At 44.0% G+C, this 72,089-nt stretch overlaps 2 protein-coding genes, 1 long non-coding RNA gene and 2 pseudogenes across 3 annotated transcripts; 4 read left to right on the top strand and 1 right to left on the bottom strand.

Annotated features, from left to right (window-relative positions):
- Positions 1 to 22,229: 22,229 nt before the first annotated feature.
- Positions 22,230 to 22,566, bottom strand: LOC123089665 (uncharacterized). Its single transcript, XR_006442344.1, has 2 exons — positions 22,454 to 22,566; positions 22,230 to 22,284 (listed from the first exon to the last, which is right to left on the bottom strand). It is a non-coding gene; the product is annotated as an uncharacterized lncRNA (long non-coding RNA).
- A 23,161-nt stretch (positions 22,567 to 45,727) lies between these two features.
- LOC123089664 (F-box protein At5g65850-like) lies at positions 45,728 to 47,065 on the top strand. Its single transcript, XM_044511286.1, has one exon. The coding sequence runs from the start codon at positions 45,749 to 45,751 to the stop codon at positions 46,586 to 46,588; it is 840 nt and encodes a 279-aa protein (XP_044367221.1). The 5' UTR covers positions 45,728 to 45,748; the 3' UTR covers positions 46,589 to 47,065.
- Positions 47,066 to 47,761: 696 nt separating this feature from the next.
- On the top strand, positions 47,762 to 48,721 carry LOC123090372 (coniferyl alcohol acyltransferase-like; annotated as a pseudogene).
- Positions 48,722 to 53,824: 5,103 nt separating this feature from the next.
- Positions 53,825 to 54,374, top strand: LOC123089663 (cortical cell-delineating protein-like). Its single transcript, XM_044511285.1, has one exon. It carries the CDS (start codon positions 53,884 to 53,886, stop codon positions 54,271 to 54,273), a length of 390 nt encoding a protein of 129 aa, XP_044367220.1. The 5' UTR covers positions 53,825 to 53,883; the 3' UTR covers positions 54,274 to 54,374.
- A 12,159-nt stretch (positions 54,375 to 66,533) lies between these two features.
- LOC123089662 (cortical cell-delineating protein-like) lies at positions 66,534 to 67,280 on the top strand (annotated as a pseudogene).
- Positions 67,281 to 72,089: the final 4,809 nt, after the last annotated feature.

Genomic DNA, 72,089 nt, shown 5'->3' with positions numbered 1-72,089 from the left:
AAAAATTCTTCCAAATTAGGAAGACTAGGGTAATTTGTATATAAATCTTCTTAAAAACGATTCAGAGCTAAATCTCTTTTCTGTGATTTATGAAAATTATTTTCGTGAGCACAAAGTTTCTGTCTTTTTCAGCAAGATCAAACAACTATCACACCCAAGAAGATCCTAAAGGCTTTACTTGGCACAAACACTAATTAAAACACAAAACCACAATCATACCAGTAGCATAATTGTGCAAACGCACAAAAACATAAAGCAAAAGGCAAAAATAAATTTTATTCATTGGGTTGCCTCCCAACAAGCGCTATAGTTTTACTCCCTTAGCTAGGCGTAGGGCAAGGATCTAGGTTTTGTCATCTTTGTCCTTTTGAAAGCAAATAGAAAACTTCCTATCAGTGGCATTCAATCTTCTATTTTGTGAAAACACGTGACCATTGATAGCAGAAGAAAGATTAAGCATGTTATGAAAATTCTTATCTAAACTAGCCTTCATCTCTTTGATTATTTCATTTTAATAAAAGCATAGAAGGGTAGTTGGTTCAACATTTTCTCCCTTGGGGTGCCCAAATATAGTTTTCATCTTTTCATAAGTATCCACGACATCCCCTTCAAGAAAATCGTTTTCAAATATAGAATCCAAAACTTGCTTAAAGGAAGATGGTAAACCAATAGAAAAACTTTTCAGGTATATCTCTATCTGATATTGGGGCGCATAGCTAGCTCGAATTCTCAACAGCCGACCCCAAGCATCTTACAAGGATTCATCAAGCAGATAACGAAAAATTACGGGTTCGTCCTCATCAAAATTGTTAAGATTTTCCTTAACAACCCTGGTAAGTCCTTCCACAGCATCATTATTTATGAGCTTGGAGAGGACGGAGGGGCTATCCAAAGTATTAAAACTTGGTAGGAGTCCCCTAGCCTTTCTAGGATCGGCCATAACAACGGAGAAAAGAACTTAAGTGGACGGAAAAACGGCGAACGAAAAAAGAGAGGCAAATAAAACAACAATTTTTTGTGAAGTGGGGGAGAGGAAAACGAGAGGCAAATGGCAAATAATGTAAATTGCAAGGAGATGAGATTTGTGATTAGGAACCTGATTATGTTGAAGGTTCTCCACGGCAACGGCGCCAGAAATTCCTTTTGATGCCGCTTGAAGCTACGTTGGTATTTCCCCAAAGAGGAAGGGATGATGCAGCACAGCGGTGGTAGGTATTTCCCTCAGATATGAAACCAAGGTTATCGAACCAGTAGGAGAACCAAGCAATCACAATGTAAACAACCCCTGCACACAAATAACAACACCTCGCAACCTGACATGTTAAAGGGGTTGTCAATCCCTTTCGGGGTACGACGCCAGAAATTGCATGTTGACGGTAGAAAGTTGTAATAGATTGAATAAATAGATCACAAATAAAATAAAGTGCAGTAAAGTATTTTTGTATTTTTGGTTTAATAGAACTGAATAAAAAGTGCAAATAAAATAAATCGCAAAGCAAATATATGAAAAAGAAGACCCGGGGCCCGTAGGTTTCACTAGTGGCTTCTCTTGAGAAAGATAGCAAACCGTGGGTGGACAAATTACTGTTGGGCAATTGATATCCAGGCAATGATCATTACATAGGCATCACGTCCAAGATTAGTAGACCGACTCCTGCCTGCATCTACTACTATTACTCCACACATCGACCGCTATCCAGCATGCATCTAATGTATTAAGTTCATGAAAAAAATGAAGTAATGCAATAAGAACGATGCATGACATGATGTAGACAAGATATGTTTATCTATGGTGGTAGATATAGATCCCATCTTTTTATCCTTAGTAGCAATGATACATACGTGTCAGTTCCCTTTCTGTCACTGGGATCAAGCACCGTAATATCGAACCCACTACCTTGCACCTCTTCCCATTGCGATAAATAGATCAAGTTGGACAAACAAAACCCAAATATCGGAGAAGAAATACGAGGCTATAAGAGATCATGCATAGAAGATATCAAAGAAACTCAAATAACTTTCATGGATATAAAAAGATATGGCTGATCAACTCAAAGTTCATCAGATCCCAAGAAACACACCGCAAAAGAGTTACATCATATGGATCTCCAAGAGACCATTGTATTGAGAATTCAGCAAGAGAGAGAAAGCCATCTAGCTACTAACTACGGACCCGAAGGTCTACAAAGAACTACTCACGCATCATCGGAGAGGCACCAATGGAAGTGGTGAACCCCTCCGTGATGGTGTCTAGATTGGGTCTGGTGGTTCTGGACTCTGCGGCGGCTAGATGAATATTTCATCGATGCTTCTAGGGTTCTGGGATTTTTGGGGTATTTATAGAGCAAAGAGGCGGTCCGGGGGCACCCGAGGTGGGCACAACCCACCAGGGCGTGCCTGGGCCTCCTGGCGCACCCTGGTGGGTTGTCCCCTCCTCGGGACTCCCCCCAGGTTCAACCAGGGCCCAACTTCTTCCTTTTGGTCCATAAAAAATCATCGTGAAGTTTCATTGCATTTGGACTCTGTCTGATATTGATTTTCTGCGATGTAAAAAACATGAAAAAACAGCAACTGGCACTAGGCACTATGTCAATAGGTTTGTATAAAAAATGATATAAAATGACTATAAAATGATTATAAAACATCCAAGATTGATAATAAAACAACATGGAAATGTCAAAAATTATCGATACGTTGGAGACATATCACCCATTGTCACCACGAGTATTCAATTGCAAGACATATATCAAATCCATCAAAGTATTCAATCCGATAACAACGAAATCTCAAAGGGAAAACTCAATTCATCACAACAAGATAGAGAGGGCAAAACACCATATGATCCGACTATATTAACAAAACCCGCGATACATCAAGATCGTCACATCTCAAGAACACGAGACTGAGAGAGATAAAACACATAGCTACTTGTACAAACCCTCTGCCCCGAGGGTGGACTACTCCCTCCTCATCGTGATGGCCACCGGGATGATGAAGATGGCCACCGATGATGATTCCCCCCTCCGGCAAGGTGCTGGAATGGGGTGTAGATTGGTTTTCGGTAGCTACAGAGCCTTGCGGTGGCGGAACCTCTGATCTAGGTTAACCCCGAGGGTTTTCCAAATTTTTATAGGGTAAAGAGGGGGTGCGGGAGGCCATAGAGGTGGGCACAACCCACCTGGGCGCGCCTGGGCCCCCAGGCGCGCCCTGGTGGGTTGTGCTCCCGTCGAGGCACCCCCCGGGTGTAGCTCTGGCCCATTGGTGGTCTTCTGGTCCATCCAAAATTCACAAAAAGTTTCATGGTGTTTGGATTCCGTTAGATATTGATTTCCTGCGATGTAAAAAACAAGCAAAAAACAACAAATGGCACTAGGCACTGGGTCAATAGGTTAGTCCCAAAAAATGATATAAAGTTGCTATAAAATGATTGTAAAACCTCCAAGAATGGTAATATAACATCATGAATACTTCATAAATTATAGATACGTTGGAGACGTATCACCCTCCTCCTTGTCCTATTCGGACTCCCTAGGAGGGGGGCAGGCAGCCACCCCCCCCCCCCCCGCGGGCTTCCCTCTCTCTCTCTTAGGCCCATGTTGTCCCAATACTTCCCCGAGGGGTTGCGGTAACCCCTCGGTACTCCGGAAAAACACCCGAATCACCCGCAACCATTCCGATGTCCGAATATAACATTCCAATATATGAATCTTTACCTCTCGACCATTTCGAGACTCCTCGTCATGTCTATGATCGCATCCGGGACTCCAAACAAACTTCGGTCATGAAAAAACACAACTCATATTACAAATCGTCATCGAACGTTAATCGTGCGGACCCTACGGGTTCGAGAACTATGTATACATGACTGAGACACATCTCCAGTCAATAACCAATAGCGGAACCTAGATGCTCATAATGGTTCCTACATATTCTACGAAGATCTTTATCGGTCAAAACCGCATAACAACATACGTCATTCCCTTTCTCATACCTAGTTTAGTCTCATTACCGACAAGTCTCTTTACTCGTTCCGTAATGCATCATCCCGGAACTAACTCATTAGTCACATTGCTTGCAAGGCTTATAGTGATGTGCATTACCGAGAGGGACCAAAGACACCTCTCCGATACATAGAATGAAAAATCCTAATCTTGAACTATGCCAACCCAGCAAACACCTTCGGAGACACCTGTAGAGCATCTTCATAATCCCCCAGTTACGTTGTGATGTTTGATAGCACACAAGGTGATCCTCCGGTATTCGGCAGTTGCGTAATCTCATAGTCAGAGGAATATGTATAAGTCATGAAGAAAGCAATAGCAATAAAACTAAACGATCATAATTCTAAGCTAATGGATGGGTATTGTCCATCACATCATTCTCTAATGATGTGATCCCTTTTATCAAATGACAACACATGTCTATGGTATCGAAACATAACCATCTTTGATCAACGAGCTAGTCAAGTAGAGGCATACTAGGGACACTCCGTTTTGTCCATGTATTCACACATGTACTAAGTTTCTGGTTAATACAATTCTAGCATGAATAATAAACATTTATCATGATATAAGGAGATATAAATAACAACTTTATTATTGCCTCTAGGGCATGTTTAAACTTGATCTAAAGTTTCATGATCATCATCATTAGCTTCCTCACTAATTCGTGTAGGAATCACTTGAACTGATTTCTGTGATGAACTACTTTCCAATTCGGGCGAAGATACAATTACCTCATCAAGTTCTACTTTCCTCCCACTCATTTCTTTTAAGAGAAACTCCTTCTCTAGAAAGGATCCATTCTTGGCAACGAGTATCTTGCCTTCGGATCTGTGATAGAAGGTGTACCCAACAGTTTCCTTTGGGTATTCTATGAAAACGCATTTCTCCGATTTGGGTTCGAGCTTATCAGGTTGAAGCTTTTTCACATAAGCATCATGATGTCTACTACACAACCTTCTTCTTGTAGACGTTGTTGGGCCTGCAAGTGCACAGGTTTGTAGGACAGTAGCAAATTTCCGTCAAGTGGATGACCTAAGGTTTATCAATCCGTAGGAGGCATAGGATGAAGATGGTCTCTCTCAAGAAACCCTGCAACCAAATAACAAAGAGTCTCTTGTGTCCCCAACACACCCAATACAATGGTAAATTGTATAGGTGCACTAGTTCGGCGAAGAGATGAAGATACAAGTGCAATATGGATAGTAGATAAAGGTTTTTGTAATCTGAAATAATAAAAACAGCAAGGTTACAAGCGATAAAAGTGAGCGTAAACGGTATTGCAATGATAGGAAACAAGGCCTAGGGTTCATACTTTCACTAGTGCAAGTTCTCTCAACAATAATAACATAGATAGATCATATAACAAGCCCTCAACATGCAACAAAGAGTCACTCCAAAGCCACTAATAGCGGAGAACAAACGTAGAGATTATGGTAGGGTACGAAACCACCTCAAAGTTATTCTTTCGGATCGATCTATTAAAGAGTTCGTACTAGAATAACACCTTAAGACACAAATCAACCAAAACCCTAATGTCACCAAGATACTCAATTGCCACCTCAAGTATTCGTGGGCATGATTATACGATATGCATCACACAATCTCAGATTCATCCAACCAACACAAAGTACTTCAAAGAGTGCCCCAAAGTTTCTACCGGAGAGTCAAGAACGTGTGCCAACCCTTATGCATAGGTTCATGGGTGGAACCCGCAAGTTGGTCACCAAAACATACATCAAGTGGCACATGATATCCCATTGTCACCACAGATAAGCATGGCAAGACATACATCAAGTGTTCTCATAAAAGACTCAATCCGATAAGATAACTTCAAAGGGGAAACTCAATTCATCACAAGAGAGTAGAGGGGGAGAAACATCATAAGATCCAACTACAATAGCAAAGCTCGGGATACATCAAGATCGTGCCATAGAGGGAACACGAGATAGAACACGAGAGAGAGAGAGAGAGATCAAACACATAGCTACTGGTACATACCCTCAGCCCCGAGGGTGAACTACTCCCTCCTCGTCATGGAGAGCGCCGGGATGATGAAGATGGCCACCGGTGAAGGATCCCCCTCCGGCAGGGTACCGGGAAGGGCTCGCGAGAGGTTTTTGGTGGCTACAAAGGCTTGCGGCAGCAGAACTCCCGATCTATCTTGATATTCGATGTTTTTAGGGTACGGGGGAATATATAGGCGAAAGAAGTCGGTCGGGAAGTGCTGGAGGGGCCCACGAGACAGGGGAGCGCACCCTGTAGGGGGGAGGGTGCGCCCCCCTATCTCCTGGGCTCCTCGAGGATCTTCTGACTTGATCTCCAAGCCTCCAGGATGATAATCTTCCAAAAAATCACGATGCCGAAGGTTTCATTCCGTTTGGACTCCGTTTGATATTCCTTTTCTTCGAAATACTGAAACAGGCAATAAAACAGCAATATGGGCTGGGCCTCCGGTTGATAGGTTAGTCCCAAAAGTAATATAAAATTGTATAATAAAGCCCATAATCATTCAAAATAGATAATAATATAGCATGAATGCTTCATAAATTATAGATACGTTGGAGACGTATCAGCATCCCCAAGCTTAATTCCTACACATCATCAAGTAGGTAAATGATAAAAGAAAGAATTTATGAAGTGAGAATGCTAGAAGTTGCACAAGTTTGATCAATGATAATTTCAATCACCTTTACTAACATCATTATATGTCATAACAGTAGTTCATCTCATAAAACTTTTCACGAACTAGTAACAAGCAATTCACATGTTAAAGCATAGACCATAAACTTTCTTGAAAACTAGCAAACTTCATTTAGTCATGAAACAATTGCAATTCATCTTACTTTCAGGAAGAGTCTATGTCAGAGCTTTGGTTTAGCAAACTTCACATACTCAACTATAATATAGTCTTCTACAATTGCTAACAATCATGCAATACGTGTGGTTATGAAGTTTTAATCAGACACAGAGAAAGATTGGGGCTTATAATATTGCCTCCGAATGTATTCACCTTTGGGTGATGTCAACAATAATAGTTCATGCTAACGTACATCCAATTGGATATATATATCAGGATCACTCTAACACAAAGTGCTTTCCAAAGGATAAAATGAAAAAGGGAAAGGTGAAGATCACCTTGACTCTTGCATAAAGTAAAAGACATAAAGTAAAAGATAGGCCCTTCGCAGAGGGAAGCAGAGGTTGTCATGCGCTTTTAGGGTTGGATACACAAAAACTTAATGCGAAAGAATGTCACTTTATATTGCCCCTTGTATATGGACCTTTATTATGCAGTCCATCGCTTTTATTGCTTCCATAACAAGTTCGTACAAAGCTTATTTTCTCCACACTAATAAGTCATGCATATTTAGAGAGCATTTTTATTGCTTGCACCGATGACAACTTACTTGAAGGATCTTACTCAATCCATAGGTAGATATGGTGGACTCTCATGGCAAAAACTCGGTTTAAGGATATTTGGAAGCACAAGTAGTATCTCTACATGGTGCTAGGAATTTTTGGATAGCATGAGGGGGAAAGGCAAGCTCAACATGTTTGAATGGTCCATGACAATATACTTTAACTGAGATGCAAGAAAACATAACCCATTACATTGTCTTCCTTGTCCAACATCAACTCTTTAGCATGTCATACATAATGAATGCTCACAATTATAAAAGATGTCTATGATAATATGTTTATATGTGAAATCTCCCTTCCTTCAATATTCTTTCATGAATTGTTCAAATGACTAATAAAGTGCTTGCTAACCGTCAATAAATTTACAACCTCTACTTCTTAGATGTGAAGTCATTACACCCCATGGGATAAGAAAATGAGGCATATATAATTTCAGATTTATGACATTCAACTCATTAAACAATTTACTCATAGGATATAAGTGAAGCACACGAGTAAATGAAAAACTACTCCAAAAGATATAAGTGAAGATCAATGAGTAGCTAAATAATTATGCAACTATGCAAAGACTCTCTCTCATTTAAGAATTCAGATCTTGGTATTGTATTTAAGCATCAAGCAAAACAAAATAAAATGACATTGCAAGGATATCACAACTCATGTGAAGAAGCAAAAACTTAGGCTCAACCGATACTAACCGATAGTTGTTGAAGAAGAAAGGTGGGATGCCTAACGGGGCATCCCCAAGCTTAGATGCTTGAGACTTCTTGGAATACTATCTTGGGGTGCCTTGGGAATCCCCAAGCTTGAGCTTTTGTGTCTCCTTAATTCCTCTCATATCATGGTTTCTCTTTTTATCAAAAGCTTCATCCACAACAAACTCAACAAGAACTCGTGAGATAGGTTAGTATAAACAAATGCAAAACCTTATCATTTTATACTGTAAAAAATCACTTAAATTATTATTCAACATTTCATACTAAATGTCTCTGCATATTTAATACTCCTATCATCAAATAGAATCATTAAACAAGCAAACATATGCAAACAATGCAACTAGAACAGCAATCTGCCAAAACAGTACACTCTGTAAAGAATGCAAGAGTATCAATACTTCCCTGACTCCACAAATTATGAACTAAAATTCACATTGTAATAAATTTATCAGATATTAATATGCATAAAGATTCAACGTTGTACCATCCCCTGACGTTTCTAGGGAATTTTTGCAATAGCGGTAAACTTTCTGTTTTCAAACAACAACATGTATACTAGCAAAATAAGCATGGCAAAGGCTATCCTTGACGTTTTTATTGAAAATAAAGATGCAAAACATTATTCTAACTAACAGCAAGCAAAAACTAACAAAATAAAATGATGCTCCAAGCAAAACACATATCATGTGGCGAATAAAAATATAGCTCCAAGTAAAGTTACCGATGAACGAAGACGAAAGAGGGGATGCCTTCCGGGGCATCCCCAAGCTTAGGCTCTTGGTTGTCCTGGAATATTACCTTGGGGTGCCTTGGGAATCCCCAAGCTTAGGCTATTTCCACTCCTTATTCCAAAGTCCATCGAATCTCTACCCAAAACTTGAAAACTTCAACCACACAAAACTCAAACAAAACTCGTAAGCTCCGTTAGTATATGAAAATAAAACCACCACTTAGATACTGTAATGAACTCATTATAACTTCATATTGGTGTTAAACCTACTGTATTCCAACTTATCTATGGTTCATACCACTTAATACTAGCCATAGATGCATCAAAATAAGCAAACAACACAATGAAAACAGAATCTGTCAAAAACAGAACTGTCTGTAGTAATCTGTATCAAACTTATACTTATGGAACCCCAAAAATTATGAACTAAATTTCTCAACCTGAGTAATTTGTCTATTAATCATTTGAAAAAAGAATCAACCTAAAATCACTCTCCAGTAAAAAATGGCAGCTATTCTCGTGAGCGCCAAAGTTTCTGATTTTTACAGCAAGATCATATAGACTTCACCCAAGTCTTCCCAAAGGTCCTACTTGGTACTTTATTGAAACAAAAGCTATAAAACATGATTAATGCAGTAGCATAATCATGTTTACACACAAAAACAGTAAGGATAAATATTGGGTTGTCTCCCAACAAGCGCTTTTCTTTAATGCCTTTTTAGCTAGGCATGATGATGGCAATGATGCTCACATAAAAGATAAGAATTCAAACATAAAGAGAGCATCATGAAGAATATGACTAGCACATTTAAGTCTAACCCACTTCCTATGCATAGGGATTTTGTGAGCAAACAACTTATGGGAACAATAATCAAATAGCAAAGGAAGGTAAAACAAGCATAGCTTCAAGATTTTCAACACATAGGGAGGAAACTTAATATTTTTGCAATTCCTACAAGCATATGTTCCTCCCTCATAATAATTTTCAGTAGCATCATGAATGAATTCAACAATATAACCAACACCTAAAGCATTCTTTTCATTATCTACTAGCATAGAAAATTTACTACTCTCCACATAAGCAAATTTATTCTCATGAATAGTAGTGGGAGCAAACTCAACAAAATAACTATCATGTGAGGCATAATCCAATTGAAAACGAAAATCATGATGACAAGTTTCATGGTTATCATTATTCTTTATAGCATACAAGTCATCACAATAATCATCATAGATAGAAACTTTGTTCTCATAATCAATTGGAACCTCTTCCGAAATAGTGGAATCATCACTAAATAAAGTTGACACTCTTCCAAATCCACTTTCATGTTCATCACAATAAGATTCAACATCCTCCAAAATAGTGGGATCACTACTTCCTAAAGTTGACACTCTTCCAAACCCACTTTCATCAATATAATCATCATAAATAGGAGGCATGCTTTCATCATAATAAATATTCTCATCAAAACTTGGGGGACAAAAAATATCATATTCATCAAACATAGCTTCCCCAAGCTTGTGGCTTTGCATATCATTAGCATCATGGATATTCAAGGAATTCATACTAACAACATTGCAATCATGCTCATCATACAAAGATATAGTACCAAACATTCTAATGCATTCTTCTTCTAGCACTTGAGCACAATTTTCCCTTCCATCATACTCATGAAAGATATTAAAAGGACGAAGCGTATGGGACAAACTCAACTCCATTTTTTTGTAGTTTTCTTTTATAAACTAAACTAGTGATAAAAGAAGAAACAAAAAGATTCAATTGCAAGATCTAAAGATATACCTTCAAGCACACACCTCCCCGGCAACGGCGCCAGAAAAGAGCTTGGTGCCTACTACACAACCTTCTTCTTGTAGACGTTGTTGGGCCTGCAAGTGCACAGGTTTGTAGGACAGTAGAAAATTTCCGTCAAGTGGATGACCTAAGGTTTATCAATCCGTAGGAGGCATAGGATGAAGATGGTCTCTCTCAAGCAACCCTGCAACCAAATAACAAAGAGTCTCTTGTGTCCCCAACACACCCAATACAATGGTAAATTGTATAGGTGCACTAGTTCGGCGAAGAGATGAAGATACAAGTGCAATATGGATAGTAGATAAAGGTTTTTGTAATCTGAAATAATAAAAGAGCAAGGTAAAAAGCGATAAAAGTGAGCGTAAACGGTATTGCAATGATAGGAAACAAGGCCTAGGGTTCATACTTTTACTAGTGCAAGTTCTCTCAACAATAATAACATAGATAGATCATATAACAAGCCCTCAACATGCAACAAAGAGTCACTCCAAAGCCACTAATAGCGGAGAACAAACGTAGAGATTATGGTAGGGTATGAAACCACCTCAAAGTTATTCTTTCAGATCGATCTATTAAAGAGTTCGTACTAGAATAACACCTTAAGACACAAATCAACGAAAACCCTAATGTCACCTAGATACTCCATTGTCACCTCAAGTATCCGTGGGCATGATTATACGATATGCATCACACAATCTCAGATTCATCCAACCAACACAAAGTACTTCAAAGAGTGCCCCAAAGTTTCTACCGGAGAGTCAAGAACGTGTGCCAACCTCTTTGCATAGGTTCATGGGCGGAACCCGCAAGTTGGTCACCAAAACATACATCAAGAGGCACATGATATCCCATTGTCACCACAGGTAAGCACGACAAGACATACATCAAGTGTTCTCATAAAAGACTCAATCCGATAAGATAACTTCAAAGGGGAAACTCAATTCATCACAAGAGAGTAGACGGGAAGAAACATCATAAGATCCAACTACAATAGCCAAGCTCGGGATACATCAAGATCGTGCCATAGAGGGAACACGAGAGAGAACACGAGAGAGAGAGGGATCAAACACATAGCTACTTGTACATACCCTCATCCCCGAGGGTGAACTACTCCCTCCTCGTCATGGAGAGCGTCGGGATGTTGAAGATGGCCACCGGTGAAGGATCCCCCCTCCGGCAGGGTGCCGGGAAGGGCTCCCGAGAGGTTTTTGGTGGCTACAGAGGCTTGCGGCGGCGGAACTCCCGATCTATCTTGATATTCGATGTTTTTAGGGTACGGGGGAATATATAGGTGAAAGAAGTCGGTCAGGAAGTGCTCGAGGGGCCCACGAGACAGGGGGCCGCGTCCTACAGGGGGGCACCCTCCTATCTCCTGGGCTCCTCGAGGATCTTCTGACTTGATCTCCAAGCCTCCAGGATGACAATCTTCCAAAAAATCACGATGCCGAAGGTTTCATTCCGTTTGGACTCCGTTTGATATTCCTTTTCTTCGAAATACTGAAACAGGCAATAAAACAACAATATGGGATGGGCCTCCGGTTAATAGGTTAGTCCCAAAAGTAATATTAAAGTGTATAATAAAGCCCATAATCATTCAAAAAAGATAATAATATAGCATGAATGCTTCATAAAATATAGATACGTTGGAGATGTATCACATCGCAGCCCCAAACTTTAAGAAATGACAACTTAGATTTCTTGCCAAACCGCAGTTCATATGTTGTCGTCTCAACGGATTTAGATGGTGCCCTATTTAACGTGAATGCAGCCGTCTCTAAAGCACAACCCCAAAATGATAGTGGTAAATCGGTAAGAGACATCATAGATCACACCATATTTAATAAAGTATGGTTACGATGTTCGGACACCATTACACTGTGGTGTTCCAGGTAGCGTGAGTTGCGAAACTATTCCACATTGTTTCAAATGAAGACCAAACTCATAACTCAAATATTCACCTCCACGATCAGATCGTAGAAATTTTTTCTTATTATGATGATTTTCCACTTCACTCTGAAATTCTTTGAACTTTTCAAATGTTACAGACTTATGTTTCATCAAGTAGATATACGCATATCTGCTCAAATCATCTGTGAAGGTCGGAAAAAAACAATACCCGCCGCGAGCCTCTACACTCTTCGGACCGCATCGTCGGTATGTATTATTTCCAAAGATGCTCGCTCCATTGTTCCGGAGAACGGAGTCTTAGTCATTTTGCCCATCAGGCATGGTTCGCAAGCATCAAGTGATTCATAATCAAGTGATTCCAAAAGTCCATCAGCATGGAGTTTCTTCATGCGCTTTACACCAATATGACCTAAAAGGTGGTGCCACAAATAAGTTGCACTATCACTATTAACTTTGCATCTTTTGGCTTCAATTTTGTGAATATGTGTATCACTACAATCGAGATTCAACAAAAATAGATGTGACACCCCGGCTCAGAGAAACCAGAACGCCTCGTATTCCAGCCCAGAGATAGAGATGAAGTCTTCTGGAATACGGCACTGCTTAGCATAGAACAAATCAGCTCTTTATTACAATATATTTGAGTACAAGGGTTACATCGGCACGACGACACTATGGCTACCGCAGTTGCTCTATGCAAGCAGCAGAACAACTCGAAGCAGCGGAAAAACTTCTAGCAGCGGCACAACAACGACGGTGGTGAACTCCACTCCGCAGGGAATCTGGCTGGAATGCTTATCCTAGCTCGGGAACACAGGAACCGCGGCAAACAAGCAATGAAATCCGGCATGACACGCCAGGTCAGTACATTGAATGTACTTGCAAGATCACAATAACCAGAAGCATTCAAGACAAACAACAACATGGCAATTACAGGTTAAACAGGAATTATCATGAGATCATCAAGATAACATGGCATGACAGCATGAACATGATACAGCTACAACAATATGAGCATGGCATGAACATATAAATCTGACGATACTAGCATGCAACATGATGACACTATATGCACCACTTATTCTGCTCGGGTTACCTCGTAACCATCATATGATCACTTACCAACCTCGGACATCACTCGATCATCTCAGGATCAAATCAAGCTTGGTATAAACAATACCGTAGTAATCATTAAATGACCACAAGGAGCTTGATCTTTACCCATGATTCTTGCACAACATCACAAATATCCAACAACTCGGTATCCTTGATATCATGGTGATCATTCACGGATCACAAATGGAACCACCCTGGGCTCAACGGGTTACCTCGTAAACAAATGGTGATCATTCACAGATCACATAACCAACTTATCTCATCATTGAACCGGGGTTTTTATTAAGCACATCATTATTATTAATACTGTTGACCCATAGTGTGACCAACTATGAACTGGGCCCTTATCCGCGGGCGCGGCTATCGATAGATTTAGTATACACTCTGCAGAGGTAGCGCACTGTACCCACACCACGGAACCCATGGCCTCACGCTCCCATTCGGGTGGACCAACGGTGTTCCGACAAAACCTCCTACTTCCATGACACTCTCCCAGCCACTCCGACTCATGGGAGGCACCGGTGAGAGGCACGACAATAGACCGAGGTAGGACCCTCCCATAAAGGCAAGTGTGGTTGCACTGGTCAGCTCGTATTGGTGGCACCATGACTCAGCAAACAGTTGTTCAAGTTCAATTTAATCCGGTTAAACCTGAATGCAAATATGCTGAGCCATGATAAAATAACATGATGCAATTACAATGCATGAGCATGATATCAACATAAGAAGGGAAGTGCAACATGATCATCGAGCATAACCATAATGAAACATTAACCAAATGAGCATGGCAAACTGACGAGCATAATATTACACATGAGCATGCCATGACCACTAGCATCATAAATAAATACCATGCAAGAACTCATCCAGAATACTACCAAGTAAGCATATAACCAACTGGATACAAATTAACATGCATAGCTACGGCACTAGATAACAGATCATAAACATGCATCCGAAAGAAAACACTTGTACTACTACCAAGCATGACACATAACAATAATACTAGTAATAAGTGCAAGATAACAAGATGCAGAAGAGCATAGCATGAAAGTGAACGGAGATCTCTAAGCATCACCGGAACAACGATAACCGTATCAAAACAAGCAAACATTTATTAAACATTCAAGTCGAAAACCATGGCTACTGCATGACTATCATGCAAGTGGTTGTTGTTGCTTGCCTGGGGTGGAAGAAATCACCGGGAGAAAGTGCGAGAAGCTCGTGGAAAGAATCATCAGAAAACGTTCTCTCTCGGAGGGGGCTGATTAAGTGCAAGGGCAAAATGGTCATTTTAAGAATGTTAAAACATGGTGAAAATGATACCAACAGAACGGGCTCGATGAAACAAAGAAGTGGCTTTCGAATCACCTCATTTGGAGTTGGGAGAAAAAAGATATAAGGGTTTTTCTGCCAGGGACCTCTCTAATATAAAATCATCACAAATAGGCCCTCGGTAGGAAAAACAGAACGCGCCTCCCTGGAAGTACGCTTTCTCTGAAGTGAAAACATATTCCGGGCTGAAGTAGAAGAAGAATGCGCCTTCTGGAGAGGAAGACGTACTCCAGTGGAATATGTCTCCACTTATCAACACTGGCAAGTGCGAGGCCGGTGGCTGGCTCACTGACACGCGGGGCCCACGGGGTCAACTCTCTCCTCCGGCCTCCTTCTTATCCCTGACACAGCACGTAGATCCGAGGAGAGGCGCCGGCGCCGGTGCTCGTCCCGGCAGCTCCGGCCATCTCCCGAGGAGATCCGGCCATGGATGAGCTCAGCGGAGCACGACGCATCACCTGGGATCATCTCCGGCCGACTAGGAAGGCCGAAGCGTTGGCTGCTTCGAGGCCGGCGAGCGGAGGTCTTTGGGAGCCTGTGAGCTCGCGGCAAGGGGGCCACCAAATAAGGACAAGAGATGCAAGGGAGGGTCACCGGAGGTTGAGCGGGGCTCTAGTGGTGGAGAGGAGGAGAGAACGGGGCTGACCTGGCCGAATTTAAGAGAGGAGCAACGGCTGCCATGGCTGCGATCAGAGGCGAGGAGAGGCTCTAGAGGCAAATGGAGAGGTCGGGGAGGCTTCTGGGAGTGAGGAGAGGGGGTTGGTGAGCTCGGGGGTCTCGGGGAAGGGCTTAAATAGGCGCGAGGCAAGGAGGCCGAGCTAGCGTTGCTGTGAATACGTGTCCGGCGCTGCGGACGCGTGTGCGTGCTCGAGAGCTTGGAGTTAGACAACGAGAGGGAACAGGAGGGAGAGCTCACGGGGAAGAGGCGGCCAAGGGAGCGTAGGGAGGAAGAAGAGGGCGAGCTCCGAGCCAAACCGCCACTGTTCGCCCATGGGCGCGCGGCGGCTTGCGGCGATGAGGAAGCAGATGGAGGGGGAAAGGGGTCCAGGGGAACGGCGACGATGAGATGAAGATGTTGGACACGGTCACACGCGCGAAGGCGACGAGAGGAGGAGGTGCCGAAGCACAAACGGCCATTGGACGCGGCCACTGCAAACAGAGCGCGTGCACTGTTATTCCATTAAAGAGGTCACCGCGTGCACTGGCATGTAGTGAGGAAATGGGCTGGAACGTGTTGTCTAGTGGTAATTTCTTCCAGGGGAGGTTTCAACTATGGTGGTAGATCGATGAAAGACTCTGTGGTTAAATGGTAATCAACGTCTGAAGTTTACTGCAGTAAACTTGAACATGCACCGGTGATCAACAGGAACTTGATTGGAGCCAAAGAGTTTGTTTGGGGTGATTAGCTTAGAAGGACTATAATCCTGGAGAGTTTGAGGAGATTAGGATCAAGATTTAATATGGTTGCTTCACAACTGCATTTTTGGTCCAGAAATGAGATTTGGATGATGCACTCACATGGTGATGCCACTTGGGCTGAAATTTGGCAAGGCTTGATGATTTGATCATATAAAGATGCTGTAAAAGTTTCATACCAATTAGATTCACCAAAATGGTACTTGCTTCACAAACATCCTTACTGACCAGAAACTTGTAATAATTTTAGAGAAATATTGGCTAAGTGGAATGGTTCCAAATTGGGTGGAGAGATGTTATATAGGTAGGATCATGATCTGGTAATTTATCAGGATTTTTGAAGCAATATAAAATGCACTTGCGTCACAACCTAAAAATATTGCAAGAATCAAAGATTTGATGCTGTGCTCTCATAGATGATTGGATGGGGCTACAAATGGGTTGAGGCAGTTAATATGAGCACATGAAAGAGTGTGCAAAATTTCAACTCATTTGGGTACTCCTAGCTAATACTTCCTTCACATAGCCTTTTGTCTGACAGAAACTTTGAAAAATCACCAAGGAAGTTTGGCTAGGCAAATAAAGTTGAATTTTGGCATGATACAATGATTCGGACATAAGAGAATGCCCAAAAGGTTTGCAAGCAATCGGAAAGGATAGGTGGCACTTCCTTCACAGAAAGCCAGACTGGAGAGAAATAAAGAATAATTATTGGGGAATTATTCTTGGGCTAGGATAGAAAGTTTGGGCATATTTGAGCAATATACGACCCAAGGGAATTATGAGAATTTTTTGGGAATTTTTTGATAGACTAAAATATAGGTTGCTTCACAACCTAGGGCAGACATGGTTATTCCTTCAATAGAAAAAGGAATATTCCTGAGAAAAAGAAATTAGGGTTTGGTCAAGTAGTGAAGTGACATGATCTTGGCAAGGTTTTGGGAATGATGAGCCACTTGGTAGGGGGAATGAGAATGATTTCCCAGGTGGCAAGGCCACAGAACCACTCCAAAAAGAAAAACAGAGCAAAACCAAATAAATCAAAAGAAAAACAAAAGGGCCAAAATCCAGGCTGTTACAATACACCACTCATCAAGGGTGCATGACCATAAAAGATATTACTCATATAAATAGAACGACCATTATTCTTTGATTGAAATGAATAACCGTCTCGCATCAAACAAGATCCAGATATAATGTTCATGCTCAAAGATGGCACCAAATAACATTTTTTTAGGGATAAAACTAATCCCGAAGGTAGATGTAGAGGTAGCGTGCCGACGACGGTCACATCGACTTTGGAACCATTTCCCACGCGCATCGTCACCTCATCCTTAGCCAATCTTCGTTTAATTCGTAGCCCTTGTTTCGAGTTGCAAATATGAGCAACATGACCAGTATCAATTACCCAGGCACTACTATGAGCATTAGTAAGGTACACATCAATAACATGTACATCAAATATACCTTTCACTTTGCCATCCTTCTTATCCACCAAATACTTGGGGCGGTTCCGCTTCTAGTGACCAGTCCCTTTCTAGTAGAAGAACTCAGTTTTAGACTTAGGTCCAGACTTGGGCTTCTTCCCTTGAGCAACAACTTGCTTGTTGTTCTTCTCGAAGTTCCCCTTCTTCCCTTTGCCCTTTTTCTTGAAACTAGTGGTCTTGTTAACCAATAACACTTGATTCTCCTTCTTGATTTCTACCTCCGTAGCCTTTAGCATCGCGAAGAGCTCGGGAATTGTCTTTTCCATCCCTTGCATATTATAGTTCATCATGAATCCTTTATGTCGGTGTACAAAAAGAGGGGTACACTTTTCGTACCCCTATAACTGTGCACGGGCAGTTCGAGCCACGGACGCCACCACGCCAAGAAAGGCAAGGGAGGTAAGCCAAGGTAAGACCAAAGCTCGGAAAGAGCAGAACGACGCCAAGACCAAGACCACAAAGAGCAAAGGGGACGAAGTGGACTCCCCTGGCAAGATCCTTGCCGGGGGTGGTTTTAGCAAACCCGGCAAGGCCCTTGCCATGGCAGCTCGCCCCACACCTACGGAGCGAATCACCCTTGAGTCCACTGCCCCCATGGGGCAAGGATTCGGGAGACACCCCCGTGGTGGCATGCAGATCTTTGTGAAGACATTCAAGATAAAATTCACGCTATAGAAGATGAAGACCCCCGATAGGAGCCTTATCGGGGATGATAGCAGGCGTCACGGCAAGACCCTTGCAGGGGCCCCGGCAAGACTCTTGCCGGGGCTACGGCAAGGCCCTTCCTAAAGGCACCCGTAGGGCCACCGTCAGGCCCACGCCAATTCCAAACCTCCACCGCCGTTCGCATGCGGCTGCTGACCCAACCAGTTGGGCAAGCACCTGCGTGGCGGCAAGCAGATCTTCGTGGAGGCCCACCGCTGCGCCACCTCAGCTACCTACCTGCCTACATGGCACCACAGGCACCACTGGCCAGGGCGCGTGTCGACACGATCGGCGACGGACAAGACTGGGCTCTCCCCCGCCCCCGATAAAGTAGGGACACATAAGCACGACGCATTAAATGCGCCTTGTCACGTAATGCGAGGGGTAAACTCGTATCACTATGCCCTTTCCACCTCCTGTGTGCCACTGTGGCGGCCCCTTTCCCTATAAAAGGAGGCCCCGGGCGACCAGGAGGGGGATTCGGCTTTTTGGAGCTCTTCACGCCCCATCGCTAGCTCAGAAACACAGATAAACAAATCACCAAAGCAGAAGTAGGGTTTTACGCATCCTCGCGGCCCGAACCTGGATAAAGAATCCGTGTGCTACATGTTTGATCCGCCCTTCTCACAACCCCATGCCTCGCAACCGTAGTAGGGATTCTCGTGATCCCATAGGTGTCGCCCTCGCATCGACACTTTATAGCTTGGTGGCAGTGATTGAAGAACTCTGTCAATGACACTATCATCAGGAAGATTAACTCCCAGTTGAGTCAAGTGGTTATGGTACCCAGACATTCTGAGTATGTGTTCATTGACGGAACTATTCTCCTCCATTTTGTAGCTATAGAACTTGTTGGAGACTTCATATCTCTCAACTCGGGCATTTGCTTGAAATATTAACTTCAACTCCTGTAACATCTCATATGCTCCATGACATTCAAAACATCTTTGAAGTCCTGATTCTAAGCTGTAAAGCATGGCACACAGAACTATCGAGTAGTCATGGGCTTTGCTTTGCTAGATGTTCATAACGTCTGGAGTTGCTCCTGCAGCGGGTCTTGCACCTAGCGGTGCTTCCAGGACGTAATTCTTCTGTGCAGCAATGAGGATAATCCTCAACTTACGGACCCAGTCCGCTTAGTTGCTACCATCATCTTTCAACTTAGCTTTCTCTAGGAACACATTAAAATTCAAGGGAACGGTAGCACGGCCATTGATCTACAACAACATAGATATGCAAAAACTATCAGCTACTAAGTTCACGATAAATTAAAGTTCAATTAATCATACTCCCTCCGTTCCTTGATATAAGGTCTATAGATTTTTGAGAAAAAATCCGAAATATAAGGTGTATTATGTTGCACCACTCATTTGGATAATTTTTTTAGGGATTTGATTACATTTCCTTATATTAGTCAAGCCCCTCTATTTTCTCATGTCAATTAGTCAGGTGTAATTTGGTCCAAAACTTGTGAAATTTTTCCTCCATGTGCGTTCTTTAATTTCTGTGCCAAAAACTATACACCCTATATTGAGGAACGGAGGGAGTATTACTTAAGAACTCCCACTTAGATAGACATCCCTCTAGTCATCTAAATGATCACGTGATCCATATCAACTAAACCATGTCCGATCATCACGTGAGATGGAATAGTTTTCAATGGTGAACATCTCTATGCTGATCATATCTAGTATATGATTCACGCTCGACCTTTCGGTCTCAGTGTTCTGAGGCCATATCTGCATATGCCAGGCTCGTCAATTTTAACTCGGGTATTATGCACGTGCAAAACTGGCTTGCACCCGTTGTATGTGAACATAGAGCTTATCACACTGGATCATCACGTGGTGTCTCGGCACGACGAACGTAGAAATGGTGCATACTTAGGGAGAAGACTTATACCTTGAAATTTAATGAGGGATCATCTTATAATGCTACCACCGTACTAAGCAAAATAAGATGCATAAAAGATAAACATCACTTGCAATCAAAATATGGGACATGATATGGACATCATCATCTTGTGCCTTTGATCTCCATCTCCAAAGCACCGCCATGATCTCCATCGTCACCGGCTTGACACCTTGATCTCTATCATAGCATCGTTGTCGTCTCGCTAACTATTACTTCTACGACTACCACTACCGCTTAGTGATAAAGTAAAGCAATTACATTGCGATTGCATTTCATACAATAAACACTACAAGAAATATGTCAACTTGTGACCAGCACTATTGGTCACTGAAAGGTCATGGTTTTTCATTTGCGGCCTTTTTGTGACCAAAAACAGAAGGTCAAAAGCTGGCAGTCGTAAACAGACTATACCGACCTTTCTTCTGGAATGGTCGTAGACGTTTATGACCAAAATATGTCCACTGTGGCGTTTTGGTCACTAGCAACCTCCCCAGGCCACGTAGGCATCCAGTGTGGCAAGCTGATGTGGCACAAGATTCAGCCCGGTCAAATTCGGTGTTTATATGGGCCGGGCCCATTAATTCAGCCCATTTATATTTTTTTTCCTATGAATTTTTTGTTAGCTTCATGGACCAAGCCCAACATTGCAGCCTTTTTATTTTTGGGCCATGGCCTTTTAGTCTACTGATTTTCTATTTTGATTTTATATTTTCAACTATTATATATTCTAGCTGGTCCCACTAGTCAAATGGGTCCAACCTGTCATGTTCATCTCTCAAATTAGTCCCACATGTCAGAAATGTACACATTTGACAAATTATTTTCATAAGTGGCCTCACTGGACAAGTTTCCATTCCACAAGTTTTCAAATCACATACATAATCAATATTTCAAATAGAACAAAGAACGCATAAAATTCATCAAATGTACCACTAAATAAATGTATTACAATCTTTACAACACAGGTATGCTACAATGAGTTGGACTTCACGGCTTCACACTTGGCTTCACACTTGGCTTCACACTTCATGGCTTCACACTTGCTTCACACTTCACGACTTCACACTTGAGCTTCTCTAAAGGAGGAACCACCACAATTTTATGTCTACAATACAACAATTGATACTAATCAAGGATAAAAACAAAAACAAGTAATAGGTTCAAATGAGAAGACAGCATGAAACTAGTGATACAACAACATGCAGAAAACACTACAATGTAATACTGTTGTAAGTTCATATCAGCGCAAAATCAGCACTATTATATAGAGCAAATGATATGCCCCCTTTTAATAAAGCTGTAGTGTATGCTAGTGACAGGACAAGGGATTGTAGTGTATGCTAGTGACAAAACATGGGATAAGACTAATATGATGTGCAAATTGCCAGCAATAGTGCTTACATGCAGCATCTTCATATTTCAAAACGACCAATAGACTAGTTAGCTGGCAAAACACTAAAGAAGGCATAGACAGAAACGAAGGTAACATGCATCAAATCAAAAAATAGTAAGCACTGAACCTACATCATATCTACAGTAACATCACCAATCAGGTTGCATGTGTATGCTAGAAATCAAGAATCGAAAGGACTTCAACTTGTTTCGAATATCTTGCCTCTATTGCTCCCAGTTCAGTAAAGAAATGGTCAAGCAGTGAGGGCTTCGTCTCATGGACTTGGCAGTGCACAATAGATTTCGGGATGGAGCATAAATAGAATACCTGGAAAAGAACAATAAAGAGCTATACAGTTAAGTAAGCATCCTTGGTTGTACAAATAAGTGGAGAGAACAATAAAGAGTTATACAGTCTAGAATTTCAGTTGAGAAACAGTAACTTGATGTAAAGTCGCTTGAAAATAGAAAACACCTTCCAAGATTGTGAAGCTTACCATGATTTCAAAAGCATGGGTTATCTAATCTTTTATGCCATCCTCCCAAAATTTGGTTGGATGATTCTGCAACTGTAGTTGTACCCAGCTGCTCAAAATATAAACATATAGAGATGAGTGCTTCTCACATGTTACCAGAGGTAAATAGCAATACCCATAAATGAATGAACAGGGGCATATTCTACAGCCAGATGAACCAACAGAGATATATCTTGTATCCTACAGCAATCAAGTTAGAAATCACATCCATTTTCTAATTAACCAGCACCTAAATATATGCATGCACTACTTCAGGAAATTTATGAATAGGAGATGTATTAATAGCATATTACGAACTAATGTACTTGTACTTGATCTGGTTGAATAAATGCAGATTAAGTTCCTGGTACAGCCAGCTCCAACTTATGCTACTAGCTATTGACAGAAAAACACACACAGAGAGAGGGGGGAGGAGATCCGGCGACAATATGGCTACATCAGGCGACCCCGAGGGAAGATCTGGCGCCCCGTAGATTGGTCAACCCCAGGATCTCACACGCGCCTCCGTTGTCGAGGCCGTCCATCTCGCCCGCGAGCTTGATGGTCCAGGCCCCCACAACAACCAAGTCGTGATCCATGCGGAGTTCCACCTCTGCACGGCTGATCCATGCTCCAGTGGAGGCTCGGGCTCCACCCTCGAATCCGGCGGCGCTATAGAAAGATAGTGTAAGCTCTGCTAACAAGAAAAGAAACTTAGGAAAGTCAAACTGGTACAAATCAAATTCAGAAGAGAGTTTACATTATACCTAGCATAGCAAATGAGGATGGCCAAAGCTGAATAAGTTTTTTTAGGAACTATGGACAGTGGGGAAAGCCCCCCACTGACTTTAAATTAGCAAGATTGTAGAGTGAAAGCTGAATAAGTTAAGTGGCTCGAATGGTCGGCATCTCTCGGATCTCATAGCTACTGGACATCACGGATGAACTACAGCAAACTAGTTATAGCCACATGCCACATGTACAAAGAATATACTAAAAAAACACCCCGATAAGTAAATATGGAAGAAGACTGAAAGCCATCCACGAGAAAAGGCACATTTTCTACTCCCTCCATTCCTAAATATTTGTCTTTTTAAAGATTTCAAATGGACTACCACATACGTACGGATGTATATAGACATATTTTTTAGTTTAGATTCACTCATTTTGCTCCGTATGTAGTCACTTGTTGAAATCTCTAGAAAGACAAATTTTTAAGAACGGAGGGAGTAGCTGTTGATGCTCAAAAATATCAGTTCTTGTGAGGCCATTTGCATTCCATCCTGTCACTGGAATATTGATCGGATACGCTCTCCCTTCTCGAATCTGAAGTTGTCAACTCTCTAGTTTCTGTCACAGCATTGAAATGATCCCTTCTTGTAGCAGTCGAATTGACTCAATGTTTGTAGATAATGGGAAATTGAAGCAGCTAGAGAGAGCAAGTTTTGGATGCATCCTCAGTATATCCTAGTACATCGCTCGGCCACATGTACAGCTAGATATGTAGAGCTTCTCTGCCGAACTGATGGATATCGACGTGCGAATATGTATCTTGCTAGCTAGGCGACCCTGCCGACATGGAAGGATATACTCATGCCTATTTGAACCCTTACTGGACCATACAAAACTATAAGGAAATAGAATATACCTGACCAGTAATATACTCCGAGTATGTACCTGCACCGCGCAAACTTCGAGACCACTTGCATAAACGATAAGTTAGCGATCCATTTGACAACGATCAATCGACGCGTGAAATGGGCAGCAGATTCGTGCAAATAATCAGAAACTGAACGTGCATGCGCACGTCGACGTTTTAGCTGTTCTCGATCGACCGTGTGAAATGAAGAATAAAATGTCTCCGTTGGTCACGTCATACATGTTTGACCTAACACCTAGTGTACGTACAACGGCATGCATGCATACATACTCCCTCCGTTTCTAAGTCTTTCTACTAATATGGACCACATAATAGACATACTTTAGATTCAATCATTTTGCTCAGTATGTTATCTATATTGAAATCTCTAAAAAAAACATGTATTTGGAAGGGGGGAGTAGATTCCGTCTGACACGTCTCATTGGACTGCTCAATGTCTCTGAACCATTAAACCCTATAAGCATTGCGTGTAGGGCAGCCAACCAGCTATGCCACGTGGTGCAAATTGGTTGGACGCGGTGAAAAAGCGTTTGGGATATTATTTTTAGATGAAGGTGAGAAAAATTTCAATTTTTTGTCTCTCTAGATGGAGGTGATGACCCCACACTCTTTTTAATGGAGGGCTACGCAAAGTGGCGCTCGCTGGTAGGTTGAGTTGGTGATTTTTTTTCTTTTCTTTTTTATTTCTTTTTTCTAGATGGAGGTAAGGATTTTTTTTTAAATGTTTTTTAGATGAAGGCGAGGACTTCATGTATTTTTTAAATGAAAAGGTGCACATAACTTCCTCTCAGGAGGCGTCACCGGGTGACGCCCCAACCTCTAGTCAGATATCATGAGTCATCAATCTCGGCCGCTGACATACGTGACATGGGAGACTACCTATTTATTCACTTTTACTACATGGTATTTTTTATGGCTTTTTCTATGTCTTGAACTATTTTGACCAAACTAAGTTCACAATACCTAATTTGACACTACAAAATCCTGACGGTGTGTCCGTCAAAGATCGCGAACGTTCTCAACAACATGGCTGCCATGGGGCGGCATGACGACGGGTCTATGGTATTGCCGATCATGGCCTAAATCCATGGGCACATGTGATCGTCCAGAGAGAAACTGGCGATTGGATTGTGGATCCCACTGATTGGTTGGCGATCACAATCAGGATCTCAGATACTCTATTCCCTCCCTTAATATTATAATTTCATATTATGGGTCAAATTTTAACCGTAAATTTCTTTAATATAATATGAGTTTAACACAGTACAGACGCAAGCGCTCATATACACGCGCATACACTCATCCCTATGAACGCACACACGCACATGAGCACCTTCGAAAGACTGCATATCATCTTGAAATTTATGAAGACACCGTAGGCACTTCGTCATCGACGGGAACGTCTCCTCCCACTGAATATAATGCGCATTGCCGGAAATTTTTAAATAAATCTAGGAATAAATGCGAGCACCAGGAGTTGAACCCTGATGGGCTGGGGATACCACAGTCCCTCTAACCATCCAACCACAGGTTGGTTCGCATATAATATGAGTTTTAGTAGTAAAATTAATAACATTTGAAACTTCACTTGAATATGAATACAATGATATATTTTTTATGCATGTAACTTATATTTTATTAGTTAAATATATGATCAAAATGATATTATGAACCTGAACGAAGAAAGTATGCGCCAACGATGCTTGCGTTAGGGTTGGGTCACATGTTGTGGAGCGGATTGGTGTCACAAGGGAGCAACTTGCGCGGCTACAAATGGGCCTCCACCCAAGGTAAATAGTCAAAGTGGTTTGTGAATTTTAAGATCCTATGGAAAAGGTACCCTCTTCTTGTTCAAGCCATGGTTCGGAAGAAGCCCATTACTCGAGGATTTCTTGGCTCTCTTTGCAGTCTGCTCGGATCCGATGCTCTTGGTTGCCTCGGCATCCAATAATGGGGATTTAATATCTTCCGACAAAATTTGCCCCCCAGGAAATGTTTGCATATATCAATTTGCATGGAGAGAGGGTGATGGGGCAATTGCTCCCTCGCTGTGGGGGTCCCTGGATGTTGTTTCCTGGCACCTGGCTCCCCCGGGGATCATTTTTGTCAGGTTTTCATACCTTTCCTTATGCCATGCGCCGACCCTTGCATGGACCACACCCCTGTCTGGCTCTGAAGATCAAAATCATCGCTTGGCAGCGGATCCATGATCTCCTCCCCTTAGGTGCGTAAGTGGTGAAGTGGCATATGTCGGGCAATGGGTTTTCCCTCTTTGTGTGGCTCTTTCCAAGATCCACATTTTCTTTTCTTGTCCCGCTGCTCAGTTCTTAGAGAGCTTTGTTCATGAGGCTCCGGGGCCTGAGTGGCAGACCTCAGACTTGGGCAAGTGCGATACCATGCAGCAGCGATGTTTATATCGGCTGGCATTTCATATCATCCTTACATCCAGTTACAGACCCAAAAACTTCTTGAAGCATATCAAAATGTTTAGAGTTGCATCTTCTTTGCATGGAAGTCATTGTAAAAGAAGTGTATGCTGCTTATGGCTTGGTGCGACCTTTGTTGTCTTGCACAACTCCTCGGAGTAAAGTAAAAAAGGCCGTGTTTATTAGTCTTTGTTGTCTTGCACAACTCCTTTCCCTGCTCAAACATTACTATTACATGTTTTGGGTGGCTGATGTTGTTTTGGGTGGCTGCTACAGTAAAGTAAACAGTGGTGGAAGCATAGGTCTGAACCCAAACAAATTTACATCAACTAATACACTATATTCCTCCCATAAAGAAAACAATAATATTCCAGTAGAGAGTTAAATCAGTTCATCATGAACTAGCTTCCAACAACATAATATAGGTGAACCCACTAAACTGATGCAAACTTTATGGAAAGTTCCCAAAATTCTGAAGTTGCAACATTTCAAATAGAACTCAAACTGAAACAACTCTTCTGCATTTGATTAGTTTCCGTGTTCTATCAAAGCACATAATTTCCAAGTTTCGTGATTAGTTTACATAGCTGATCAGATGATTAATGGAGCTGGTTACTAAAGTATGTGTGTTAACAGATCTAGTTGATAGTACCTCAGCATCTTAATTAATGAGTTAACTGTTCCCTAAAGTATATAGCACAAAACAACATCAAAACTATTGGCATACAGATGCTTTTGACCTAAACTCAACCAATGATTTCGTCCCAAAAGATTCTACACAGTGACAGTATAATTTTTGGAGAAATATATATATGAACTCCAACTGCATCGGCTTGGACAAGCTACTGCTACACCTGGTGCTCAAGGAGAGGTTGCCGAAGGCCATGAAGACGTCCGTGCACGCCATCACGGAGGTCTTCAGCACGGTGCTGCGCGGGTTCTTCACCGTCTTCAAGATCCCCAGCACCACCTTCTCCCTGCCAATCAGCACCCGCGGACGGACGAACGATTCTCGGGTCAGATCCCCAACGGAATTGGCCAAAACAGAAGCCAAGAGAAGCAACGACAAAGGGGATCGAAGAACTTACAGGATGGGGACGAGGAGGGCGGGGTGGTGGATGGCAAGGCGGCGCACGTCGTTGAGGGCCTCGCAGACCAGTCCCTGGAGTCGAGCCCATGGACAACGCGCGGGGCAACCGTGGCGGATCTGGTCGCGCCATGGCGGCCGCCTGATCCGCCTGACCCTCTTCTCTTCCTCTTCTAGTGAGGGCAGGGGAGGGGAGGGGACTGGAGAGGGTATGGGAGTGGCGGCTGTCGGGGAGATATGGGAGGCCGTGGCCACAGGCCGGATGTGAGGGGATCGGCAGTGTGTCGCGGCGGCAGTGACATGGGAGGGGATTCATCTCTGAACTGAATCTAATTGGAGTTGGGTTGGGTTGAGGAGCAAGGGAGGGAGGTCGCCGGTGGTGATGGGGTTAGGAGAGGTCGCCGGTGGGGGTGGGGTTGGGTGTCGGCGGCGGGATTGGAGATGAATCGGGGGTGGGGACGACGAGGCCGCCGCCGTCAACACCGTGGAGGCAGTCACCTGCGAGGGCGGCTAGCAGGCTTGGCCTAGACGTGCTTGACCTTGGAGAGGATCTCCCGCGGCCGCCATCGCTGATGCTGCTGCTGGATCCGAGCTTCGGGGATTGGGGATTGGGGAGACGAAACCCTAGCTGCAGCGGAGGAGGAAGAAGAGCTGGGAGCGGGAGCGAGGTTCAGGTGCAGCGGAGGGAAGGAGGCCATCGCCGGTGACAGAAAGGAAGGAGGGCGCCGCTAGTGACAGCGCGAAGGAAGGAGGGTGCCACACGAGGGGTGAGGGAAAGGCCGATCTGGATCAGGGCAGAGAGAGGGAGGCGGCGGGCGGAAGGAAGGGAGGAGAGGTGAGAGAGAGGTAGGGTTTGGTGCGGTGGTATTTTTTTCCTTTCTTTGCATGGACGGATGGATGGACGTTGGATTGCTAGCAATGGATGGTAGGATGTCTACCATCTCATCGATCCGTGCCACAAACAGTTCCACCAATCACAATGTAGTACACACTTTGACGATTTTATAACCATCCAAATTGGTCGTAATCGATTAAATAATATGCTAAATCATGTCACCTATTTTATAACATCATAGAATTAGAAAAAAATAAGAACAATAGCATCGTGTCACAAGTGAGACTTGTTTTTCAGAAAAATAACAAACCTAGAATAATACAAATATCTTTAAAAATTGATCTCAAAAATGAGTTTTATTTGCAAAAAAAACATTTTCTACCTTTGGAGTGTCGAAAATGGTATATATTTTTTAAAGCACCTACCAATATTTGTTGCAAAATGGCACCACTCTATTTTTCAATAATATAAGATCATATTTTAGGTACGATTGACCAAATTCTTGTGTCTCAATAGTTGTCTATCCACCTCTCGTCAATAGTTGAGGAGGTTTTTCAAGTGCCCATTTTCCATTTTTCGAGTGCCCAAAAGGAGGCTTTTTTGTGAAGAACCTACCAAATAATTGTTGCAAAATTGGACCAAATCATTTTTCTAAAATACTGGGCCATATTTAATGCACAATTGACCAAATGGTTGGGTGTAAAAAGTTTTGATCCACCTCTCATGAAAAAGACAAATTTTCGTCAATTCAGCTGGAAGCAGGTCAAATTTGAACTGTAGCTGCCTTGTAGTTTGCTCTTGATTTTTTCCAAAAATCATTTCTAGATACATAAGTATCTATTTAATCGGAGAAACACCAAAAAAATTCCAAGATTCAACCACTAGCTAGGAAGGTTCATTCCCGCCGTTTTGACCGCGTTTTGAAACGGGCATAAATTTTTTAAAAAAATCAAAAAATTGGGAAACCTTCGCATTATGTCATTATATGTGGCCAAGTTCTCAGGAAAAATAACAAAATTGTAATACGACAATTATTTTAAAAATGTGTTCTCAGAAACGAGTTATCACGTGTGGAGATCAATGGCTTTCAAGCCAAATGATCAATCTTATGGCCACATTCATGGCATAGTTTGTTCAAATGATCTCATATTGTGCACAAGGGTGCATATTGGAATGGCAAACAATATTGCCTAAGGAAGTTTTCATTTTCTTTGAACGAAAAAATCATTTTCCATTTTTTGAGTGCCCAAAAGGAGGTTTTTTTGTGAAGAACCTACCAAATAATTGTTGCAAAATTGGACCAAATCATTTTTTTCTAAAATACTAGGCCATATTTAATGCACAATTGACAAAATGGTTGGGTGTAAAAAGTTTTGATCCACCTCTCGTGAAAAAGACAAATTTCCGCCGATTCAGTTGGAAGGGGGTCAAATTTGAACTGTACCTGCCTTGTAGTTTGCTCTTTATTTATTCGAAAAATCATTTCTAGGTACATAAGTATCTATTTAATCAGAAAAACACCAAAACAATTCCAAGATTCAACCACTAGCTAGGAACGGTCATTCCTACCGTTTTGACCGCGTTTTGAAACGGGCATAAAAAATTCAAAAAATTGGGAAACCTTCGCATTATGTCATTATATGTGGACAAGTTCCCAGGAAAAATAACAAACTTGTAATACGACAATTATTTTAAAAAAGTGTTCTCAGAAACGAGCTATCACATGTGGAGATCAATGGCTTTCAAGCCAAATGATCAATCTTATGGCCACATTCATGGCATAGTTTGTTCAAATGATCTCATATTGTGCACAAGGGTGCATATTGGAATGAAAAACAATATTACCTAAGGAAGTTTTCATTTTCTTTGAACGAAAAAACCATTTTCCATTTTTTGAGTGCCCAAAAGAAGATTTTTTTGTGAAGAACCTTCCAAATAATTGTTGCAAAATTGGACGAAATCATTTTTGTAAAATACTAGGCCATATTTAATGCACAATTGACCTAATGGTTGGGTGTAAAAAGTTTTGATCCACCTCTCATGAAAAAGACAAATTCCCGCCGATTCAGTTGGAAGCGGGTCAAATTTGAACTGTAGCTGCCTTGTAGTTTGCTCTTTATTTTTTTCCAAAAATCATTTCTAGGTACATAAGTATCTATTTAATCATAGAAACACCAAAACAATTCCAAGATTCAACCACTAGCTAGGAACGGTCATTCCCGCCGTTTTGACCGCGTTTTGAAACGGGCATAAAAATTTCAAAAAAAATCAAAAAATTGGGAAACCTTCTCATTATGTTATTATATGTGGCCAAGTTCCCAGGAAAGATAACAAACTTGTAATACGACAATTATTTTAAAAAAGTGTTCTCAGAAACGAGCTATCACGTGTGGAGATCAATGGCTTTCAAGCCAAATGATCAATCTTATGGCCACATTCATGGCATAGTTTGTTCAAATGATCTCATATTGTGCACAAGCGTGCATATTGGAATGGCTAACAATATTGCCTAAGGAAGTTTTCATTTTCTTTGAACGAAAAACCATTTTCCATTTTTTGAGTGCCTAAAAGAAGGTTTTTTTGTGAAGAACCTACCAAATAATTGTTGCAAAATTGGACCAAATCATTTTTCTAAAATAATAGGCCATATTTAATGCACAATTGACCAAATGGTTGGGTGTAAATAGTTTGGTCCACCTCTCGTGAAAAAGACAAATTTCCGTCGATTCATTTAAAGCGGGTCAAATTTGAACTGTAGCTGCCTTGTACTTTGCTCTTTAATTTTTCCAAAAATCATTTATAGGTACATAAGTATCTATTTAATCAGAGAAACACCAAAAAAATTCCAAGATTCAACCACTAGCTAGGAACGGTCATTCCCGCCGTTTTGATCGCATTTTGAAACGGGCATAAAATTTTTCAAAAAGATCAAAAAATTGGAAAACCTTCGCATTGTGTCATTATATGTGACCATGTTTCCAGTAAAAAATATTAAACTTGTAATACGGAAATTATTTTAAAAAAGTGTTCTCACAAAATGAGCTATCATGCGTGAAGATGCATGGCTTTCAACCGAAATGATCAATCTTATGGCCACATTCTTGGCATAGTTTGTTCAAATGATCTCATATTGTTCACAAGGGTGCATCTTGGAATTCCAAACAATGTTGCCTAAGGGAGTTTTCATTTTCTTTGCACGGAAAATTCATTTTCCATTTTCCGAGTGCCTGAAATGAGTTTTTTTGTGAAGAACCTACCATATATTTGTTGCAAAATTGGACCTAATCAATTTTACAAAATACTAGGACATATTTAATGCACAATTGACAAAATAGTTGGGTGTCAAAAGTTTTGATCCACCTCCGCTGAAAAAGACAAATTCCCACCGATTCAGTTGGAAGCGGGTCAAATTTGAACTGTAGCTGCCTCGTAGTTTGCTCTTTATTTTTTCCAAAAATCATTTCTAGGTACATAAGTATCTATTTAATCAGAGAAACATAAAAAAAATTCCAACATTCAACCACTAGTTAGGAACGATCAAGCCCGCCGTTTTGACCGCATTTTGAAACGGGCATAAAAAATTCAAAAAAAAATCAAAAAATTGGAAAACCTTCGCATTGTGTCATTATATGTGACCAAGTTTCCAGGAAAAGTAATAAACTTGTAATACGGTAATTATTTTAAAAAAGTGTTCTCAAAAATAAGCTATCGTGCGTGAAGATTCATGGATTTCAAGCCAAATGATCAATCTTATGGCCACGTTCATGGCACAGTTTGTTCAAATGATCTCATATTATGCACAAGGGTGCATATTGGAATGACAAGAAATGTTGCTTAAGGAAGTTTTCCTTTTCTTTTCACGGAAAATTCATTTTCAATTTCCGAGTGCCTGAAATGAGTTTTTTTTTGTGAAGGACCTACCATATATTTGTTGCAAAATTGGACCAAACCAATTTTACAAAATACTAGGCCATATTTAATGCACAATTGACAAAATGGTTGGGTGTCAAAAGTTTTGATCCACCTCTGGTGAAAAAGACAAATTCCTACCGATTCAGCAGGAAGCGGGTCAAATTTGAACTGCAGCTGCCTCATAGTTTGCCATTTATTTTTTCCAAAAATCATTTCTAGTTACATAAGTACCTATTTAATCATAAATACATGGTTTAGTGGCGATACGTCGAGGTTTGGACGATGGGAGAGGGCCCCAACTCTAGAGCGCGTAAACTCGCATGCCCGCCGTGTGGTCACCGCGTGACCGTGGCGTTGCCATGTTTTCTGGGCGGCCTAGGCATGTCTAGTGGGTTGGGCACTCCCTAGGTAGGTGCTAGGAAGAAAATCACAACATAAGATTCTCACGAGGAGACCGATCGATGCTCAAACATGAATAAGCAGCCAAGTGTTTGATTAGCGGTACGGGAAATGCACATGGATAATGGGCGTGAGTTTTGGCTAAGGATGATCAGTTACTAAGAAGACCGTCTTCTCAAATTTCCAGCTCAAAGGAGGAGCCTAGGTGGTACTTGCTTTGCAAAGTACCACACTGGACATAAATACGAATGTTGAAGCTGGGCTCAAAATAATGAATGGATTGAGCTGGCATTTGGTGGAGGATGGTTATTTGGGTAGAGGAAAGCACTGTAGAAAATGGATACCATTTAGACATGCCAAAATGGTACTTCCTTCACAAAGTGCTGCTCTAAACAGAATAGGAAAATGAATATTGTTGAGTTATTTTTGAACTAGGAAACGAAGGTTTTTGACATATTTGATGAAGATATCATCCAAAAAAATTATGAGAGTTTTTTGGGAATTTTTGGAATAACAGAAATATAGGTTGCTTCACAACCTAGGGCAAAAACTGCCACATGGACATGACACATAGGCAAAACTGATGAGATGGCGCCTAGTCATCACAACCCACCACAATCTACAAGGCTATGACCATCTATATTGGTCGTTAACAACTAGAAATAAGGCAGCGGACCAGCACTGTTTGCTTTATGACCATTTCGTGTAAGGACATTATGACCTTTCTGACCAAAATGGTCGCAATGGTTTAGGGTTTGGAGCCCCCCGAACAGTTTTTGACCAATTGGTCTCAAATGGTCATAGATCTATGACCAATTCTTCCAGGGTCACTAACAGAAGGTCACTAGTTGACATATTTCTTGTAGTGAAAGTGACAACCATAAGGCTCCTGCAAGTTGCCGATAACTTTTACAAAACATGATCATCTCATACAATAAATTATATCGCATCATGTATTGACCATATCACATCATAACATGCCCTGCAAAAACAAGTTAGATGTCCTCTACTTTGTTGTTGCAAGTTTTACGTGGCTGCTACGGGCTTCTAGTAAGAACCGTTCTTACCTACGCATCAAAACCACAACGATTTTTCATCAAGTGTGCTATTTTAACCTTCAACAAGGACCGGCTGTAGTCAAACTCGATTCAACTAAAGTTGGAGAAACAGACACCCGCCAGCCACCTGTGTATGAAGCACGTCGGTAGAACCAGTCTCATGAACGCGGTCATGTAATGTCGGTCCGGGCCGCTTCATCCAACAATACCGCCGAATCAAAGTAAGACGTTGGTGGTAAGCAGTATGACTATTATCGCCCATAACTCTTTGTGTTCTACTCGTGCATATCATCTACGCATAGACCTCGCTCTGATGCCACTGTTGGGAAACGTAGCATGCAATTTCAAAAAAATTCCTCCGCTCAGGCAAGATCTATCTAGGAGATACATAGCAACAAGAGGGGGAGAGTGTGTCCACGTACCCTTGTAGACCGAAAGCGGAAGCGTTATCTTAACGCAGTTGATGTAGTCAAACGTCTTCATGATCCAACCGATCCAAGTACCGAACGTACGGCCCCTCCGTGTTCAGCACACATTCATCTCGATGACGTCCCTTGAACTCTTGATCCAGTAGAGGGTCGATGGAGAGTTTCGTCCGCATGACGGCGTGGTGACGGTGTTGGTGATGTGATCCGCGTAGGGCTTCGCCTAAGCACTACGATGCAATGACAGGAGGAGTAAACTGTGGAGGGGGCACGCACACGGCTAAGAGAACAATTGATGTGCCTTTGGGGTGCCCCTGCCCACGTATATAAAGGAGGGGGGAGAGTGGCCGGCGGCCAGAGGGGCGCGCCATGGTGGGAGTCCTACTTGGACTCCTAGTCCAAGTAGGATTCGGTCCCCCCTTTTCCTTTCTTCCACCGGAGGGAAAAGGAAGGAGAGGGAGAGGGAAAGGGAAAGGGGCGCCGCCCCCTCCTCCTTGTCCTATTCGGACTCCCTAGGAGGGGGGGTGCGCGTCCACCCCCTGCGGGTTCCCCTCTCTCTCCCTTAGGCCCATGTTGGCTCAACGCTTCCCCATGGGGTACCCCCTTGGTACTCCTGAAAAAATACCCGAATCACTCGGAACCATTCTAATGTCCGGTTATAACATTCCAATATATGAATCTTTACCTCTCGACCATTTCGAGATTCCTCGTCATGTCCGTGATCTCATCCGGGACTCCGAACAAACTTCGGTCACCAAAACACACAACTCATAATACAAATTGTCATCGAACGTTAAGCGTGCGGACCCTACGGGTTCGAGAACTATGTAGACACGACCGAGACACATCTCCAGTCAATAACCAATAGCGGAACCTAGATGCTCATATTGGTTCCTACATATTCTATGAAGATCTTTATCGGTCAAAGCCGCATGACAACATACGTCATTCCCTTTGTCATCGGTATGTTACATGCCCGAGATTCGATCGTCGGTATCATCATACCTAGTTCAGTCTCGTTAACGGCAAGTCTCTTTATTCGTTCCGTAATGCATCACCCCGCAACTAACTCATTAGTCACACTTCTTGCAAGGCTTATAGTGATGTGCACTACCGAGAGGGCACAGAGATACCTCTCCAATACACGTAGTGACAAATCCTAATCTTGATCTATGCCAACCCAACAAACACCTTCGGAGACACCTGTAGAGCATCTTTATAATCACCCAGTTACGTTGTGACGTTTGATAGCGCACAAGGTGTTCCTCCGGTATTCGGGAGTTGCATAATCTCATAGTCAGATGAATATGTATAAGTCATGAAGGAAGCAATAAAAATAAAAATAAACATTCATGATGCTAAGCTAACGGATGGGTCTTGTCCATCACATCATTCTCTAATGATGTGATCCCGATTATCAAATGACAACAAATGACTATGGTCAAGAAACATAACCATCTTTGATCAACGAGCTAGTCAAGTAGAGGCATACTAGGGACACTCAGTTTTGTCTATGTATTCACACATGTACTAAGTTTCTGGTTGATACATTTCTAGCATGAATAATAAACATTTATCATGATATAAGGAAATATAAATAACAACTTTATTATTGACTCTAGGGCATATTTCCTTCAGTAAGGACGCCATGGATGAAATACCATGCAACTAATTCATTCTTTTTTTAGAAAACTATTTTTTCCCTTGAAAACATTCCACTATATATCTTTATTCTTAAAGCGCAATTTCTGTGTGAATTATGTGAAAAAAATTCATTATTTGTTTAATATTCATTTATTTTTTTCTATAAGGATAATATCAATGTCACTAATTCATTTCTCCTTATGGAACTTTTTTTACAATAATACACTATTATATGCTTATTCTTGCATATTATTAAAAAGTGCAAATTCTGTGTAGACTATTTGCAAATTTTGTTGTTATTTGTTTATTATTTATTGCTTTTTTCTTTAAGGATAATATTGATGTTGCTAATTCATTTCTTCTTACGAAACTTTTTTTAACAAAAAATACATTATTATATGCTTATCCTTGCATATTATTAAAAAGCACTAATTCTGTGCAGATTGCTTGCAAATTTTGTCGTTATGTTTTTTAATCTTTTTGGGATGTGGGAAGAAGAGCAGCCGCCACCTCATCTGCAACGGTACGATCAGCACCTCCTCGCATCCCAAGCTAACTCAGTTGTGCGCGCAAAAGCACTAGCTCTTCTTCAACCTACTGCGATGGTGGTTGAACCTATGTAATGCTTGAACATATGCTACTACGGTTTGAATTATGCAATGAAACTACGCATTGCTGAGCACCAAACTGAAGGCTCTCGGAGGGTACCCACCGTCACGAGGCCGTCAATCATGAACGGCCGTGCCATGTGGGTGCTTATTGCCGGGTGACATGTGTTTAGATCTCAGCATAGAAAGTGTAAGCCGAGTTTTTTAGCTATGCCGTTGTTTGTGTCTTGGTAAAGGCCTATCTCTACCGTGTTCTTAGCTAGTGTTGCCGAGAGATACTCGGCTTACGTTGGTTCTTAGCTAGTGTTGCCGAGAGATACTCGGCTTACGTTGTGTTTGCCGAGTGCCTGTGCGTTGAAACTTGACGTATGTGAAAGCACTCAGCGGTATAGACGTTATTTGCAGTAGTGGAAAAAGGAAAATCACCTCAGAATCTCTTTTCTTAGGAACTTATTTTGAACTCAGCAAGAAAGAAAGATACTACTAAATCACAAGTATGAAATTGTAAGGTTAAAAGCCTACAGAAAAGTGGAAAAAGCACTCTACACCGGAACTATGATTGGAACGTATGAGATTACTCCAAAGGCACATGTATCCGTCTGCCTTAGGGTGAAGGTGAAGATTAGGGTGGCGGAGCCACTGATGCGTGGTATGTTCTTAGATGACGATGAAGATGAGGATGGGGACACCATTGTTAAGGAAGCAAATAAGAAGAAGGAGGGTGAGGAGGAAGGAAAAAATTGGTGCTACTTCCGGTATGAATTCTTGCAATAAAGTGAGGCTAAATCGCCGGTTGTTCGCCCAATTAGGTTGTTTGCTAGGGATGCGCGATGCACTTCACAGCTCTGTCTTGCTCCACCTAGGGTTTGCCCATTTGTTTTGACAGCGTTTTGCCTATTTCGAGCTGATGAAGTTACTCCAATCTTCACGCTTTACTCACTTTATTATGGCTTTGTCTGTTTTTCCCTCGCTTGATCGCGCTCATGTTTCTCATGCTCATACCCTAAATTTGGTTTTGCGGACATACAATTAAAAAGAAATGAAAAATGTAGGATCAAAATGAAAGGCGGTGAAAAAACAAGGCACTTGTCCGCTTCTAGTTAGGTACATGTCTATAGTGGAACCAGACTTACAACATAGGGGATCGTATCAATGTATTCGATGGCCATGCGTGTTTGTTTATCATTGTTGCCGGGGTTGCGATACCTCATGTTCTTCATGAGAACCCTACCCTTCAATACAACTTCTTCACTCCGGCAGTCATAGCGCATGAGATGGTCGGAACCGGCTTCGAACACTATCTCCTCATCAACCATGCCGATCAGACGTAAATACCTTTGCTCATGGAACGTGGGGCCACAGTCGATGAAATAACGCCGGTCCCAATGTGGCCGCTCATCGTTGCGGCCGAGATCACCGCACATCCACATCTCCAGTGACATGTAGCGGATTCCCTGGCGAGGCGCACATAGGCACAACTCTCCGTGCAGCTCGGCCAAGCTAGATGATGCGTAGTCTAGCCCTAGGCCACAAGGAGGTGGTTTCGCCGTGACGCTGAAGGACTCGTCCTCCAAGTTAAAGCGAGTGAAACCTGGAGCATCATTCGCAAGAAGCGACTCCTTGATTGTCCAGAGCAAGGAGCCCATGAAGAAGATTGCCGTTCGTCCTGTCATGATAGGGTATGGTGGTGGCACCGTCGTCTCACGCCACTGTTTGTCCTTTCCTATGGTGATCACCTCCATCCAGAGAGCATATAGTAGAAATCATCCCCATCGAGGAATCGAGCAACCTTATAGGCGTTGGAGTGAGGGTCATGGCCGAGGCCGAACGCCTGATATCCTTGGAAGTCAGGCGGGAGTCGACGTGGCTTGACAACGTGCGGGCTTGGAGGAAGTGTGAGGACGCGGCATGTGGCCGGGTTGAACACACGCACCACATCGTTGGCAGGCAACAGCACGAGGCCGTCGCAGTGCGTGAGGTCGTGCGCCTCTCTCTTCCGGGGGAAGAAGTAGGACGAGTCGGCCATGGCGTGTATGAGGGTGGCGGCGGCGCCTGGCTGAGTCTCGTGATTCCACCGGTACAGGCCGGCGATGATCACCTCTTTGGACCCAGAAGTTGCTCGCCGCTGTATCTGATCATAGGAGCGACGAGCACGGACATGTTCTGGAGACGGAGGTGCGCACGGAGGAAGGAATCGTCGTTGCCGATGGTGTCACGCCATGCCTTGCAAACAAACATGAACCGTAGCAGCGACCTGACGGGGATCCGGGGCAGGATGTGCGACACGATGACCTCGTGTGGCACGTACGGCGCCATTGTCACGTTTGTGGCGATGAGCACGCACGTACGGTTGCCTGAATGAATCCTTGTGATAGATCGATGTAATTAAGAAAGCAACAACACGTTATCGACTCGTACACGTACAAGTTTATGCAAGTGAATCCTTGGTGTACACGTACACGTACGTTATTTCTCGATCGTCACCGATATTTCTCAATTAATTAACGACTGCACTGTCGGATCTACGCAGTAATTAATCCCTAATATCCAACTCGGGCGGTACAAATATTAGATCGAACGCGATGGGATCTCGTCGTCCGGCGGCGGAGGCCACCAGCAGCATGGATATGCTACAGGAGATCCTGCTGAAGCTGCCGACCAAGGACGTCGCACGGTGCTGCTGCGTTTCTAAGCTGTGGCGCCGGGTCGGCAGCAACCCCTTCTTCCGCAACCTCCACGCCATGGCCACCCATGTCATCTCCGCGGCCCAGATCTCAAAGACCTTGCTTCTCTCAGAGAGGCTCGAGGCCCATGTCAACTAGTAATGGCGCACTATACCACGGTGCGCCATTAGTAATAATTTTTTTTATTTTTTTTTCAAAACTGCTAATGACGCATTACACACCAGGTGCGCCATTATTAATATATTACTAATGGCGCACCAACACATGGTGCACCATTAGTATATAGTAATGGCGCACCACATGTCTGGTGCGCCATTAGTGGCCATATCATTTATAGCCATTTTTCTAGTAGTGTGCAGTGCAGTTTATACTATTCCGAAAGGCTTGAAGCTAATTAACGAGCATTGCGCCTCTTTTTTATTTTTAATGACTTATTACAACTTAGAAAAAAATAGAAAAAAATAAATATAACAGAAAAGAAAAAAAAGTATATAAAAAACTACTCAGAAATAAATAGAAGAAAAAATAATTGTGATTAACTTTACTAAAAAAATGAGCATAGATGCGCTTATAGAGAGAATTCAACCTAACTTCATAATAAATTTCTACTAACTTTAGAGAAATTCAATATGAATTTAGGTCAAATTCCCTGTATAAAGGCATCTATTTTCACTTTGAGAGGAGCTCAACAAGGCAGAGAGGGAGGGGCTTATAAACCGGTGTGAGCGCCCTTCGGTTGGCGAGGTGGGACTAAACTCTGACCGCAATGAGGACCAACCCTTTAGTCCCGGTTGGTGGCACGAACCGGGACTAAAGGGCAGCCTTTGGTCCCGGTTCGTCCCACCAACCAGGACCAAAAGGTCCAGACGAACCGGGACCAATGGCCCACGTGGCCCGGCCGGCCCCCGGGGCTCACGAACCGGGTCGGCAGCAACCCCTCCTTCCGCAACCTCCACGCCATGGCCACCCATGTCATCTCCGCGGCCCAGATCTCAAATACCTTGCTCGTCTCAGAGAGGCTGGAGGCCGGCCGGAGCGACGAGGCCATCGTCTTCGACGTGTCGTCGGGCAAGACCATGTGCTGCATTCCCATCCCCGGCGGCTACAGCCTAGCCAACATCTGCAACGGCCTCCTCTGCTTCGTACACCGCTATGGCCGCGACGACCCCGATCCCGAGGCGCCGGTGGTGGTGTGCAACCCCGTCACCGGCGAGACCCTGGCGCACCCCAGGGCGCCTCCGCTAATGGTCACCCCCAAGAGCTCAGACACGCGCCAGTTCGCCTTGGGTTTCAGCCCTCCCACAAAGGAGTACAAGCTCTTTCGGCTATCGACACACTCTCTTTGCTCTGAGCAGCGCGTGGAGGTGGACGTGTACACCCTAGGCGACGCCGGTGGGTGGAGCCACCACTCGTTCCTCTCCCCGTGTCGCCCGACGAAAATCTCGCCGCCGGTGTCGATGGACGGCAAGCTGTACGTGTTGACCAAAGGTTGGCCCAGGCACGAGATTCCGAGAAGAATATTGGCAATCGACGTGGCTACGGAGTCATACCGCACATACCGTCTCCCGGATTACGAGTGTGTTCACTTGGATAGCCCGCCGGTGGGTGTCTTTGAGCTTAGCGGCCAGCTGTTCTTTGCTACGCATGCCCTCAACTGGAAACGCCCTGATACAAAGGCCATCCACTTCTGGGTCATGTCGCCGCCCGAGGGCGACAACTACGAGCAGCCAAGCTGGGATCTGCGCTACAGCTTCCACATAGCACCGGGACGACCAGGCTTTGTGTTCAACAGACCATGGTCATGCCTGATTGATGATGATGGGATGTTGTGCTACGCACAGATGCATTACACAAGTATGACACGATCGAGACAAGGGTCATGGACATCCAACGGACGATGGGAACGAGGAAGTAGATCTCCCAGTTGCTCTCTTGCCGTCCAAATGCATGCCGATGGAACTTGTGTAATACGCCACCCCTGTCCTAGTCTCTCCTCGCACCTTTGCGTTGCCCCCGTTGTCGCAGGACGCTGATGAAAACAAATTTAATATGCTTTGTATTTGTATCCTCCGCCACCGCTACACGGAGTAGAGAGAGAGGAAAAGATGCCATCTAATCAATCTCCACGATCTTCGCCTCCTTCATTAATCTCCACGATCGAGATTGTACATAGGCTGACGACACAATCAAGCTAGAGCGATCAAGGAAGGAAGGAAGGAGTCCTTAATTAATTGCGTCGTACTCCCTCCGTTCGGAAATACTTGTTGAAGAAATGGATAAATCTAGACGTATTTTAGTTATAGATGCATCTAATTTTATCCATCTCTCCGATAAGTATCTCGGTACGGAGGGAGTGGTGTGGCATGCATCACGCACAGGCATGCATGCGTGACTGCACCAGCCAGCCCACTTGCCAGCTACTACTCGCTTCTTCGAATTTTTTTTTAAGGATCAACGCCTGCTTGCTTGCTCGATCTATTTGTTAAACCCATTCTGGAAGATACAACGATGTCCGTATTAATTCATAAACTTCTCCATTACTTATTGCTCTTATTTTCCTTACCGACCAACGCCAAAAAGCCCCTGTTCTTTTTTCTATTTTCCTTTCTTTTCACCGCAATTCTCACAACCCTCCCAACTCACACGCCATCATCCGCGGCGGAGGACCTACTCACTCCTCCGGACGCACGGACGGACGGTGAGCCCTCGACCGGCACCTTTGGAGACACGACACGACCATGGGTCGATCGCTCATGAAAGGGGGGAGGGGGGCGACTAGACATTAATTAATTGTTCAAGAAACATGACACCGGCTCCAAAAGATGGAATGCCTTAACAACAAAATGCTACTATTACACTCAAAAAAAACAAATGCTACTACGTACTAAGAGTTGATTCCACGCATGACGGACGCCAAGAAGTTTTGTTTTTCTTTATGCATATGCATGTGTGAACGCGCGCTGATTCCACCCGTGCCTGTACACCCGACCCCATCATATTTTTTTAATGGAAATGAAACGAACGATGCGTTCACCCGATTGATGTCTTTTCTTTTCTTTTTTTTCTTTTCTTTTTTCATTCACGCGCTCGTCCAGTACGTACATATCATATCCATGCATGGCGTATGGCGTCCAGAGTGGAAGCCATGCAAAGCGAGCAAACAACAGGCTCCTTTTTCATCTTCTTTTTATGTGATCAAGTTTTACCACAAATTTACATACTTATGCTAGAAGAAGAAATATAAGAATGTAAGAAGACGGATTGTATATTTTATTTTATTCTATTACAAGTAGTGAATCTATACTAGGAGCCTGCATCTGCAACCAGCCCCGGTGAATGGGGGATGCCGACAGCCGCCGCACAGCACACTCGCATCACGTCATCTGCATTGTCCTCGCCACCGATCTGCCCAACACAATAGCGGAACCCCGACCGCCGCACCTCCGAGCAGAGACAACTCATCACCCGGACCGACCCCACCAACGCGTACCTACTGTGGAAGCTCCGACCAGCCCGAGAACGAGCCCCACCATCTCCACCGCGCCGACATCCAACGTTTTGGGCCTGGACCTAGGAGAAGGGACGAGCAACCAACACCCAAGCGCCAATCGCGGCCACCAGAGTTGACCCAACCTCTTGTCGACCATCCGTGCAATCACCACCACAGGCACACAGCAAAGGTCGCCCGCCCACGCAAACCGCAACCCGTGCCCCCTGCTGACGCCAGAGACATAAACTGACTGGAGGCCGGCTGGCACGCCACTGCTTGGGGAGCCAAGCAGAAGATGAATGGCTGACCCAACCCCACCATCTGTGAGCCCTAGCCCTGCCGTAGTAATGAGCCGAGCCGCCCGAATCCCCACATCGACACATATGAGACACCACCACCACCACCCCCCTTCCCGTCTGTGCCGAGGACATGGCGGCCATCCCCCGCAACCCACAACCCCTTCAAGCCGCTGCCGGTAACCCGCGCCTCCGCCACGCCCCGTGAATGCGTCACGCCACCACCCAACTATGACAGCCCATGCCACCTAGCACCGAGCGGGCGAAAGATGAGTGCCCCGCCGCCAGTCGACCATGGTTGGCCTTTGCCATCAACGCAACGAGGCGAAGTCTAGGCGAGCTCTGCCCGTGCATATTTGCCTACACATAGAAAAAGATGTCCAGGCGAGCTCCGCCCGTGCATGCATGCATCGAGAGATAGTTAGCAAACAAACTGCTGCATATGGAAGTGATGCATGCTTGCTTGAATGGAAATGTAGAAAAGGGAAGGAATCCTCATCGTCCGCACTCCGACATGGACCATACTCAACAACTTTTAAATGGAGAATGCGACCGGCACACATGTGATCAGAGTGTTATGGTGGTTTGCATGGCACAATTTTAGAGTGGCCAAAGAAATGACAAACGGCTGCACATCAAATCATAGAGCGATTTGGGAGTGTAACTACATAGAGAAGGCGGCCAACACACACACATCACGAGGATATGTGTGACATGGTACCGGATTGTCCTCGACAAGCAAGTAGGTGGGAACGACTAGGTCCATATGACGGTTTCGCATCGAGATACATGTGAGCAGACCGAACTTAGAGGTGACGCCGGGAGGAGGCTAGGGTTGGGGGCACCGGCGAATACCGTGGAATCTTGCCGGCTAAGGGCTCACCTACAACCTATCGTTTTCCAACTTTTGAGAACTATTTACCATCATTTATTTACATAGATTAGAAATAACCTACAACCTGGTCCCAAAATACGTAAGACAAATATATATTAACCTAACCTACCCATTACCGTCCTCATGGATCTGCTATATTTTGAAAGTTGCACTTGGTCCGTCGGATCTAGCTAGGATCGACCGAAGAGGGATCGATCCATGAGAGGTCGTGATGGACCAGTCAACAATCAGCTATCCGTGGCTGGATTGGACACACAAGTAGGCAGCCTCTGGGCATTGGTGAACGAGCAGCAATTGCTATGCTTTGAAACAAGTGTGCCATTGGATCTGGATAAAGGTCTGAGATCGAGGAGAGAGGGGGATGGATCCGTGGGACGTCCCCATGGACAAATCTGGGTTCAATGATCCATGGCCGGAAATCACTCGCGATTTTTTGAGTTGATGAAACTAACGATTCGTAAAACAAAAAAATGGAGAGATGTAACCCTAGTCAGGCAGATGAAAATGTCAAAGAGAAGCCAAGATGATAGGAGGAGGAGCCATGCGATCTAGCGTAAGTAATGTGAGAGCTACGGTCAAAGCGGAAGTGAAGGCGCATATTTGGAAAGAAACACCCAAATATTTGACCGGTACAGATCAGTGTGGGTTTTTTGGTAAAAAGAATTACGTGGACTAAATAGGACTGGAGGGAGTATTTAGTTTGATTTCCTAAGTTACGGGCTCAAATCGATTAGGTGAGGCCGCCGCGCTGGCCAAGGGTTTCCCCCGGAATCACGCCCAACCACCAGATCCGCCCGTCCAGGCCCCCATGACGACGACCGAAGTCACCAGGGGCTGAAGCTCAGACAGATCGGAGCAGATCGAGGCTGGGGACGGAGCTTCTCCAGGACGGCAGAGCCACCCACGCGGGGGCGCCGCAACGCCAGCGCCCGCAGCCCCCCCCCCCCCCCCCCCCCCGCCGCCCGCATGGCTAGGGAGGCAGCCCATCAGCACCCACCGGCGCAGCCCGCCGCACCGGCCACGCCGGGTACCACCCATGGGAGCCACCACTCCGAACGCCAGGGCCCTCTGCAAAGACGGAGCCGCCATATCCCCGCTGCCCCCTTCATAGGTGCCGTGCCGGCGAGCACCTTAGGCAGCGGCGGAGGGAGAGGAGAGGGAGGGGGGGAGCGCGGAGGCGATCTAGGGTTCGCCCTCGAGTCGCCTCAGGGGAGGCGACGCGAGGGGAGGGGATCCTCTTGCAAAGGTAATGTTACTTCCAAATTTTCTTGTCAATTCCACAAACGTGTCTGTGTTAACGTTGTGATACTTCAAGGACACCATGTCAATCTTTTTCGTGCAACTAGCTTGTTGATTTTGGAGATCGCCGTTACAGAGGCGCCGGGAAATATCCGACATAGAACACTATGTTGTCAGTGATGCATCCATCAGGTGATAATGTAAGCCCGGGAAAGCAATGATATGACGCTGATCCTATTGTTGGGGATTGACATAATCTCCCAGGTCCCTACACACCCACATATCGAGTGAGGCGCACGCACGCACATAAGTCCCCATGGAGCTCGGTTAAATTGGACGCAGCAGCGGTCCGACGGCGGGCCGGAGGAGGATCTGTGGCACCATCTCGTCCGGCACGTACGGTGTCAATCGGTGAATACATATGCATGGAATTTAGGTGGTTCGGATCCTAAAAATACTACTACTACCATCAGGAAGTAATTAGTGTGCCCACAAGGAGTCCGACTTGATACCTGCTTCGACTCCAACTCGGCAACTCGTGCTCTAAAATAGACACCCTGCGATCACAAGCTGGTCGATTCCACGTTGCCGGATTGCTGTTGCCCATCTATCTGTAACGATGGGGCGTCGTCTTCGTCACCATCTTCGTCTATCCATGACGACGGGACGTCGTCGTCGCCATCTTCGTCGCGTTGAGGCTCAGAGCAGCAGCCACAGCAGGGAGATCCCTAGGGAGATGATCCAAGAGATCCTAGTGAAGCTGCCGACAAAGGACGTGGCCCGGTGCTACTGCGTCTCGAGGCTGTGGCGCAGTGTCGTCAGCGAGCCCTCCTTTCGCCGTCTCCACGCCGCCAACTACGCCACCGCCTTGTCGGCGGACGCAGATGTCTTGTTCGTCTTGACGACGTGTGAGCCGGGCCGGAGCGACGAGGCCAGCATCTTCAGCATGTCTTCGGGCAAGGCCATGTTCTCCTTCGACATCCCCAGTGTCTACGACCTCGCCAACGTCTGCAACGGCCTCCTCTGCTATGTGCACGGCAGCGGCCCCGAGGCACCGGCGGTGGTATGTAACCCTGTCACCGGCGAGACGCTGGCGCTTCCCAGGGCGCCGCCGCTCACAGGAACCAAGGATAAGACACATCTCTTCGCCTTGGGATTCAGTCCACCCACCAATGAGTATAAGCTGTTCAGGTTCTCTAAGGTGCACATGGCCGTGTACACCTTAGGCGACACTCGGCGCTGGCGGCAGCACTCATTCCACTCACCGTCTCATCCGGCTGAAATCCCGACTTGGCCGCCACTGCTGATCGACGGCAAGCTGTATGTGCTGACGATAGGTTGGAAGCGAGTGTTGGTAGTCGATGTGCTTACTGAGACATACCGCACGCACCGTCTGCCAGAGCATGAGACTCTCGACTATGCCAAGCAGCTAGTGGGTGCCTTCGAGCTCGACGGCTAGTTGTGCTTCGTCAAACACGTCTGTTACGTGGGCCTCCACTTTTGGGTCATGTCGCTGCCGGAGGATGACAAGCCTCCACAGTGGGATCTGCGCTATAACTTCCATATCAAGGAACCATTCTACATCTTCAGGCCATGGAGCGCCTGGGTTGACAATGGCGACAAGATGCTCTGCTACATGAACGATGAAACTTTGTACAAGTATGACACCAGAACATGCTCACCGCTGATGCCTGACCAGGGTCAACAGCTGCGGTGGGACCAAAGGCTCCAAATCCCGATGTTTCGAATATCAGGGGAAATTTTTAAATGCCACTTTAGAATCCGTGGGGGTTATCGTCCCACCCTGCTCTCGCCTCTCACCTTTGCGTTACCGCCTTCCCAAGATGACGAAGACAGAGAAAAATATAGACACCGATTCAGGCACACCTTGTCAAGTGTACTATATGGTGCCATCAGCAAATTAAGAAGAAGAAAGCAAAAGGAAAAAGAATAGATGACAAAAGTTGTACTCATTTGTTGATAGCTGATGTAAACTAAAAGCATTAGAAAATCAATTACATATACATACATATCGGCGTGGAATCATGTTATCCATGCATATTTTTCTTTTTCTTCTAAGAATGCATGCATCTTCTATCTGGTGATATATTTGTGTATACTATCATTTTGGCATCCAAAGCGCTGCCCCAGCCAGTACAAAAGATTCCACGCTGACTTTGGAATTTTCAAGGTTAACTTCTACTACAACACTTGTACTATATACAGTACTTCAAGGCAGGGAAGTGAAAGCGTATCTCAGAGACAGCAGGTCAGTTTCTTTGCTTGTTCGAGTGACCTCCGTCAAGGTTTACCCGCAGGAGTATCGTCAAGGCCTCCGTCACACGGCCCGGCGCCGTGCTTCCCGTCTTCAACCTCGACGTACTGTATTATCCATAGTTTTAAATAGCCGGCTATACTCGCTATAGCCTTTTCAGCAGGGTTCTGCTAAATAGTCGTCTTTATAAATAGTCCGCTATACCTCCGCTATAGCTGATTTAAAGGCCCACCGCTATTTTTCATAGCCCGCTATTTAAACATTGGAATTACCCCATGCCGCTCTTGATGGGGCCCTCCGCGGGCGGTGGCTTCGTCGACGTCATCGCCGCGTTCGAGGGCAAGCTGTCGCCCTTGCTGGACCACTTCTTTTCTGCTCGCAGGCCGCATCGTGGCCAACCCGCGGACAGGGCTCCTGGAGGTGCACTGCGACAAGCAGGGCGCGGAGCTCGTCGTCATCGAGGTCGGCGAGGCGCTAGGCAGCCTGGACTTCGACGACATGGACGCGTCGCTGGCGAGGGTCGGCGTTCCCGTCCAGTACGGCACGGACGCCGTGCTGTCGGTGCAGCTGGTGTCTTTCGCCTGCGGCTGGTTCGTTGTGACCTGGACCTGGAGCACTAACCACGGCCTCGCGGACGGGTGCACGCTGTGCATGATCGTTGACGCGTGGTCTGAGCTCGCGCGGGCCGGGACGATCGTCGCCACCCTGAACTTTGACTGATCCTTATTCCGCCCTCGCACCACGCTGTCGTACGGCCCTTCGGTGGGCAAGCTGTTCATGCTGCTGGTGAGCGAGCATCTCGTCAACGCCCTCACGGCCGGGGGCTCCTTGGTCTGCCGCACCTACTACGTCGAGGAGCGGAACCTCGCCATGCTGCGCGCGCAGGCGACCGGCGACGGGGAGCACGGGGCGAGCCGCGTTGAGGCGGTTTCTGCATACCTATGGAAGGTGTTCCCCGCCACCGTGGGCTTGTCAGACCAGAGTTGCCGCATGGGCTGGTGGGTGAACGGGCGACGGCGTCGCATCACCGTGCCGGAGGAAACCAGGCGCAACTACGTCGGATACGTCACGACGTTCACGGTGGCCGAGGGGAGCACGAACGCGATCCAGCGGCGGCCGCTCCCTGAGATCGCGTCGATGGTGTGCGAGTCGATTAGGTCGACGGCCACCGACGAGCACTTCCAGGAGCTGCTGGACTGGGTTTGTCACATGGCGACTGACATGTGGGTCCCACATATCATAACGGTCCCACATATCATAATGCCTTCGGTGCTGGTCGAAATAAACGGAGTTGACTATCCAATCATGTCAGCGTGATGGGTGGGTCTCTCCTCTCATAAACACATTTAATTTGTTTAAACCGGTACCTATGCAAAAATGATAGTTTTAAAGAAATTTTTATAACAAAAATGGTAGTTTTTTTTATAAGAAGGGGGAAGTTTTCAGGACAAATACCTCTAAAATGGTAGTTTTTTGGAAATTACTCTCAATATGAGGTTCAGTTGGCAATGAGTGACCAATAATAGGTCATGGGCCAGTGAAGGAGATGAAATTTCATATACTCCCTCCTTTCACTTTTTAACTCAAAAATCTCCTCAACCAAGACGAATGATGAGTGGAGAAGCAAATTCCATACTTTGCAAATCCGTCGAATTAATGAATGAGATGAAATTAAGGGTGGCTCACAAGGCCTTGGAAATTTGGTTCGTGTCAACCTACGATCAAGTGATGGATGGGCTACGAAGGGGAACGATGCATGGCAGCTAAGACGGACAACTTTGTTAGCTGATTAATTAGTTGTGATTGAGGGTAAAGATCTGGGAGTTGTATAGGCACACCTTGTTAGTCAAGTTGTATGCATGAGGGTAAATCCAAATGAAATCATACCAGATCATATAATAGTGTGCCATGCTTGAGGAGAGGAGCCATTGGCCGTGATATAACACATATTAAGTGGTCAACTATGAGAACCACTAGCCTAATGAGCCAACTTGTGTGCATGATAGCATCCGATCTTGAGGGATGCAACTACCAATTTAGTGCCACATATGAGAGGAGCCAATAACCAGCTATATATAGGAGCACATATAGTTGACTTGTCCTGCTACTACCTAATTAGTTGAGGTCTGCACATGCATGTCTATAGTGTACGTTCACAATAATGAGAGCAAGCAATGCATGCCCGTGGCGTGCTCCCCAAAGATATCAGCCAATTCCAGCTAGTGCCATGAGGGCACATGTACTGTAAGCAGCGCGTGGCTTGTTGTAAACTGCGTACATAGGGTGAGAGCATCGATCCATGAGGGTACACGATCTGATTCTGATCTGATCATCAACACGCACACAACCTCTTGCATCATGTATAATCCGGCTATAAATACCACCCAAAACAACCCGAACATACAGCAGTACAATCACATACACATGTGACTAGCTTTCTCAATCAAAGCTCTAGCAATGGCGCCGCGGCCATCGTCCAAGCTCGCCCTCCTGCTCCTTGCCATGGCACTGACGGTCTACACAGTTCGCGGTTGCGGATACAACTGCCCGTCCCCGTCTCCGCCGCCGCCGCCGCCGCCAACACCGTCGTGCCCGGGATACAACTGCCCGTCCCCGTCTCCGCCGCCGCCGCCCCCACCACCGCCGTCGCCACCGCAACAGGCGTACCCCGCGTCGGCAGCACCACCATCAACCAGCTCTGGCTCGTGCCCGAATCTGCAAGTGTGCGTCAATGTGCTGAACCTGCCGATTCTCAGTCTCGGCTTGTTTGCGAATGAGTGCTGCCCGCTGCTCTACGGGTTGGCCGACCTGCAAGCTGCCGCGTGCCTCTGCGACGTCCTCGGCGGCGTCCTCGGCCTCCGCCTCGACGTCGTAGTACTCCTCAACCAGTGCAACATTCCCTGCGAATCCACCTACACCTGCCCGCGCTGATCGATCAACCGTACACATATATGTGCTCTTTGCAAGCTTGCGTTCCAGTTCATCTTATATCTCAGTCTCGTGCATGCATGCATGCAACGGTGTTCACTAGGTAGGTACATGCGTAATCGTAAAAATGTGTCGTGTTGCGTTGTTGGAATTAATACTGTACCAGACATGCATGCATTAGTACGTGGAATAAAAGTACGTTGAAGTTGTCTAACGAAGTGCTTATATCATCTGGGATATTCATGTCTTTGTATCATCTGAGATGTCCGGGCTGTGCATGCATGAAAGTATCTAATTTTCCTTTTCTTGTGATGAAGAAGGACAGAAAATTACGTGAAAACCAAGTTTCGGTGGAAACCGATGAAAACTACTCAGAAACAATGTTCTAAAGTCTCGAAAAAATCTCAATGGGCATCAATACAACATGGGGTACTATCTTTGTGATGGCATCTATACTCATCAGAATAACTCATGGTGGGTGCTGCATCTAGAGCCAGAGTTAAGGGCCCATTGGTTTGGACTAGAGCCACTGTTTAGTGCAAGATCTATTCCTTGCGTATTGCGACGACAACATAGGATCGTCCACAGTGCCCAAACTTTTGGGCTGGCCCACAAGCCTTTTCGGGTCTGTCGTTCATCGATCAGTACATTCGCTGTTGTTCCTGATTTTTTTTTTGTTTTCTTTGGTTTTTCACTTTTACTTTTCTTTGTTTCTTCGGTTTCTTGGTTTTTTGTTTTCATATTTTTTTCGCCGGTTTGTCTTCTTTTCTGGTTTTGACTGTATTTTCCAGTTTTTGCATCGGTTTTCATTGTTTTCATCTTTTTCCTTTGTTTTTTCACATATGTTTTTGACGCGTACTTCCTTGTTCATACACATTACTCATTTTTGGTATAATATAAAACATTTCTTATATGACTTTATCACCTTTTGAATGCATGATTAACACACTTTGATGTCTACATTTTTCCATGTACCTTTTTTTGTACATCAGGAATATTTTAGTCATGTGTTAAAAAAATTACATACGGGATTAACATTTCTAAAATACTATATGTTTTTATTTCTATGTTTCATACAGATTGTATATTTTTTCGTATACATGTCAAACATTTTAGTACTCATTTAACATTTTTAAAATACATGAAAATTTTAAAAATATGTGGTTGATTTCGTTCAAATATGTATAATTTTTAAAAAATACATGTGAAATTTTTAAAAATATATGTATATTGTGATATATATTAAATTGGGCAAAGATCTGGAGCTACTTCTACGCATCAATTATATAAGCTGATAAAGTAAAATGACACCAGCTACTTCTAGTTACGTATATGAAAAATAATATACATAAAATGACACCATCAATTATATCATCTGGGATATTCATGTCTTTGTGTGATCTGAGATGTCCGGGTTGTGCATGCATGAAAGCTTCTAGTTTTCCTTTTCTTTTGATGAAGAAGGATAGAAAATTACGTGAAAATCGATGAAAACCACTCGCAAACAATGTTATAAAGTCTCGAAAAAATCTCCAATGGGCATCAGTACAACATGGGGTACTATCTTTGTGATGGCATCTATACTCATCAGAATAACTCATGGTGGGTGCTCCATTTTGAGCCAGAGTTAAGGGCCCATTGGTTTGGACTAGAGCCACTCTCTAGTGGAAGATCTATTCCTTGCTTGTTGCGACGACAACATAGGTAGCGTCCGCAGTGCCCAAACTTTTGGGCTGGCCCACTAGCCTTTTTGGGTCTGTCGTTCATCGATCAGTACATTCGTTGTTGTTCCTGGTTTTTTGTTTTCTTTGGTTTTTCACTTTACTTTTCTTTGTTTCTTCAGTTTCTCGGTTTTTTTCCATTGTTTTTTCGCCGGTTTGTCTTCTTTTCTGGTTTTGACTGTATTTTCCAGTTTTTTGCATCGGTTTTCACTGTTTTCATTTTTTCCTTTGTTTTTTCACATATATGTTTTTGACGCGTACTTCCTTGTTCATACACATTATACCTTTTTTGTATAATATAAAACATTTCTTATATGTCTTTATCACCTTTTGAATGCATGATTAACACATTTTGATGTCTACTTTTTTTCATATACCTTTTTTTGTACATCAGGAACATTTTTTACTTATGTGTTAAAAAATTACATACAAGATTAACATTTCTAAAATACTATATGTTTTTATTTCTATGTTTCATACAGATTGTATATTTTTCGTATACATGTGAAACATTTTAGTACTCATTTAACATTTTTAAAATACATGAAATTTTTAAAAATATATGTGGTTGATTTGGTTCGAATATGTATAATTTTTTTAATATGTGTTACACATTTGGCATATTCCGAGACATAACTTTGTGCTCGCGTATGCAGATAGACATGGTGGACCGACCCGATAATTGTGTTAGCTAGAGGTTTTGTGGTTTTTGGAAGCTTCTATGGACCAGCTCGTTGAACCTTCTATCGCTTTTGTCCTGTTTAGGGAAAATTGCACAGCATTTTTTATTTTTGTTTTATTCTATGTTTTTTCTTTATCGGTTTTTTGGCCCTCTTTTTTTGCAGGAAACTTTTTAGAATAGGTAATTTTTTTGGCTTTCTTTTTGAAATACATATCACTTTTTTCACTACACATTGAACATTTTTTGTAGGCCCGGATCTTCTTTTTAGATACACGTTGAATTTTTTTCAAATACATGATGAACACTTTTCTATAAAAACCAGTGCGTGGATACGTGTCCACACCAACAACCATGCATGTATAATATACCTGTCCATGGGCAGTCCGCCCCGGATGGCCCGACCCGACCCGGCACGAAATGCCCGACCCGGCCTGGCCCGACATTGTGCATAGACCGGGCCTGGGCCTAGATTTTGAGCCCGAAGGCCGGGCCTGGCTGGGGCCGGCCCGCTCATATCAGGGATTTAATGAAGAGGCCCAGCCTGAGGCCTGGCGGGCTTTTACACAATCAGGCCGGGCTTGTGGCCTGATTTTTAGGCCTGACGCCCGGGCTTGAGTTTTCTGCATCGGGCTTGTTTAGGCCCGTCCCGAAGCCCGGCCCGGCCCGAGTGACGGCCAGGTATAACGTATAAGCCAAAGCTAGCTATGAAACATTTATAGTTGACTTCTCTTGCTCTCCAGTTAATATTGCACTTGCTATACGTGTCCATGCATGGTATCAAACTAAGTAGCAACTACGGCATGCATGGCCATGGCATGAAAGTCGTCACACAGCATATCTTCAGCGCATTCCAGCCACTAGTATCCCGTTATTCTGTGTGCAGAGCTTGTTTGAAAATACACATGCCCATCAAGTATTGAAACTAGCCGGACGTATATTATAGTTTAAGCTAAGTTGTAGATGGAGTTTATTATAGTTTAAGTTAAGTTGTAGAATCAAACTTGAATGCTCGATCATGGATCAACATATACGTGCGCCCGGGCTATAAATACCACCCCACACAGCTCAAACTCACAGCGCCTACAAACCCTTGCTAGTTGCTTCCTATAGTAAGCCTTGCTTCCTCTCGACCAAGGCTAGCTTTCGCAATGGCGCCATCGACCAAGCTCTTCCTCGTGCTCCTCGGCCTGAACTTGATGGTCACCACTGTGCACGGTAGCTGTGAACCTCACTGCCCTACCCCGACCCCACCGTCTCCTCCATCGACCAACGGCGGCTCATGCCCTATTGACACGCTGAAACTGCGTGTGTGCGCCAACGTGCTGAACCTGCTGAAGCTCGGGCTTGGCGTGCCGCCGAGCGAGCGGTGCTGCCCGCTGCTGGCCGGTCTGGCCGACCTGGACGCCGCGGTGTGCCTCTGCACCGCCATCAAGGTCAAGGTCCTCGGCGTCATCAACCTCAACGTCCCCGTCGACCTGGTGCTCCTGCTCAACCACTGCCACAAGACCTGCCCGCCCGGCTTCACCTGCCCGCACTGATAGATCAACGTACTCGTCCAAGCATGGCATGCTGCGTACATATGCCATGCATGCAGCTTCCTATACACTACTCCAGTTTGTGTTTGAGTTCATCTATATATATATATATATATATATATATATATATATATATATATATATATATATATATATATATATATATATATATATATATATATATATATATATATATATATATGTCTTGTGCATGCCTAGGTTCTCTGTCACGCATTAGCATTATGCATGCATGCAGTGATCACTAGGTAGGTACGTAAACGTAAGTGCATGAAGTGTGTCAAGTTTGTGGTGTCCAAATAAATGACCCACGTAACCGGGGGTTTGTATCATCATGTCAAGTACTGTGCCGGGCGCCTACTATATGCCCCTAGCTTGTATCATCTGAAATCTGATGAAGTTGTGTAAACTCGATATGTGTGTTACATATATATTGCCGCGTCATAGTCCACTCGTAAAACATATACTTGCACCGAGATCAAAGCCAACCCTAAGTTTTTTATGGATCGTAGGAAGAGAAACATAAATAAATCGGATCAAGGATAGATGAATTTAGTATTGACGAGCGACTTGCAGACACATGGCATGGGAGCTGTGATGCGAGACCATGCAGCAGCAATGTTTATATCGGCTGGCAGTTCATATCATCCTTACATGCAGGTACAGACCCAAAAACTTCTTGAAGCATATCAAAATGTTTAGAGTTGCATCTTCTTTGCATCGAAGTCATTGTAAAAGAAGTGGATGCTGCTTATGGTTTGGTGCGACCTTTGTTGTCTTGCACAACTCCTCGGAGTAAAGTAAAAAAGGCTGTTTATTAGTCTTTGTTGTCTTGCACAACTCCTTTCCCTGCTCAAACATTACTGTTACATGTTTTGGGTGGCTGATTTTGTTTGGGTATCATTTTTTGCGTTTTCCTTTTGTCTCATTTTTCCCTTCTAACCTTTTCTCGTGTTTTTTTATGTTTTGCCTTCTTCAAATTTTATTTGCATCCATTTTACTTTGTTCATTTTCTGCTATGTCTTTGTTTTTTCATTTGTTTTCTTATGCTTTTGGAAAAATACCGGAATATCCATATTTAATTATTTAAAGCATATGAACATATATTTAGATGTTCATGAATAACTCTTCTTCAGAACATGTTTTTGGATATTTAGGAATACATTTTAAACATGAGATAACCACTTTGTTCAAATATATGAATATTTATGGTGAGGTACATGCACATTTTTTAAATTGATCTGCAACATGTGATTTTATCAATCTTTCAAACTAACCTTAACATCTGTTTCTGAAAAATATTAAATTAAAAACATACTTTCTAACAAATAAAACATATTAGTAGATGGCCTAGCCAATTAAGCATTAAGGATCTGTCAGGCGTGCAATGCCACACTATTCTTCGCAGAAACGTTGAATATGATGACTCATTCATCCTTGCACAAACTAGAAATTTGTTAGCTACATATTAGTCCATCGAAAAATAAAGCTAGATTCATCCGTGCATAAAGTAGAAATTAATTTTTTAGCTACAGATTAGTTCTAGTGTGCGTTTTTGCGACAACAAACAGTACACTCATTTATTTTACCTAGACTAGCTAGAAGCTCCAACAACGGCATACTGTTTTTTCGCAGATAGAATGCATATGATTTCACTTTTACTACTCTCAGTAGCCTAATACTTTCAAAGTATTGATTATCCAAAATTGCATACTTACACGTCACATAAAAATTTAGTACTCAAAGTGCGCAATTTTGCAAGAACTCGTACGTTTAGTCTAGGTGTTGATCCAATGATTGAAAAGATGACTGGAATATAAATATATTACAGAAAATTCAAAAATAGAAAATTATAACTCCCTGCTTTCCAAAATATAAGGCGCACTTGACTTTGCACGGTCTTTGATCCATGTCTTTAACCACTAATACTTCCTCTTTTTTGGTTTATAGGGCTTATCTCAAATTTTTCGTTTTACCGATTTAAAGAGCTCATCTCCATCTCATATTGAGATTTCAAGGCGCATTAAATATTTGCATGCATGAATTAAAAAGGAACTCACCAATGCATGCAATGTTCCTACTCATCTAGAGTACAAGATACGAAGTAAGTACAAAGTTGAGTCATCTATTTTGAAACGGAGGGAGTAGTATTAAATTGATCTGGATTTTTTTTAAAGGAGGTTAAAATTCCCGGCATCTGCATCAATCGATGCATGCATCCTTCTTTATTAATTATTCAACCAGGTGTGACAATACCTTACATCAAGCCACCCGGCGCCACCACTCACACCTACAAACTCGACAATGTGGGGTGCTCTGAGTCCCCATATCTAAAATCAGTGTCGTCATCGATCCATCCACATAATGTATCAGAACCTACATCCGGTGCGGCAAATCTAAAGCGTACATCACACATACGGTTTAGAAGGCGCCATCACCATCGTCCCGCTGACCCATCTTCATGAAAGAGATCCGCATTATGCTTGCCAGTCCGGCCAACCATCGACGCCACCACAGAGCCCAACGACACCACCTCCCTGTGCGCGAACTACTAAGCGCGTCGCGGTCGCCACCGGTACACCTCAACACCATGCTGCCAAGTACCACCAGCCGACACAGCTTGAAGTTTCTGGAAGATCTATCGTGCATAGCACTTACCGAACAGGCATGACAAAGCGTAGCAACCTATAGACCAGGCTTGGCTTGACGTCTCCACCGAAGCTTCATGCAAGATGAAGCCACTCCGCCGCATGCCTTTGTCTTCCAGCGCTGCTCCAGAAACGATGCTCCATCGACAGAAACCACACCACAGTGCAGCCATCGTCCAATCTGGAAGACCAGATCCAAGGGTTTCCCCCGGAGCAACACGCACTACTAGGAAAATGCTTATACATAGAAGTTTACCAGTAGTGTTTGTTTGTGTCCCCACACTACTGGTAATTACCAGTAGCGCTGGGTACAAAGCGCGCTACTGGTATGGATTAGCAGCAGCGTTGGTTTCTCTTAGACACGCTACTGGTAAGTGTGGCACACCACACCTCTAGATAAAAAAATATTAGTAGCGCGGGTTGTAAATCCTGCGCTACTACTAAGTGAATAGCTATAGCGCTGGCGATACACTCATGCTACTGCTCAGCGGGTCCATTGCAGAGTGCAACACCATCCACCCCCGATCCACTCTCACCCCTCTCCTCCGCCCCCACAATCTCCTTGCCCGTCGCTCCCTCTCCGGCCCCTTCCTCCCATCCGCCCGCCCCCCTGTTCCACCATGGCGCAGCTCGTCCTGGGCTCACGTCGTGCTAGAGCGCCCCTACCGGCATCGTCGGCGGGAACAAGGGCAAGGTCTCAGCCGAGGTCGCCCCGAAGAACGCCGCCGAGCATGGGCGTCGGGGGGAGGCCGATGAGGAGAGGTGGTCCCGCCTGCTGCCGGAGCTGCTCATGGGCATCTTGCGCCGTGTCGACGCCGGCGCCGAGCGCCTCCCCCCCTGCGCCGTGACGTTGTCGCCTGCGTCCCCCAGCCCCTCCCCGCCGCCTGCGCCCCCCTCCGACCTGGCCGCCTCCTTCGACCCCGTCCAGGAGTGGCTCCTCAACGACTTCGACTTCGACCAGGCCATGGGGAGCGAGCTGGCCAAGAGCTTCGGCCTCGGCGAGGCGGAGGCCACCGGTCCGGGCAGGATTGATTTTGCGTCGTTGTCCGGGAGCGGCGGATTGGGCGCGGACCAAATCGTGAAGGTGGAGGCATCGACGCCGATGACATAGACGTGTGGCATATATTGTGTGTGTGTGTGCGTGTACGCGCGTGCGTGTGTGCATGTGCGTGTGTTAATTATCTACATCAGATATGTGTGATTGATGATTGACTGTATGCATAACATGTACGTATTGTGAAATGCATGTCTGAACTGAAATAGGTAGACTTTTATTTTTTTTAAATCCTAATTTGTTACTAGTAGCGTGGGTGTATAATAGAAGCGCTACTACTATTCCTTTACTAGTAGCGTGGGCGTATAATAGAAGCGCTACTGGTATATCTGTTTAGCAGTAGCGTGGGATAAAACACACGCTACTGCTAAAAAATAGTTGTAGCGTCATAGCAGTAGCGTGAGAACCTACGCTACTGGTAGTCTAAAAACCCACACTACTGGTAAGGTTTTTCCTAGTAGTGACGAGTGGGTTGACAGTAGTTACCCCGATGGTGCCTTCATTAAGGTAACGACACATAATGCCGCCATCGGCTCGGTTTTCACCGGCAACTATTCTCCCCGACTCGCAGCTGAAACTAGATGACGGATCCCGAGATCCGAACACCCAGCCTCAGACTGACCACTTCCGATGACCGAGACAACCACCGCCGGCTGCACCGGCCATACCAGATCTGACCGGTGGTGCCGCCACCGAGACCACCAGGCCCTCCATGCCACCGCCCCGATCCGAATGCAGATTGCGCGCCACCGCCGCCAAGCCAGCCACCACCGCTGACTGCAGCCACCGCCTCCGCCCGAAAGGGCCTTCCGCTGCGCCCACCGCCCTATAGCCGCCGCCCGAGGGAGAGTCAGCCACTGCCGCCGCCTGCTGCAGCCATCTCCGCGGCGTCGCAAAAACTGGATCGTCCACGCCACCTCATGCCTAGGAGCGCTGCACCATCCTTGAGAAGCAGGAGAGAGGAAATCCTCCGCCACCCCTGGTGGCAAGGTTTGTTGCGTGTTGCCCGAGTCGCCCTGCGGGGGCGATGCGGGGGCAGATCAATATAAGAAATTCATGCCTAACGAACACAGGGAAGGTCATTAAATTGGGAGAGAATTTCACTTCCCTGGCCTCTGCACCAACTAGGGATGTATACAATCCTTGAAGTATGAGTATTAGGATTTTTAATCTTGGTCCTCAATAATAAATAGGAACCTAAATTCGCCTCCATAAGTATTTAAACCCAGGTGTTGGATTTGTACATCCACTCCCCCAACCAGTTGAGCTAGGCTCACTCTCCCATAACTTGGTCCGATATGGTTAATTAATACAGTTCGACTTGTAGTTAGGCTCGAGGTTAACTTGGTAATTTCCAGTTAGTCTAATATCCACACATGTGTTGTTTTAGATGTTATTGATCCTAATTAATCTATATTTCCGGCTAGCCCAATATCCACACATTTGTTGTTTCACATGTTATTGACTCTAATTAATCTATGATTATTCTAATAATTGCATCTGCTGATGCAGTTAACGTCCACGCCTCATGTTTCCTCCACTATCCATGTGTAGCATGCATGCCCGCCCTAGCCAGACACCAGCCGCATGTCCTTGTCTCTTAGGCTAGTCATAATGGGAGTAAATTAGCTAGTAACATAGCGCAGTCCAAAACAAATTTGCTAATGTGGTATGTATTTAATGAAGAGATATATGTTTAGAGTAACATAATATGTTACTGTAACATTAGCGCTTCCCAAGAGAAGATGAGTCTATAGGCTATTAAATGAATCCATCTATGACACTACTACAATGTTATTTTGCACTATGGAGATAGTAACTTATACTAGTGTCATATGCATGACACTAGTATAAGTTACTCCCCATTATGACCAGCCTTAGAAACAAGTTTACATCACTCGAAACCTTCTAACGTGAGAACCAGTACTAGTTGGTGTGGTTCTTGATTTGTAGTATATAGGCAGGTTTCAGAAGTACTAGAAGAAAGAATGTGGTATTATTTGGCTAGCTTAACCTTTGATTATCTCGGCACATGAGGCACGGTTGAGGACATTTGCAATTAGCAGGTGCCTTCGATTAAGAATTTCTACCAGTGCTTCCGATCGAAAGATCAAGACGAATTTGATCCTGACAAGGCAAAGTTACGGAAGCGAATCGTGATTGGTAATCAAGTCCGTTTGTTGATAATATGAAATCCGTAATCTACCTTTACGTCGCTCTTGGAGGGAACCTGGTGGAATTTTTCTTTGCAGTTTATAACAGTGCATTGTCTAAAATGCCCTTGATGTGGAAATATACTACCAGATTTTTTCTGTAGTATTATCAAATTTCGGCCACTGGATCACAAAAACAAAATGGCCCAAAATAATTTGCGTACTGTAAAGGACTCAAAGATATTATTCCCTATGTACACAAAAACAAATAATATTTTGGACTTGTCTCAAACGAAAGTTGAAAATTTTAGACCACCAATTCTGTTTTATATTCCTCTAACAGATATATATTTTGAGAGGCGATTTCCTACTCATGGTGGTAGCTACACACGCATGGTGGCAGCTACACGCCCTTTGGCATAAGTGCACTTTTGTTGTATAGAAATGACTTTTGCTCACTTCTCTTTGACCTTTTATTACCTTTTTGATACAATTGCCTTTTGGTTATGTAGTAGGGGCTTTTTCTCACTTCTCTAAGTCTTTTTGCTAACCTTTTTGGCATAATTGCCTGTTTTCTTGCCTGGCTGGTCCAAAGTCATGATATTTTTGTTATAGAGTTATTTTTCATAGTCCAAAATAATTTACCACAATAACTAGAGATAAAAATTGGGGTTGTGCGTAGCTACCACCATGGGTAGCAAATTATTTCCGTATATATTTTATATTGTTTGATTTTGAAACTAGAAAATCATATGGCCATGTTACACCACGAACTTGCGTTTGGCTGGGCGGTAGTATTGACGAAGTTGTAACTTTGTGTAAGAATGATTTTGCACCACCGTGAGTAACATGGGGTCTCTTTGTCCTGCAAAAAAAGAAAATAAATATCAATTTGTGGTCAAAGTTATACTTTGTGTCAATGTTAAAACATCACATTCTGGTCAACTAAAAAAACAAATATTTGTCTTTTTAGAGATTTCAAATGGACTACCACATACGTATGGATGTATATAGACATATTTTTTTGTTTAGATTCACTCATTTTGCTCCGTATATAGTCACTTGTTGAAATCTCTAGAAAGATAAATATTTAAGAACGGAGGGAGTAGCTGTTGATGCTCAAAAATATCAGTTCTTGTGAGGCCATTTGCATTCCATCCTGTCACTCGAATACTGGTCGGATACGCTCTCCCTTCTCGAATCTGAAGTTGTCAACTCTCTAGTTTTTGTCACAGCATTGAAATGATCCCTTCTTGTAGCAGTCGAATTGACTCAATGTTTGTACATAATGGGAAATTGAAGCAGCTAGAGAGAGCAAGTTTTGGATGCATCCTCAGTATATCCTAGTACATCGCTCGGCCACATGTATGATCGTGTGAAATGAAGAATAAAATGTCTCCGTTGGTCACGTCATGCATGTTTGACCTAACACCTAGTGTACGTACAACGGCATGCATGCATACATACTCCCTCCGTTTCTAAGTCTTTCTACTAATATGGACCACATAATAGACATATTTTAGATTCAATCATTTTGCTCAGTATGTTATCTATATTTGGAACGGGGGAGTAGATTCGGTCTGACACGTCTCATTGGACTGCTCAATGTCTCTAAACCATTAAACCCTATAAGCATCGCGTGTAGGGCAGCCAACCAGCTATGCCACGTGGTGCAAATTGGTTGGTCACGGTGAAAAAGCTTTTGGGCTATTATTTTTAGATGAAGGTGAGAAAAATTTCAATTTTTTGTCTCTCTAGATGGAGGTGATGACCCCACACTCTTTTTAATGGAGGGCTACGCAAAGTGGCGCTCGCTGGTAGGCTGAGTTGGTGATTTTTTTCTTTTCTTTTTTATTTCTTTTTTCTAGATGGAGGTAAGGATTTTTTTATATGTTTTTTAGATGAAGGCGAGGACTTTATGTATTTTTTAAATGAAAAGGTGCACATAACTTCCTCTCAGGAGGCGCCATCGGGTGACGCCCCAACCTCTAGTCAGATATCATGGGTCACCAATCTCGGGCGCTGACATACGTGACATGGGAGACTACCTATTTATTCACTTTTACTACATGGTATTTTTTATGGCTTTTTCTATGTCTTGAACTATTTTGACCAAACTAAGTTCACAATACCTAATTTGACACTACAAAATCCTGACGGTGTGTCCGTCAAAGATCGCAAACGTTCTCAACAACATGGCTGCCATGGGACGGCATGACGACGGGTCTATGGTATTGCCGATCATGGCCTAAATCCATGGGCACATGTGATCGTCCAGAGAGAAACTGACGATTGGATTGTGGATCCCACTGATTGGTGGGCGATCACAATCACGATCTCAGATACTCTATTCCCTCCCTTAATATTATAATTTCATATTACGGGTCAAATTTTAATCGTAAATTTCTGTAATATAATATGAGTTTAACACAGTACAGACGCAAGCGCTTATATACACGCGCATATACTCACCCCTATGAACGCACACACGCACATGAGCACCTTCGAAAGACTGCATATCATCTTGAAATTTATGAAGACACCGTAGGCACCTCGTCGTCGACGGGAACATCTCCTCCCACTGAATATAATGCCTCTAACCATTCAACCACAGGTTGGTTCGCATATAATATGAGTTTTAGTAGTAAAAATAATAACATTTGAAACTTCACTTGAATATGAATACAATGATATATTTTTTATGCATGTAACTTATATTTTATTAGTTAAATATATGATCAAAATGATATTATGAACCTGAACGAAGAAAGTATGCGCCAACGATGCTTGCGTTAGGGTTGGGTCACATGTTGTGGAGCGGATTGGTGTCACAAGGGAGCAACTTGCGCGGCTACAAATGGGCCTCCACCCAAGGTAAATAGTCAAAGTGGTTTGTGAATTTTAAGATCCTATGGAAAAGGTACCCTCTTCTTGCTCAAGCCATGGTTCAGAAGAAGCCCATTACCCGAGGACTTCTTGGCTCTCTTTGCAATCTGCTCGGATCCGATGCTCTTGGTTGCCTCGGCATCCAATAATGGGGATTTAATATCTTCCGACCAAAATTTGGCCCCCAGGAAATGTTTGCATATACCAATTTGCTTGGAGAGAGGGTGATGGGGCAATTGCTCCCTCACTGTGGGGGTCCCTGGATGTTGTTTCTTGGCACCTGGCTCCCCCGGAGATCATTTTTGTCAGGTTTTCATACCTTTCCTTATGCCATGCGCCGACCCTTGCATGGACCACACCCTTGTCTGGCTCTGAAGATCAAAATCATCGCTTGGCAGCGGCTCCATGATCTCCTCCCCTTAGGTGTGTATGTGGTGAAGTGGCATATGTCGGGCAATGGGTTTTCCCTCTTTGTGTGGCTCTTTCCAAGATCCACATTTTCTTTTCTTGTCCCGCTGCTCAGTTCTTAGAGAGCTTTGTTCATGAGGCTCCGGGGCCTGAGTGGCAGACCTCAGACTTGGGCAAGTGCCCGGGGGCTCTGTCAAACCATATCGGTAGGAGGAGGTGCTTCTTCTAGGTAATGTTCACGGTGATGATCTAGACCCTATAGGCTGCATGTAGCAAGATGGTTATCAAGCTGGTGTTTCTATGATGTGCTTATGACTGTGTTTAAATTTATGTTTATTGTAGTAGTGGTACCTGCTTTGTAGGCAGCGAAACAAGCGCCGACTAGGTGGCATGATTAATGGTCTTCTGGGGCAGGACACCAACTCGCTCCGCCCCCTAGCCAGTGATCTTTTGACTCCACTGATTCATGAATCACTTCTTATTTTGCATTCGACATGTTTGTGTTGTCACTATAGCATACCTCCTATATTCTTTCATATACTTGAACTATTTGCCTAGACGTGGTGATTGCTTTATTTATAAAGTGGGATGAAATCCTATTTTGAGTAAAATGAACGTGGGTTGAGATTAGCACGCGAAGGGCTTTAGATGATGTGTGGCTGGTAGTTTTATTTGGGCCTGCACGGTTTAGGTTGGGCCTTCATTATTACTAATTACCTTCAAAATAATATGGGAGCTTATAGTGGTACGCAGACATGCATGCATGCACATCGAGAATTAATCATGACAAACCCTATGTACAAGCATTGTTATTTTGGTACTATATGTAATTTCCACAGTTGTAAGACCAGAAAAATATGATAAAACTCCAGTTTATTCCTAGAAGTTTAGAATGCGCCTCAAGGGGTGATTGCGCAGACGTGATAGAAGTCTTCAAGAATCACCCCCGCATAATGGAAAAGGCCATTTATTATTCTTGGTTATCTTCATTTCCCTGCTAACAGATTTCCATTTCAAACCAGGTTATCCAGTCGTTTCTATGCACTTTATATGAAGAAGAGTGGGTGTTTCCCCCAAAGAGAATATGATGGGTTGGCTCATGTTCTTGGTGTCATTTGTGTGGTGTTTTTCCTTTTTTTCTCATTTATTATGTTTTGATAATTTTCACCTTTTATTTTCATTTATGTTTACTTTGTTCATTTCCTATTTTCTAAATTTTCTCATGATTTTTATGTTTTCTTGTAAAACATATGAATATATAGTCAGATGTGCATGAATAACTCTTATTAAAAACACTTTTTTTGTATATAGGAATATGTTTTAAACATGTCATGAGCACTTCTAGCAAATATATGAATATTTACACTAAGGTACATGAACATGTTTGAATTTTCTCGCAATATATGAGTTCACATCTTTTAAACACGCATAAACATTTGTATCTCAAAAATATTCCAAAGAAAACTTTTTTGCGTAGAATTAAAAACTAATAGTAGATGGGTACATGAACCCTGTAAAGTTGAACATTATGACTCATTCATCCTTGCATACAAAAATAACTCGTTAGCTAAAAGTCAGTCCATAAAAAATAAAGCTAGATTCATCCTTGCATAAGCTAGCAATTAATATATTTTCTACATATTAGTAGTAGTGTGCGTCCTTGCAAACAACAAACATTGTATTTATTTATTTCAGTTCGAGGCTCAACAGCGGTATACACTTTGTCTGCAGATAAATAGAATATATGTTCCCTTTTACTAAATCTCAGTGCCTTAAAAGATTTTAAATATTGAGTACCTAAAACGGCACAGTATTACCTGCTCAAAGTGCGCAAGCTTCATACAAATTAAAGAATGAAATGAAGTTTTAGTATTCAAACTGCACAATTTTGCCAGAACGCACGTAAACGTAGGTGTTGATCCAAAGATTTAAAAACTTAACTATAAATATAATTTTGACAACTAAAATAGACAATAATCAATTTCTTCACATGCCGTTGTTCAAACACGGCGGCCTAGCTCCATCACAAGACTAATGTAAGCTACTCCCTCCGTCTAGGTGAATAAGTCATTCGTTAGTTCTAGGTCGACGTTTTAACTATCTAAATATGTATTATATGTGACAAAAAATATATATTTAGGAACTACATCCGTGTAGAAATCTACTGATATACTTTTCATGACATATAACACATATTTAGGTCGATCTAGAACTACGCGAATGACTTATTCACATAGACGAAGAAGGTAGCTATAATAGTGTAATTCCTTTGTGATTATTAGAATTATTTGTCAGCGCAACCACTGTCCACTGGGGCCGAATCAACGAATAATTAGACGGGTAGATGTAGCGTACTTGTCCATACATGCCAACAAGCCAGTATAATAACCAAAGTACGAGACGCATAGTAGACATCTCCTACGCTGGTACTAGCATGCATGTGCATAGCCACATGGAATCAATACCGACATAATAATCTCATATATTTGTTTCTAGTGACCCTCAAGATCAGGTTATGCCAGCTTCTAGCGCTGCCAGATATATTTCGATTGTCATATACGTACTATGTGTGTCTTCTAGGAGAATGATTTTCTACCTATCGTCCATGTCTTGCTTTGAGATCCACGCTATTTTTTCATTGTTGTTAAAACTTATCTTGTTTCGAATGCTTCATTTTTTTTTTCAAAGTGTATGACGTGTTTCGTTGTGTACCAACAAATAAGGGTACACTTATTTTATATGTGCAAAAAAAAGTGTACACTTATTTTAGATCGAGTTTGCTGCACAATGAAACATTATGATACACTTTTAAAATGAGAGGAAACCCTAACGTGACAAGCTGAAACAAGACAAATTGTCAAAACCAGAAAACATAACACGAACTTCAAAGCAACGGTGGACGGTGGATCCATATACAGGATATCCCGTGCACTGGTGGAGTGGTGCTGGCAAATAATGTTTGCAAATTACGGCAAGAGTCAAACTCGATTGATCATGACATGAACGATGCACTTGCAACTTGCACTTGCCTGCTACACCCCGGCCTAGCTATAAATACCACCCCAAGCGACCCCGGAAAAGCATCCCAAGCTAGCAAATCCCACCTAGCGCTCAGCCACAAGCATACACTCTAGCTAGCTACTAGCGTTATCCACATAGCAATGGCGCCCTCCAAGCTCGCCATCCTCCTGGCCATGAACCTGGCCATCCTCGTGGCCGTGCATGGCTGTGGGTCGTGCGGTAACACACCGACCGTCCCGGTCCCAAGCCCGCCGATCGCCGTGCCCCCGCCAGCTCCCGTGCCCTCTCCGCCTTCGACCGGCGGCGGGGGGCGGCACCTGCTCCATCGACACGCTGAAGCTGAAGGTATGCGACAACGTGTTGAACCTGCTGAAGCTCAACCTCGGCGTGCCGACAAACGAGCAGTGTTGCCTGCTTCTGAGCGGCCTCGCTGACCTAGACGCCGCCGTGTGCCTCTGCAGCGCCATCAAGGCCAACGTCCTCGGCATCAAGCTTAACGTGTCCGTCGACCTCGTGCTCCTCCTCAACCAGTGTGGCAAGACCTGCCCCGCCGACTTCAGCTGCCCTAGCTGATCCATCCATCACAAACCATGCATTTTATACATGCATCGCGTCATCGTCATTGTCGTACTCGTAATTCAAATATTTTCTCGTATACGCATGCACCTATATATTTTGTCGTAATTATAATATGGTATATGTCAGCCGCGTGCATGCATGCTTGAGTTAGTCATTTCCCGTTATGGTAGCTAAATGCATCATTCAAGTATTTGTAAAAGGGTATATGTACCTGGAATAAAAAGTTTGTTCAGGTTGTGTTTTTATTTTTTGTGTGGGTGTTCAGATTGTGTTAACTCGGTCCGTGATGTGCCAACTTGTATATATTCACTAGTAGAAAAGGGGTATTGGTCCAGGCCGGGTTAGCCCATTAGTCCCGGTTCAATCCAGAACCGCGACCAATGCGGGCATTGGACCCGGTTCGTGAGCCCCGGGGGCCGGCCGGGCCACGTGGGCCATTGGTGCCGGTTCGTCTGGACCTTTTGGTACCGGTTGGTGGGACGAACCGGGACCAATGTGCCTTGGTCCTGGCCCACCATCATTGGTCCCGGTTGGTGGCCTGAACCGGGACCAAAGGCTTCCCTTTAGTCCCGGTTCAAGCCACGAACCGGGACCAATTAATTGCCTATATATACGCCCGCAAGCATAGCACCGTCAGTGCTCTGTTTTTCGTGGCCGGCGAGGAGAGAGCTTTGTGGTGCTCTAGCTCACCTCCTATGCACACGAGGTGTTCGATGGAATGCCCGAGCCACACTACTTAAGCTTTCTCCTCTTCAAGCTCGATCTCCAAGCTCCATTTTTCCTTAATATTTGTCTAGGTTTAGCGGTCCGTCACGTCCCGTCCCCGTCTTCACCGCCGTCGATCGCCCGCGCCGATCTTGTCGCCGGCACCACCGTGGTGAGCCTCTTGTTCTTATCTTCTTTCTGAAAGGAAAAAAAATCTTACTTGTATGTTTATATATATAGATACTTGTATAATTTTCTTACTTTTATTATTGCATCTTATATAGTGCCATGGTTTTGGTATCCGCCCCGTCGGCCCTCGTCCTGTCTATGATTCGGTGTGGTATATATGATCTTTTCATAACTATTGGTTCATCTATTGTTTATGACAATTATGCCGACCAATGTGACATAGATTTTATTTATCTAGGAGGTTGTTGAACCGGAAATTCCAACCGATCCTATTGTCGAGAGGTTAAATTTAGTTGAAGAAGAAAACAATTTCTTGAAGAAAAAAATTAGAAAAATTGAGGAGGAGAAGATGATATTAGAGTTGCATGTTGTGGATGTCCTGGATGATCACAAGATCAAGATGGATGCAATGTGCTTGAAGATTAGAAAGATTAGAAAATATGCCATTCATACCGAGGCTTGGTATCATTATGCCGTTGGATCAGTTGTTACATTGGTTGCGATTATGATCGCATTTGTTTTCGCATTGAAATATTTTACATAGTTTCAATGTATGTTTAATTAATTTAGATGCTCTGCAGAGCTTTATGTTGTTAGATGAGAACTATGTATGTACTTTGGTTTTAATGTGATGATCAACTTCTATTAATTTGGTCACTTAATTATCTATTCATGATGTTCTGTAATGATTTTTGACACACTTAATTATATATAATGCACGCAGATGAACCGGCAATGGATGTACGGTTCAAGACACACCTCCGAGTACATTAAGGGCGTGCATGAATTTCTCGAAGTGGCTGAGGCAAACAAGCAGAATGGTTTTATGTGTTGTCCATGCCCTATATGTGGGAATACGAAGTCTTACTCTGACCGGAAAATCCTTCACACCCACCTGCTTTACAAGGGTTTCATGCCACACTATAATGTTTGGACGAGGCACGGAGAAATAGGGGTTATGATGGAAGACGGCGAAGAAGAAAAGTACGATGACAACTATGTGCCCCCTGAATACGGTGATGCTACTGAAGATCAAGAGGAACCAGACGATGTGCACGATGATGCTGCAACAGGCGAAGCTGCTGAAGATCAAGAGGAACCAGACAATGTGCCCGATGATGATGATCTCCGCCGGGTCATTGTCGATGCAAGGACGCAATGCGAAAGTCAAAAGGAGAAGCTGAAGTTCGATCGCATGTTAGAGGACCACAAAAAAGGGTTGTACCCCAATTACGAAGATGGAAACACAAAGCTCGATACCGTACTGGAATTGCTGCAGTGGAAGGCAGAGAATGCTGTGCCTGACAAAGGATTTGAGAAGCTAATGAAAATATTGAAGAAGAAGCTTCCAAAGGATAACGAATTGCCCGACAGTACATACGCAGCAAAGAAGGTCGTATGCCCTCTAGGATTGGAGGTGCAGAAGATACATGCATGCCCTAATGACTGCATCCTCTACCGTCGTGCGTACAAGGATCTGAACGCATGCCCGGTATGCGGTGCATTACGGTATAAGATCGGACGAGGTGACCCTGGTGATGTTGACGGCGAGCCCCCCAGGAAGAGGGTTCCTGCGAAGGTGATGTCGTATGCTCCTATAATACCACGGTTGAAACGTCTGTTCAGAAACGGAGAGCATGCCAAGTTGATGCGATGCCACAATGAGGACCGTAAGAAAGACGGGAAGTTGAGAGCACCCACTAACGGGTCACAGTGGAGAAAAATCGAGAGAAAGTACTGGGATGAGTTTGCAAGTGACCCAAGGAACGTATGGTTTGCTTTAAGTGCGGATGGCATTAATCCTTTCGGGGAGCAGAGCAGCAATCACAGCACCTGGCCCGTGACTCTATGTATGTATAACCTTCCTCCTTGGATGTGCATCAAGCGGAAGTTCATTATGATGCCAGTTCTCATCCAAGGCCCTAAGCAATCCGGCAATGACATTGATGTGTACCTAAGGCCATTAGTTGAAGAACTTTTACAGCTGTGGAATGGAAACGGTGTACGTACGTGGGATGAGCACAAACAGGAGGAATTTCACCTAAAGGCGTTGTTGTTCGTGACCATCAATGATTGGCCCGCTCTCAGTAACCTTTCAGGATAGACAAACAAGGGATACCACGCATGCACGCACTGTTTACTTGACACCGATAGTATATACGTGGGAAGCTGCAGGAAGAATGTGTACCTGGGCCATCGTCAATTTCTTCTGACCAACCATCAATGTCGAAAGAAAGGCAAGCATTTCAAAGGCGAGGCAGATCACCAGAGGAAGCCTGCCATGCGTACCGGTGATCACGTACTTGCTATGGTCAATGATTTACACGTAATCTTTCGAAAGGGTCCCGGCGGACTAGCTGTTCCGAGTGACGCTGGGGGACACGCACCCATGTGGAAGAAGAAATCTATATTTTGGGACCTACTCTACTGGAAAGACCTAGAGGTCCGCTCTTCGATCGACGTGATGCATGTGACGAAGAACCTTTGCGTGAACTGCTAGGCTTCTTGGGCGTGTATGGGAAGATAAAAGATACAACTGAGGCACGAGAGGACCTACAACGTTCGCACGAAAAAGATGGCATGCCTCCAAAGCAATATGAAGGTCCTGCCAGCTATGCTCTTACCAAAGAAGAGAAGAAAATCTTCTTTGAATGCCTGCTTAGTATGAAGGTTCCGACTGGCTTCTCATCGAATATAAAAGGAATAATAAATATGTCAGAGAAAAAGTTTCAGAACCTAAAGTCTCATGACTGCCACGTGATTATGACGCAACTGCTTCCGGTTGCATTGAGGGGGCTTCTACCGGAAAACGTCCGATTAGCCATTGTGAAGCTATGTGCATTCCTCAATGCAATCTTTCAAAAGGTGACCGATCCAGAAATCATACCAAGGCTAAGGAGTGATGTGGTGCAATGTTTTGTCAGTTTCGAGCTGGTGTTCCCACCATCCTTCTTCAATATCATGACGCACGTCCTAGTTCATCTAGTTGACGAGATTGTCATTCTGGGCTCCGTATTTCTACACAATATGTACCCCTTTGAGAGGTTCATGGGAGTCCTAAAGAAATATGTCCGTAACCACGCTAGGCCAGAAGGAAGCATCTCCATGGGCCATCAAACAGAGGATGTCATCGGGTTTTGTGTTGACTTCATTCCTGGCCTTAAGAAGATATGTCTCCCTCAATCGCGGTATGAGGGGAGACTGACTGGAAAAGGCACGCTTGGAAGGGACTCAATAATATGCAGGGACGGAAATTCTTGGTCTCAAGCATGCTACACAGTTCTACAGAACTCTACCTTGGTGACCCCGTATGTCGATGAACACAAGAACAGTCTGCGCTCCAAACACCCGAAGCAGTGCGGCGACTGGATTACATATGAACACATCAGGACTTTCAGCAGTTGGTTGGAAGCACGTCTCAGAGGTGACAACACTGTTTGTGATGAGCTGTACTTGTTGTCCAGGGGATCATCTTCGACTGTTACGATTTGGAAAGGATACGAGATAAATGGGAATACATTTTACACGATTGACCAAGATCAAAAGAGCACCAACCAAAACAGCGGTGTCCGCTTTGATGCAACAACCGAGAGGGGAAAGGACACATATTATAGTTACATAGTGGACATATGGGAACTTGACTACGGACATGATTTTAAGGTACCTTTGTTTAAGTGCAAATGGGTCAATCTGTCAGGAGGCGGGGTACAGGTAGACCCACAGTACAGAATGACAACAGTGGATCTGAAAAATCTTGGGTACACTGACAAACCGTTCGTCCTAACCAATGATGTGGCACAGGTTATCTATGTGAAGGACATGTCTACCAGACCGAGAAAAAGAAAAGATAAGGAAGCGAATACATCATACGATGAGCCAAAGCGCCACATAGTTCTTTCAGGAAAAAGGGACATCGTGCGAGTGGAGGGCAAGACAAACATATCTGAAGATTATGAAAAGTTTCATGAAATTCCTCCCTTCAAAGTCAAGGCTGACCCCAGCATCCTGATAAGCTATGAAGATTATCCATGGTTACGGCGCAATAAGCAAATGACACAAGCAAAGAAAAAGTGAAGACTTTCTCCCACAACTATTATGATGATACCATGCCAACTTTATAACACACGAGTATGATACCATTGTCCGTTTTGTACATGC

The sequence above is a fragment of the Triticum aestivum genome, chromosome 4B (genome assembly GCF_018294505.1).
Source record: "Triticum aestivum cultivar Chinese Spring chromosome 4B, IWGSC CS RefSeq v2.1, whole genome shotgun sequence".
In the NCBI taxonomy this organism is placed as follows: domain Eukaryota; kingdom Viridiplantae; phylum Streptophyta; class Magnoliopsida; order Poales; family Poaceae; genus Triticum; species Triticum aestivum.
This window is presented reverse-complemented; position numbering and strand designations above follow the sequence as displayed.

What these genes read in the sequence shown, in the direction of transcription:
- LOC123089664 (XM_044511286.1), top strand. Translation starts at nt 45,749, where the DNA reads ATGGGGCGTCGTCTTCGTCACCATCTTCGTCTATCCATGACGACGGGA.
- LOC123089663 (XM_044511285.1), top strand. Translation starts at nt 53,884, where the DNA reads ATGGCGCCATCGACCAAGCTCTTCCTCGTGCTCCTCGGCCTGAACTTG.